General features: G+C 38.3%; 2 protein-coding genes and 1 pseudogene across 2 annotated transcripts; 1 reads left to right on the top strand and 2 right to left on the bottom strand.

Moving 5' to 3' along the window:
* Positions 1-6373: 6373 nt before the first annotated feature.
* On the top strand, positions 6374-9171 carry LOC110312718 (uncharacterized). The gene is made up of 3 exons (XM_085832998.1): positions 6374-6391; positions 6584-6710; positions 7601-9171. The coding sequence occupies exons 1-3, from the start codon at positions 6374-6376 to the stop codon at positions 9169-9171; spliced, it is 1716 nt and encodes a 571-aa protein (XP_085689124.1).
* A 15141-nt stretch (positions 9172-24312) lies between these two features.
* LOC110312541 (uncharacterized) lies at positions 24313-49548 on the bottom strand. Its single transcript, XM_029470865.2, has 5 exons — positions 49174-49548; positions 31058-31156; positions 29241-29323; positions 27780-27906; positions 24313-27003 (listed from the first exon to the last, which is right to left on the bottom strand). Exons 3-5 carry the CDS (start codon positions 29268-29270, stop codon positions 25124-25126), a joined length of 2037 nt encoding a protein of 678 aa, XP_029326725.2. The 5' UTR covers positions 29271-29323; positions 31058-31156; positions 49174-49548; the 3' UTR covers positions 24313-25123.
* A 12893-nt stretch (positions 49549-62441) lies between these two features.
* Positions 62442-62591, bottom strand: LOC115029803 (U2 spliceosomal RNA; annotated as a pseudogene).
* Between the last annotated feature and the right edge of the window lie 9498 nt (positions 62592-72089).

Genomic DNA, 72089 nt, shown 5'->3' with positions numbered 1-72089 from the left:
TCGTGTTTTGTGGGTTTTGTTTTGTTATTTTTTGTCGTCCCACCCCCCATTTATCCTACACTTCCGGAACATTCAGTCATAAAATAACTGGTAAAAAAAAAAAAAAAAAATCTGGTAGAGCAGTTGCATTATCTGCTGTTTGCTATTGTATGCAAATCTCCTGGAACGTTAATTCATTCATGTCTTCTAATTCCCTTCTTTTACTAATTGCTTATTCAACAAAATTGCCTTTGGTCTTGGTTAAGAGGAATCCACAGACATACTTTTGTATATAATAATTATATGAGGAAACTACAGAGTTTATTTTATTTTATTTTTTATTTTATTTTTTTAGCATTAATTCAAGATATATTTATTAAATGGTTTCTTTACATTTTCAGGATTATCATCATATTTGAAGCGAACATGGCTAGCAGCTTGATATTTTGTATACTAATGAGAAGCCCAAGATTGTTATGCTGAGATTCTGTTTTCTTTTTTTTTTTTATTATTACATATTTTCCTCAATTACATTTCCAATGCTATCCCAAAAGTCCCCCATACCGCCCCCCTTATTTTATTTTATTTTATTTTATTTTATTTTATTTTATTTTATTTTGAGACAGGGTTTCTCTGTGTAGACTTGGAACTCACTCTGTAGACCAGGCTGGCCTCGAACTCAGAAATTGACTTGCCTCTGCCTCCCAAGTACTGGGATTATTATTATAATATATAGTTATTGAGAAGACCTATCAAGCATGAGCCTGCTGGCAGATTTAAAAGACTGGCAACAGTTCTAGGGAGTTTTGAATGATTGTTTTGTAACCACGATTTTTATGAGAGACTAAAAGTTTATTGCCTCCACTCAAGTCAGGCTACTGGTTCAGAAAGAAGGTAGAGGACAGTTAGACAATGTCAGGGAGTCACTTGGATCGAGAGGTGTCAGTTTTTTTCCCAAACTGTAGATGACCCTTTAAAGGCACAAACCGAAGGTAAAGCAAATTAAAAAAAAAAAAAAAAAAAAAAAGGAGATGATTGGTCCTTGGGTCAGAGGAAAATGCTGCTGCTTTGGTGGGAGATGCTCCAAGTTTCCCACATTCCACCAGTTCCTGTTCAGGTGCGAGATGTGGGTCTCCAATGCCAGTGGAGCTGAAGTAGCAAGCAGAGTTTGAATGGTTGTATGTTCTAAAGACCTCTGGGAGTAAACTTTAGTTGTTTAGTCAGTTGTATAACTTATTAAGAGGGCTGTCAAATGTGAGCCATCTCATGGATATTTACACCTTTAATTTGCAGAATTCTAATTCTTAATTAAGCAGCACACTTGCTTTTCTGACATTTTCCCATATTGCCTCATTGAAAAATCTCCTCTGTACTTGAACTGTAGACTTTCTGATGAAATGTATTGAGTCTGTTCTGATTAGAGGGAAACACTTCCAGCTGTCCTTTTGTATTCTTAGGTTCAGTTTGTGCCTCATTACGTTCATTGTGCTGAGGTATATGCCTCTTGCTCTCCATTCTTCAAAGTTTGTACATCAAGCAAATGTGATACTCAGCCACAAGCCTTTCAAGGATCTGTTGACAAGGTCATGTTTCTTCTGACTTACAGAAGTGTGTCTTACATTTGGTGTTTTAGATTGAGTCATTCATTGGTGCTGAAAGAGTTTTACATTCTTGGCATTAAGTAAGCGTAAATTCTCTTCCCATGTGATTTAGAGACAATCTCTTCGTCTGTGACCATCCTGGCAACTTGTCTGTGATTTGTTTTCTTTGCGTATATTTGTTTGGGCCAAACGGTTTTGGGTATTGCGGTAAAGCTAGGTTTGTATGATGACTTTTCTTGGTGTTTGATACACCCTTCTTCTTGTGCTATTAGTATAAGATTTGTTTAAGAGAAAGGAAAGTTCTGTGCTAAATCTGCCTGTTCCTCAGACATTACTAGAGCAAATGCTTCCTGCTTCAGTCTCAGCTCTGCTTAAAGCCTTTTCTAGGTTTGTAACTTAGAAGGTTGAATTGTTCACTCGTTTTTAAGAGCTTGCTTTTCTCTTCAATTCTCTCTCTCTCTCTCTCTCTCTCTCTCTCTGTGTGTGTGTGTGTGTGTGTGTGTGTGTGTGTGTGTGTATGCACGCACACGCATGTGTGTATGACTTCCCACAGCATTTCATAAGATATCATTAATGCCACTTAACATTCATTACAGTGTTCCTTATTCAGTTCTAATTATCTTAATTAAGGACTTATATTTTTTGTTTGAAATGGTTCTTGAAATAAATGTTGCCCATTGCATTGGAATGTTCTCTGACACAGGCTGAAAGCAGTACCAGGTTATACCTTGAAGATAACTAGATAAAGGAAGTGTGAGTGTTTGTCCATGTAACTGTTAAGAGTCAGTGGCCTACTATGATCTGTTAACCTTTGGCCAGGGTTGCAGTGAATTTTACATACCTTGTTCTCTGGAGTTGACCAAAAATTTAATCAGAAAGCATTTCATTATATTGAAAACTGTTTTCACACTACTTCAGTGTTTTTGGAACCCAGGGAAGCACCCACCAAGTTCTGATCCAAGAAAAACTTTTTTGTGCAAGGCTGAAACAAAGGATCAGACAATGTATGTGTACAGTTTGTTCAGTAAAGCAGAGTGTTTTATATACTTTCACCCCTGCTTTTAAACCTTCCTTACATTCTAGAAATCCAAAGTCATATAGACTCTATCTTAAATATGTGTAATCCAGTTTACTGGAAAATCTCATATGTAGAAAGTTTTTTCTCATGAACAAAATATGCCAGATGTCATTTATCATATTCAGTATATCAATTACAGTTAAGGCAAAGAGGGGAACCACAAGAGTGCTGACCAACCTATTACAGTACTTCCCTGGTACCTGTCGTGGTCTAATGCTACATCAGTTTACAGATATACCATACCAGGCAGCCTGACTGTGTGGTACTGGGGGGTCCACATTTGGCTAAGAGGCATTGATCCCTCTTCTCCCTCTCTATCTTGCACAGCATCTTTTTTCTCTAGAGATGGAATGAACAAGGCATGTTTGATATTCAAAAAGACTATGGTAAGTCTTAGTAGTCTACTGTGTATTCACTCTCATTTTGGTGTTATATAAAACATCAAGTGATTAAGAGCTTGGGATTTATGGCTTATTTCAAGGATTATCAGATCTGACCTTTCTCATGGAATTTTTATAATTTTTGAAGTTGGGAATTATATTTCTTATAATTTGGAATAGGTTGTTCTCTAATATCTACTTACCCTTTTGAACTGAGACTTTTCTCTTTCCTTCTTAACCTGGGTAAGAATTGGTCCACTGTCCTCAGTTATTGTGGATATAGTGGACACCTATGTCTCTTTACTGAGAAGATTGGTATCATTCCAGTTGTCCTTATTTTGTAAATGTTAAGATTTGGCATTCTAGCTTCTTATTAGGTATGTTCCTCCTATTCTGAGATTTTGGAAATATTGATAGTGAGCAAATGTTAAATTTTTCCAAAGGCCTTTTATGGATGGATGCATATGAGTATGTTTCTTGTGTCAGTCTCTAGATATTTTCTGTCTTACATTGATATATCTATAATTATTGGAATAATCTTGTATACCTTAGTTGTAAAGGCTGGTGTGATTAGTACATTTGTGGTTTCTGCAAAGGACCAAAGGGATTTTTTTTCTGTTTGCAAGTTTGCACTCCCAGCAGGAGTTCAAATAAGAGTGTATTTGTCACTGGGCAGTGGTGGCACACACTTTTAATCCCAGCACTAGGGAGGCAGAGGCAGGCAGATTTCTGAGTTTGAGGCCAACACAAACACAAACACACACACACACACACACACAGATATAGATATAGATATAGATATAGATATAGATATAGATATAGATATAGATAGATAGATAGATTTAGAGAGAGAGAGAGAGAGGAAGAGAGAGAGAGAGAGAGTGAGACAGAGACATAGAACATTTGCAACATTTCTGCATTAGGAATAGGCACAGATTCCATCCACGGGCCTTTAATACTATAGTCATTGATATTTGGCTACTGTCCATTGCAGTCTATGTATTTCTTTGTGGGCTGACCTCAGTTCAAACCAGAAGGGCTTCTGTTATGTACAAAATAGTCTTGGCAATATTACACTAGTGGGCATACATTATCTGAGAGGATGGTATTGCAACACAAGGGGTCATCATCTTGTTTTTCTTGCCCAGCAGCCTACAAAGCTCTTTGAGTGTTTTAATGCTACATTAGTGCCTCCAAATCAGTTTTTAGAATCAACAAGTGGTCTCCATACTTCTCAAGATACTGCTGTATCATTTTCCAGGTGGGTCTGCCATGTATAGATCCATCCACTTAAGAGTACCAGGAACTGCATTAAAAGGTCACACAATTAGAAATGTGTAGATCCCCTGGCTTAGAACATTTATCATGGGGATATTCCATTAACAACATATGTGAACTAAATTGTAATATTTTACCTATGAATGCATTTGTGTCGATTTCAAGTCATCAGTATTCTCACACAAACATTTGTATGAAACTTAGAAACCAGGTCTATGTTGAACAGAGCAGTAAACTATAAAATTCATCTTGCCTCAGGAATAATGTAAAATGTTCTTAGATGATGATAAAAGTGGATGTAACTAGATCTGGTGAAAATTTATCATTTTAAGTAAAATCACATTTGATAGATACAGTATATTCTGTACTCCAATTCAACAGGACACACATGGAAAATAGATATCCTTATCTATCAGGTAGAATGAATTACTGTAAAGGGTCAGATATTGTATTCTAGTGTAATGACTAATGAAACTCCATTTTATGCTAGGCATTCAATTTGATACCCATTAGCCATTTGTCAGTGACTCCAGTCCCTGGAAGATAAGTTCACACTAATATCCCTGAGTAGTTAATATTTTGCAGGAGGTAATCATGTATTCTATATTTGTGCCTCATACCTGCTGAAGGTAGAAAAATACCTCAGATTGTAGTTATTTTCCTTGCCACACTAAATATATCATTACATGTTCTTTTATCTGTAGGAATGTTGACAAGATCCCTGATATCATTTTGGTTTGGGGGCGGGGGACATCTTCTTATATAGTTTGGCATTGTCCACAAAGAGTTTTATTAATATTGGCTTTGAATTTTTGACACCTTTATGTGAAATTTTGTCACAAATTCTAGTCTTTATTCTTGAGACAGAAACTCAGAGAAGAGCAACAAGAAGAATGACTGCTTCCCTGGTAAATGTGTCCGAGGTCAGTCCCATGTCCACATTTCTTTGAAAATTGTATTTCTTATTGAACCCATTAAAAACTTTAATTATCTGCATCTGGTAATGTTAGCTCAAGGGTTTATGTTCTATGATTTATCTTCAGTTTCATTTCTGATAATCAAAATTACCATAGCACAGCCTTGTCCCATTATATTTTCCCTCTTTATTATAATATGAAGGCATACATTTCCTTAGACTTAACATGCAATTCTAGAAGGGAATCTATTGTAAATGACACCCAAAGGATACATTTTGTCTAATTTCAATATCGAATAGAAATGTGTCCTTTTATATTAGTGAAGAAGAAAGGTCTTATGTGCCATATAAATAGCATTTCAGGAATGATCAGGTTTTCAGAAACAAGTTTATGAATGTGGATCTACATATACATGGACACCTACATCAATGAGTAATATATGGAAGACTAGAATTTATGAAAGAGTAGAGCTAGAATTCTGCATTTCATGTTTTCCCTCTTATTTTCTAGAACATTTGCAGGATTGTTCCTAGGCCTCAGAATGTCAACTGAGAATGTTAGAAGAAAAGAGAAAACTGCAGTCAGAGAAAACTGCACAAAAGATTGATCAAGTGTCCATATTTGAGCAAGGTTGACATTGTAGAATTTTGAAGCATAGTTTTACTCGTCATAACTTGACCATTTGTGGTATGATACTTGGATTTTGTTTAATTCATCAAGGTCTATTCCTGCACCTAGACCTCAAATGTGAGCAATATATGTTTTAAAAGTTTACTGATGAAGAGACTATTATGTTATCCTGTTTCACAGACATAGAAAATAAACAGCATCTTTTATTAAAAGTAAATTTCAGTTTTGTTTTATATATGTTGGTACATTTTACTGACTCTATGCATATGTGCTTTGTATTCTTCCTGCATGTTGAGATAAGAAGAGAGCTTTAGATCTCACAGAATTGGGATTCAAATTCCATTGTGTACTGCCATGATGGTGCTGGCAAACAATGACATATTAGAGGACTTTAAAAGACATTAAAATATTCAAACTGCAAACAAAATTTTCAAATATAATGATGGTGGTAAATCCTTTGTCTATTTCTCAGTTTTAGAGAACATCAGCAAAGTCCTAAAGAGCAGAAACATGAATATGTACACCATAGTAAGTCCTTCTGTATATTATCTATAGAAAATGCATAACTTCTAACACACCTCTATGGCCCTTCTAGAAAACTTTTGTACTTGAATATTTGCCATGACTCATCCATATCACAAATTATTCTTTAGGTCTTTCTTAACTGGGAAAACATTTTTGTCCAACATCACATGGTAAATTGGTAATTTTCTATTACAGGGAGTGTTAACATTCAAGGATGTGGCTGTGGAGTTCTCAGTGGAGGAATGGGAATACCTCAGCTGTTCTCAGAAGTCATTGTATATAGATGTCATGATGGAGAATTACAATAATCTATCCTTTGTGGGTGAGATTACTCTTCTTGTAGAACTCCAAATTAGTCCTTTCAATTTACATATCTTTGTAGAAGGAAATTCTCAGAAATGTCTATAGACTCCCAGACTAAAGAGAATTCTGGTAACCAACGTAACATTTTCAGGGTGTTTCCTTTACATTTCTTTGTATTTTCAGGACTAATAACCAGTATTGTATTCTGTGTAGTCTCTTTCTAACCCTTTTCAATCAATACATCAAAATTCAAAGGATAGTGCATATTCATAGAAGTGAAATATATTTTTGTAAATATAATAAGTTGAATTTTAAATCTTTACCATTGCATTAAACTGTTCACTCATTTCAGAATTTTAAAATGTAGAAGGTTTCAAATAGAGAAGGATCTGGTTATATGAGAGTTTTTTTAGTTATTTATTTACACTTTGACATATGCTCTCTATTGTTAGTACTGTTACAGAATAATTTTTTCCTAGCACTTTGGATGTAGAAGCTAGAGTATATGGTGAGCTCCATGTCAATTTGAGTTAAATAATGAATTCCTAGCTGACCTTGTTTATATAATCCTTCAAATAGTTCCGATCTTAAAGTTCTTTACTGCTTAATCACCTCTTTTTCCTACCTTTTGCAAGAGACAGAGTTTAAGTTAGATTTAGAAGGCTCTTAATTTCCATTCATTTGATATAGACCAAAATTGAGGTTTTTCTGAGCATCCATTTAGTGATTGTGAGACAGAAAAGACCTCATTCCTTGAGAATGGCTAATTTACCTTTCTTCATAAAATTTGAGAAACAAAGGTTATTGAATCTCTTACACATGCATTAATCCCCATTCCCTAATTAATTTTTTTCTAGAGAATACATGCATTAAATCACTCTGACTTTCTTTTCTTTTTTTTTTTTTTAGAGAATCACCATAAATGTAAGAAAGTCTTGGATCAAGGCATGAATCATATTGTCCACGAGCATGTGGATATCTATGAAAAGTCATATAAATGTAACGAGCTTGTCAAAATGATTCATGAACCATCTCATGGTACACATTTTAAAACTGAACATAAAGATGCATCTGTTAAAACATCAAACCTAAACCGACAAAAAATTGGGAAGACTGGAGATGAATCTTGCAAATTTAAAGACTGTGTAATCTGTTTGAATGTGTGTTCAAGCATTAGACAGAATCAAAGAATCCACATAGGAGAGAAAGAACTGAACACTACACAGTGTGAAAAACTCTATGACTCTAAACATAATCTCATGCTGAGACAAACTAACAGTACTGGAAAGAAACTACAGAATTTTAGGAAATGTGGGAATTGTTTCAAGATCTACTCAAGCCTCAGTAGACATCAGATAGCTCATAATAGAGAGACATCCTGTAAATGTACAAAATGTACTACATCCTTTCTACATTTGTCACAGCTCAAACTACATTACAAAATTCATTACAGACAATATCCTTACAAATGTACAGAATGTGGTAAGTGCTTTTATCATACATCAGGTTTCGAAAGACATTACAGGATCTACCCTGAAGCAAACACTTACAAAGGCAGTAATTGTGACAAATCCTTTATCTACTACTCAGGTCTCAGAAAACATCAGAAAATTCTTGGAGGAGAGAGACCCTATGAATGTAATCAAGGACTTATATCATCCTGTACATTCTTTCAACCTGTATATTATTGTAGACCATATACAGGAGAGAATCCTTACAAATGTAGTGAATGTGAGAAATGCTTTACCCGGAAATACCATCTTATGGTTCATCAGAGAATTCATACAGGAGAAAAACCTTACAAATGTAGTGAATGTGAGAAATTCTTTACCCGGAAATACCATCTTACAGTTCATCAAAGAATTCATACTGTAAGGAAACCTTTCAAATGTAGTGAATGTGGCATGTCTTTTACCAAGAAATACAATCTTAGAAGTCATTCAAGATTTCATACAGGAGAAAAACCTTACCAATGTAGTGAATGTGACAAAGGCTTTACCTACAAAGGTGCTCTTAGAAGACATCAGAGAATTCATACAGGTGAGAAACCTTACAAATGTAATGAATGTGCCAAATGCTTTTCTGAGAAAGGCAAACTTACAAGTCATCAAATAATCCATATAGGAGAGAAACCTTACAAATGTAGTGAATGTGAGAAAAGTTTCACCCGGAAATACCATCTTACAGTTCATCAGAGAATTCATACAGGAGAGAAACCTTACAAATGTAGTGAATGTGAGAAATTCTTTACCCGGAAATACCATCTTACAGTTCATCAGAGAAGTCATACAGGAGAGAAACCTTACAAATGTAGTGAATGTGAAAAATTCTTTACCCGGAAATACCATCTTACAGTTCATCAGAGAATTCATACAGCAGAGAATCCTTATAAATGTAGTGAATGTGACAAAGGCTTTACCTACAAAGGTGCTCTTATAAGACATCAGAGAATTCATACAGGTGAGAAACCTTACAAATGAATGTGCCAAATGCTTTACTGAGAAAGGCAAACTTAGAAGTCATCAAACAATCCATACAGGAGAGAAACCTTACAAATGTAGTGAATGTGACAAATCTGTTAGCCAGAAATAATATCTTATGATTCATGAAAGAATTCAGACAGGAGAGAAACCTTCCAAATGTAGTGACTGTGACAAATGCTTTTCCAGTAAATGCTTTCTTAGAAATCATCAGAAAAATCATACAGGAGAGAAACATGACAGATGAGGTGAATGGGACAAATGTTTTACCTAGAAATCCTGTCTTAGATGTCATCAAAGAATTCATACAGGAGAGAAACATTTCTCGGAGATACAAGCAGTTGTTAGAACAGTTATTGCAAAGGAATTGTAAATAAAGGGACAGAAAATGCTATATCTGAATCCTATTTATATTTTAATTTGGGGCCTGCTCCCAAAGCAAACCTGTCTGCTTTGTAAACAAGAGACCTAGTGGTTTTATCTAATAAATTAACCATTAAACTAACACAGTACTGGACTACCTTGATTTAAGGAGGTAGTTGCCTATTGTCCATCTCTTAAGCTACAAGAAGCTTTCAGTGTGATCAGAGAACTTGAAGTATAAATTGTAATAAACTGTCTGTGGGGTCATATTTATACTCCATCATCATTCATCCTTTCATGTATCCACTATAGCAAGACATCCTTTTATCTGTGACTGATTTAGCAAGACATTCTTTCACCTGTGTGCCCCAGCAAAACATCATTTAAAATAACTGACTTTCCAAACAAACAAAAACTTTTCACTTCAGGTTCTACTTAAAACTAGACCCTGGCGGTGGGTTAGGCACTGAGGCAGTTATACCCAGTGGTTATGGTATCACACTCCTCTTGGTGACCTTTCTTGTGCCCTTTTCTTCTTGGAGAACTTTCGGAGGTAGGGTGATTGCTAAGATTTGGGAGTTCCTGTTATAATAAGTTTAAACATGTTAAATGCCATATTCAACAGTCTCTGTTTGGTTTGAGGGCCAGTATCTACTTGGTCTTTCTGACTTAAACAATCTTTATTTTCATCATCTATTCTAAACTGTAATTTGCAAATGTAAAGCAGGAGACTAAAAGCTTCAACTTATAATTAACTGCATCAGTTTTTAGTGGAACTATCAATCCATGTTAAGTTTGAACCTTAAAAATCAGTTTTGATTCCAGGAATGGGTGGGTTAGTGAGCAGGGGGAGGGGGAAATGGATGGGGGTTTTCAGAGGGGAAACCAGGAAAAGGGATAACTTTGAAATGTAAATAAAGTATCTAATAAGAAAATCTACTTCAATAAAAAAAAAACAGTTTTGAGTAGAAGTAATAACAGACTCATTTAGTAATAGCATAAAATTCTTTGACCCCCCCCCAAAACCATACTTCATATAGAGACTTACATAACAGAAAATGACATGTGGTTTAGTTTAGTCTGAAGCCAGTGTCAGGAAAACAGAAGTTTGAAATGGCAGAGTGCTTGACTGAGAGAACTTTTATCTCTCTTTGGGCTGCAGGAACCTTGCCAGAGCTTAGGAAGCAAATGGACTTTAAAATCCCATGATTTTTAACCTTTTAATGTTACTGCTAAAAATTTAAATTAACAATTTCCTTAATTTCTCTTCTTGGTGTTATTACCATAATATACCTGATGTAATGAAATGAAAATGAAAAAGACAAAAGGTCCCATTTTGAATAGTAGGCCATCTTGAATCCCTTATATGCTTCTAGGATCTCGAATTGCTGTTTAAGAATCATTGCTTGAATGGTGGAAATCTGTTCTTTGACAAACTTGATGAAAGCATTGATAATACAGGTTCCATAAACCAGGGCCTGTATCAGATAAGTGGGCCAGTCAAAGCTAAGACAAGGGTGGTCAACCAAGAGGACCAGTTAAAAAGGGACTCCTAATATCCTTGAGACTGGTCTCTTTGTAATTTCTTGTCATTTAATATTTTTCTAAGCTGAACCATATTTTCTCTGACTACTGAATGATCAGCCTAAACACAGCATTCTTCTCCTCGAGCTATACATAAACCACCTTGCTGAAGAAATAACAAATCTAAACCTCTTCTATTATGTAAAATTACTTCGGCTAAGAGGAAAGGGAGTCTTGTAGAACATTAATAAATCCTTCTATTCCCTCTTATAGCATTATCTATTGCAATGTGTAAGATTCTGTAATTCTTACCTGGCAGTATTTGTGCCGAAGCCTTTGTACCAGCTGTTCCAGCTACTCCTATACCAAGCAGGGATATTTTGGTGTGGATAACATAACAGCAGTTACAGCAACCCTTTCACCTGTTCAGCTGGGGAAGTCTAATTGATTAGGAATGGCTTCTCCTGTATAGTAAGTTATTCGGGGAACTAGCTGTACCAGGATATTAAAAATCAGATGATATACTTGGAATTATAGTATGAATTCAAGGAATGATCACATCCTGATGTATAACCCCAGCAAACATCCTCTGAAGGAAGTAGGTACAAATATTCTATATTGGCAGGAGTTAGAAAGGAGTTGCAGATGTGTGAACGTTCTGAGGGTGTCTTATTTCCAATACAAAGACCTTGCCCTTTTACTGACTGTAAGGTCAGCTTACCTCTTTCTGATTACTGTTTTTTACACTGAGTACTATTTGTGGTCTATGAATAGTTTCCAGGGACTGCTATTCCTTCTTAGTAGGGACTGGGTGTTTAAGCGTAACCAACAGTCCTCTGTAAAATCTGGAGGAAAGGAGTTAAATATCTGGGAAGAAGCTTTTAACAGTTGTAGGGGTTCTGATCCAAGTGGTGAAGTGGGGTTTTGTTGGACCAGGATGTTAGTGAAGTTGCCTCTTGGTGTAAGGGTAGGAATGAAAATAGATGTGGGCAAGGGCCAGTAATCTGGCCTTGCCTGGTTTTTATTGTGTCCAATAGGTACCCTTGGAACCTGTCTAACAACAAGTAGTTGGACAAGGAACAAAATTCCTCAGTAAGAGCTTCCTACTTTTTTCAATCCTCTCAATCCCCAAACAGTCTGTATTCCATCCTGTGGCCTGTTTCTCTCTTTCTGTGAAGCTTGGTGTCAGGGAGTTACAAGATGAATATGGATAAGGAAGACATGAGGGTGTTCCACTTCTAACTAGCTTGATAAAATCAATTTTAATAGGGCCTCCCAGTAGATGGAGCCTGTCCTTTCACAACCCCAATTCTATGGAGAGCCTTCATGGATTTTAAGACTTATGTTGGTCATATTCACCTAGAATGTCAGACTGAAGGTTGGGCAGTATGGAAGGGGGTTACCCATATAAATTCTCAAAGGGGATAAGACCTAAGTTATACAGAGTATTCCTGGCCTAATATAAGGCATATAGTAGGAGAGATACCCAGCCACCACTAGTTTCAAGGGTTAATTTTGTCAAAGCCTCTTTCAGGGTCAAATTCATCCTCTTTAACTGCCCTGAACTCTGAGGAGAGAGAGAGAGAGAGAGAGAGAGAGAGAGAGAGAGAGAGAGAGAGAGAGAGAGAGAGAGAGAGAGAGAGAGAGAGTATTTATATATAGCTGGGGAGGCAAACCATACCTGGGTATGTCTTCCAGAAGATTGTTTGCTACTACACTGGAATTTTCCTTCTTTGTAGAGTAGGCTACTTACTACTCGTCTTGAAAAGGTGTCTATAAAAACTAGCAGATATTTATATTGACATGCCCCTGGTTTTACCTCTATGTAGTCTATTTCCCAATGGGCTCTTTGCCATTGGCTTGAGATCCTGGTTCCTGAAGTTTCTTGATTGATGCCAGAGGGGTTCATGGCCTGGCAGGTACAGCAATTTGTGATTGCCTAGTCTAATAGTTTTCCCATGTTAAATATGTGGTAGTTTGCCTCTCAGAGCAGGTTCCTTAATTTTCCAGTGACCCAGGTGTCAAGCTTCATGAATCTGATGGATGGGTTGTTTAATGAACTTCTAATGTAACATGGTACAACCATCTCTAGTGTATAGCTATACATTTCTCCTATTAGTCCCTTGAAATCTGGCCTGAGCCTGTTTGTTCTCTGCAGTATATTTGGGGATAGTGGGAGCACTGGGGATGGTAAGGATGCCAGGATGTTGGTGATGAATGCTTGAGCAGCCTTTCTTGCTGCTTTATCTGCTATTCCATTCCCCTGAGCCTTTCCTAATATTCTTTTTTAATTCCCAGGGCAATAGATTATGACCACTTTGATAGGGTGCCATAATGCCTCCAGCAAAGCAAGTATTTTTTTCCTCATTTTTGATGGTCTTTTCTTCAGCAGTCAATAACCCTCTCTCTTGATATATGAACCCATGTACATGAGTCACGACAAAGGCATATCTGCTTACAGTATAAATGTTCGCTATAGTCCCTTCTGCCAACTTCAAAGGTTAAGTTAAAGCTGTCAGCTCAGCCTTTCATGCTAGTGTTTGTAACAGCAAACCAGTCATCCAATCAGTCTTTCATGCTGGTGTTTGTAACAGCAAACCAGTCATCCAAAAACAAAGTCCAGGCCCACTATCCCGGCATAACTGGATGCATTCTCAATGAAGCTGCCCCCATCTGTGGAGTAGATACTGTTCTGTCGCTGGCCAGGATATGTCTGTCAAATCTGCCCTGTTGTTCTGCACATGCACCCAAAACTTTATACTAATCATGCTGCACATCTGAGGATGGGCCAGGTAGCAGGGTAGCTGAGTTTAGGGAAGATTATGGTTTATAGCTTATGCAAGGGGGACTCAGAAGTAGATTCCCGAAGACCCCTTCAATAGCATGGCAGGTGGTGACAAGTTCCTGTGCTGTGGTTGTCGTGTTACCATCCTTGACCAGCAGGACTGTGGTAGCTTTTATCCAGAGGCAGACTGGCCGTCTTTGAGCCACTGGGTCCAGCTTCTTAGATAAATAAGCCACTGGTCTCTTTCATAGGTCCAAAGTTTGAGTGAGCACTTCTTTTGCTGTCTTCTTTCTCTCATCCACATACAGGTGATATGGTTTGTGAATGTCCACAAGGGCCAGAAAGGGTTTTCTTAAATTTCTAAAAGTCATGTCCATTTCAGGGTGTGTGTGGGTAGTTCATTCTAGTTTGTCTTCCTGTCCCCTTTTGGTCTCATATAGGCTTCCAAAAGTCTTTCTAGACTTTCTCTGGGACCCTATTCTTTCCTTGCATTGCCTCGCTTAGCTTAGATAAATTTCTGGGTCATGCAGTGGTTTCTTGGAGAGCCCCACCCTCATCAAAATCTGACTGTAGACCCAGAGCCTCTCCTTACCACTGTAGTCTCCCCTCCCCCAGCCTGAAACCTGCTTGCTCAGGGGTGGAGCTTCCTGCTCATTTGTTCTGCCACGCCCACTGCTGGACCATGCAGCTTTGCTGTTTGGAGCCACACACGTGCTCACCCTGCTACTGGACCCCAAGATTATTTGGCGGGAATCGGGTCCCCTCCCCCTTCCTTCATAACTGAGTGTCGGAACAAGTAAAATTGAGCTTTGATCAGAATGCCTGTCTTAGCTCCATTTCTTTCTCTCGACACCTAGCCCCTCTTCTCTTCCAGGTTTCCAAAATGCCTTTCCAGGCTAGAACCCAGGCTGTGATCTGCTGGCCGGACACAACATACCACCATCAGTGTAATAATCCCAGTTATATCAAGCCATAGGGAAGGCTGGATCAGTATCAGCTTGGACTTGGGTGGGCAGTCTATTTACTCCCAAAACCAATATCTGGGCAGCTTCCATGATTCTCTCATTTTTACTTGATCATGAAGAGGACATGGATCAATTGCTGAGAGTAATCTCAGGTGGGCTGGTGAGTTAGCATGAATCTAAAATACCTATAAGAACTGAAGGTCTTTCTGGAAATGGGGAGTTTTTCAACATTGTAAAGGTTATTACTAGCAAATGGTACACATGTCATGAAATGTTTCCCCTGTACATCTGGGGGTCCCACAAGCTGAAGAAGTAAGGTCATAGAGTCAGCCCTCTGGGCAGTGTAAGCCTGTGTATGAGTTAGACTCCTTGTGGAGTCAGGAGAGTTAGGGGAGTCAGGGGCTGCTCCTTCCTCTGTCTGCACTGGTTGAACAGGGGGAACAGTGGCAGGAGCAGAGATATAAGGAGGAGGACTGAAATCCTCCTTGGGGGCAGAGAGAAGGAACATGAATTTTGTGTGTGTGTGTGTGTGTGTGACTCATAAAGCTGACCCTCCCGCAGAGGAAGGAGAGTTGGAAGCAGCTGTTGACAAAAAGGGTTTCAACCAAACAGGGTGCTTCTTGACCTGGTACTGCCATGTGATTTATATGACACTTGGTCTGGATGGTCCTTAATCTCATAGACTTCACCTTGTAGATTGTGGAGATATGAAATGTTCCCACATCAGACCATCCTAATTTATAAGTAGGTCATTCATTCTTGTAGAAGATGGTTAGCTTGCCAGGACAAACAACTAGACCTGAAACTTCCACAATTTTGTGGAAGTCCTTAAAATGGTTCAGGACTACAGTACTCTGAGATGGTCTCCCATCCTGTGCATGGAAGGCCCACATATCCACAGCTAATTCAGAAATCAGATGAGAACTAGCAAGACTTCCCAGATGGGGGATTTGGGAGCAGTCTCTGTAGCCCCTAGCAGGGTGACAAAATACTGTTTTTCCTATCTCAGCCTCCAGATTAAACTCAAAACAGAAACAGAGAGACAAGATGAGAGACAACTAGGCACCTGGAGTTTCTGATTGGTAAAGGAAGAAACAAAGCTCAACTATTTGAGTCAAGGGTTTTCAGCATGTCCCAGATGATCTTCCAAATATAAGGGTTTGTAATTCATAAAGAATGATACCTCAGACTCAAATAGTATGCAACAGCAAAGAGCATTTATTCTACAGAGAACCTGCATGCAGGGATTCATTGTACATTGGGATGGAAGACAGAGGTGTAAACTTTGCAGAGTCAATTTAAAAGCCTGTTAGGGTAGGAATAGGTGACTTTTAACTTTCTTTCCCTTGATTGGTTGGTTCTTTTCCTTTGATATGGATGCCTTTTGGATTGGTTAATGCTCTGTGGCATTTGGGGGAGTTTTGCTGCTTAACTATACTGGGTTCAAACTAGGTGTTGGGGCTCCTGATTGGCTGCCAGTGAAGTAGGCTCAGGTTAGGTGGTGGGGTAGCTTCTTGATTGGCTGACTGTGAATGGTGGTTTTGCCTTGAATTGACTTATTTTGGACTTTTCCAGTTCTGGGAAACAGGAACAGAGGCCTAGAGTCCGAAACAGCCAGTTACCAGCCTGTCATGGAGTCAGCCTGGCTCTTGCTGGCTCAGTTCTCTCATCAACAGTAAGCAGTGAGTTGTTCTCAGTATTTGATTAATTTTGAGTCTCTAAGTTAACTTTTGCCAATTGAAACAAAGTTTCTTTGACCCAGAATAGAAGCAGCAACATTCTCATGATGATTGTGAATTGACCCATTTGAAAATATAGGAAATGTCAGTAGCAGATTACCTTCCTTATCATTGGCTTTTGACCAGGTTCCATGTGTAACCTGTTTGTTTTTTTTCAGTAGAGCTGGCCTCAAATTTAACCAGAAAGCCTTCTGTTACCCACAAATCATCTTGCCACTATGAAACCAGTGAGTATGCCTTGCCTGGCTGATTGTGATTGTAGGAATCAGGATCCAAACTGGTTTACGGACACTGATAACTCTGGTTCTTGCCCCAGGCTTCATAGCAGTTTTGAGACTATGAATGTTACCCCCAGGGAGTCTAAGAAATTTGTAGAAAGTGTAACTAGTATGATCTGAGCGTTTTTATTGTCTCAAGAAATAGAACCTGCTTTCTGACTCTCCTATACTAACCCCTTTAAACTTTTCTCTGCCCTTCTTGACATGTGTGCTCACTGATACACTCTGTTGAGTTAGTCCTGACTAGAGAAAAAGAGTTCCAGTTGTGTGGTTTTTTTGTTTGTTTGTTTTGTTTTTTGTTTTTTTTTTTGGAAATGTTTGTGTTAACTGTGCTTCTGTTTGTCTTTATTATTTTGAGGTACGTTACTTCTGTCCTAACATTTTTAAGGGCTTCTATACCCAGCAAATGTGATATTTTACAACAGGGCTTTCATGAGTTTTTCTCTCTCACTACTTTGACATATTTGATGTCTTACATTAATTAATTTGTAGGCAGTGAAATAGTCTTGTATTCTGATGCTAACTCAGCTTTCCTTCTATCTCCATGGAAGAAAAACAATCTCTGTGTCTCTGTAGATCCTGGTCAGTGATTCTTCTTTGCATGTAATAGTTTGTGCTCCCCTGCTTTGGGCATTAAGGCAAAGCTAGCTTTGTATGATGACTTTCTAGTGTTCCCGTTCTTTGTGTTTTATGCAATATTCTCCCTTTGTCATTAGAATGAGGTTTTTCTAAAAAAAAAAAAAAAGGAGAATTTCATCCTCAGTCCAGTCCTCAGACACTGTTAGAGGAAACTTCCTTCTTCAGTCTCATCACTTGCTTGATGAACATTTTAGTTTTATAATGTAGGAGGTTGGTTACTTTTGCCAACTGAAAAAAGTTTCTTTGATCCAGAATAGAGGCAGCAACATGCTCCTATGAGTATGAATTGACCCATTTGAACATATAGGAAATGTCAGTAGCGGATGCCTTCCTTATCATTGGCTTTTTTTCCAGGTTCCATGTATAACCTGTTTGTTTTTGTTTTTCCCCCAGAGGGGCTGGCCTCAGATTGAACCAGAAAGCCTTCTCTTACCCACAAATCATCTTGCCACTGTGAAACCAGTGAGTATGCCTTATCTGGGTGATTGTGATTGTGGATTGTGATCCACTTTTATTAGGAACTCATCTTTTTTTTTTTTTCAATTCTGATTTATTCATGTGTAACATCCTCTCCACAGCACTGCATATTGTAAGGCTGATGTCATTGTCAAACATTGCAGTGTCCCCCTTTTAGCTCTACTTCTAATACATAGAAAGCCACTCCTTTAGTTTAAAGTAGGTGAACAATGCTTTGTCAGTACTTTATTCTCTGCAGTGCGACAAGTGTGTTGTGTTGAATGACTATATGTCTTTGTATCTATTTCATTAATTTCTTCATAACCTTACTAATGTCTTTCTACATACTACTTCAGATTGACTGTTTTTCAAAATGCTTGTAAGCCCCAAGGCACAGAATTATGAATTGTCTTTCCTAGTCAGTGCATCAGGCTGCCAACCTTTTCAATCTGCTTTTCTCACTTCATTTCTATGTGAATGTCTTTCCTGACCTGGCACCCAATCTGGCACTTTAAGAAAGGTTCTTGGTGCTCCATGAAGTCTGTCTCACTGTTCTTTAATTTTTGCCTCTATTGTAGTTAATTAGGATATTTGGCTCAGCAGTTAAGGGCACTTGTTCTTCCAGTTACCAGATTCCATTCCTTGTACCTGCATGAGGACTTGATTTCCAGAACTCAGGTTTGAGCCCTCTTTTGCTTGTTGTAGACTCTGTGTGCTTGATGTGCACAGGCCTACCTGCAGGCAAAGATACCCTCCAAATAAATAGCCTTCATTTAAAAAAGAAACTACAAACAATCTGGAGGTATACCAGCCTTATTCATAATAGCCAGAAGTTGGAAACAACCCAGATGTCTCTCAAGTGAAGAGTGGATACAGAAAATTTAGTTCATTTATACAATGGAATACCAGTCAGCTATTAGAAACAAGGATGCAGGTAAATGGATGAAACTAGAAAATATCATCTGGAGTGAGGTAACCCAGACACAAAAGGAGATTCATGGTATGTACTCACTGATAAGTGGATATTAGCCCAAAAGTTCAGAATACTTAGGATACAACCTACAAACTGTAAGAAGTTTAACAAGAAGAAAGACCCAAGTGAGGATGCTTCAATCCCACTTAGATGGGGGAAGAAAATAATAATGGGAGGCAGAGAGAGGGAGGTGCCTGGTTGGGAGAGGGGATGGGGAAGGGATAAGGATCAGGTATGGGGGAAGGAGACAGGAGAGAATCCCAGAGCTCCAGCAGAATGAATGGAAATATGCAGCTTCATTGGGTAGGGGGAGGGGTCGGGGGAGACCCTCTAGAAAGTACCAGGAACCCGGGAGGTGAGAGACTCTCAGGACTCAATGGGGGTGACCTTAGCCAAAATGTCCAACAATAGGGAGAGGGAACTCAGAGAGTTGATCTCCAATAGATAGACAGGTCCTCAAGTGGGAGGAATAGGTTTACTAAACCACAGCCAACTTCTGACCCAGAATTTTCCCTGTCTAAATGAACTACAAGAACAAAAATGGAGAGGAGACTGATGGAAAGGCAATCCAATGACCAGCCCTACTTGGAATCCATCACATGGTGTGGGGCAGGGATTGGGGGACCAAGGCCTGACACTATCACTGATGCTATGATGTGATTTACAGACAGAAGTCTAGCATGGCTGTTCTATTAGAGGACCTACCAGCAGCTGACTGAGACAGACACAGATACTTACATCCAATCATTGGTCTGAAGTCTGGGAACCATATGGTTGAACTAGGAGAAGGATTGAAGAAGCTGAGGAGAGGGTGAACCCGTAGGAAGACCAGTAGCCCTAACTACCCTGGACCCTAGGGTGCTCCCAGAGATAGCATACCAACCAGGCAGCATGCATGGGCTGGTCCAATGCCCCACCAGCACATCTATAGCAGAGGAATGCCTAGTCTGGCCTCAGTAGGAGGAGATTATAGCATAATTTATAAGATAGGAAAATCCTAGCATTTCCATTAGTATAATAATTTTGATTAAGTGCTTCCTGTTAATTGTGTTGTAAGCCAAACCCAACAAATTTCCACATGTGCACTGAAACGAAACACATTGAGTGACATGCTTAGTATCACACTCCATCCAGTGCATATGGGACCTAGACAGCCACATGATTCTAAACAAACTAGAAGGACATGGGCATTTGTCTCATGGTTACATGAAACCTTGCCACAGTGCCAACATGGGGCCCCTGGGGAAGACCCTCTCTTGATTCTCTGTTGTATCCCTTGTTACATTTTCTTCCTGTTCATCAACCTTTATACTTCATGTATATTTGAGGTTTGTGGTGGGTAGTCAGGCTGTCATGTACTCATAATTCCAACTGCAATGGTATATGACAGTATGGATTTCCACAATTCTCCTTCCTCCAGCTCTTACAGCCTTTTCCCTGTCCCCACTTCAGTCTTTGTACTCAAAGGTCTCTGAAATGGCAGTTTCCTGTTGCCTACTATGTTTTTCTGATTTAGGTTTCAGCAGCACCTGTAATTCTTTTAAGGGATTTTTGTGTTTCCTCTTTAAGGGCTTCTACCTGTTTACCGGTGTTCTCTTGTATTTATCATCATCATCATCACCATCATCACCATCATCTTTAATTTTAAAACCAGAAAATGAAACAATAAAGAATTAAAAACCATAGGCCATGTTCCCTGATTATCCAATAATTAATGAGCAGCCTTTAAAAAAATATATATGAGTATTATTAATCTGACTAAGCAGGTTATAGTTAGAAGTTTATATGGATATGTATATGCTTATAAACATTTACCATCAATTAAAAAGAGATCATGAATTTAACAGAAAGCAAGGAAGATTATATGTGAGCATTTGGATATAAGAAAGGGAAGGGAGAGCTGGAGAGATGGTTCAGCGGTTAAGAGCACTGGTTCCTCTTCCAGAGGACACAGGTTTGATTCCTAGCACTCAATGGCTGCTCACAACTGTACGTCATAGAAAAAAATGAAACTGCCACTGTGGCCTCAGTCTCACAAAAAAAAAAAAGAAAAAGAAAAAGAAAAAAGAAAGGGAGGGAGAAATTATGTAATAATTTTATAATCTCTCAAAAATGAAAGAAAATGTGAGATGCTGAAACATAGCTATTAATGTGATGTTTTTGGAAGGGTAGAACTTAGGAAATAACTGTTAATAGGGCAAAACCTTCATGAATGTAGTAAGAAACTTCATAGAAGAAGTTTCAGAGCACAATATATAATGTTCTTCTCCATATATATGAACATAAAGTATCATGTTCGAATCAGATCAGAAAATGGCCCTTGTACTGGAACTGAATCTGCCAGTAACTTGCTATTTGTTCTTTTACTTTTGGCTTTTTACATACCTAATAAACACATGTATTAAAAACTAAAAGGACCCTCTATAAACTGAATTCCTGAACACTTACAACTATTACAACCAGGTTGGTTTTCTTCTAAGGATAGCTGAATACATGCAATTTAAAAATATAATATTCAGAGTAAGCAAACTCAAGGACAGAAATTATATGATCATTTAATAGATGTAAAAGACATTTGACAAAGTTCAACATGATCATAATAAAATCACTTAAGTAATGAGTTATAGAAGGAACATATCTGAGAACAATATAGACTACATAATGCTAAATGGGGAAGATCCTGAGAGTATTTCATACAAAACATGGAACATCAGAAGAGTTCTTACTCTATCTGCTCTTATTCAGTGTGGTCCTTCCACCCCTACATGATACTTTATTTTTCTCTGAAGATGTTCTTCCCACCTTTCAACATTGTTTTCATCTAGAGTCTTCACCAAGGCTGTTTGATTCTATTGTTCCTGACAAATCCAAAGTACCAATGTTGGAGGAGGTACATTTGAAGCCACCAACTGAGTCCATTATTGAAGATAAGGTGTAAAAGTATATTTGAGTGAAAATGCTGGTTTGAATTATTATGTTTCTGCCTTAAAGGAACACTCCAAAGGGCCTATTTCTGCTAGGCAGGCTTTACTCCCTGGAAGTTTCACAAGAATTTACCCAGGTCCACAGGAATTTTTTTGTTTCCTCCAAGTGGCTTGGGTCACTTATCCAGTTCTGCCTTCTACAGCACACATAGCTTGTCTCCTACAATTTGGGGGTCTCTACTCTACAGCTACTGCTGTACTTGGTAGTCATTCTATGGTACATTTCCAAAATTTTGGGGTCTTCTACTACAACTGGTTTGTGCTCACACCAGTATCCTCATAGGCTTTTTTCATGTGGCAAACTCTCACATTTTCTCCAAGGCCCCTTCAATCCATTGGTACTCTTGATGCACTTTCACCAATGGCCTCTGCTGGCTTCTCAGTGTTCAGCCTTAGATGCTCTACACAAACCCTTTATGTCTTCAAAACCACATGGATGACTCTTACAGTACCATGTTTGGCTGGCAGCTTGAGATACAACCTTGGCCACCTCTGAATACAAATTGCATGTACTGATGCTGAGAAACTACTTCCTAGAAGTGTTTACCCCCTTGATGTTGACCTCTTACATTTCAATCACAGCTAAATTTGCAGCTCCAGCTACTCAGCATCAATTGTTCCAGCAAAGCAATGCTTTCACTTTAGTGGTTCTGGTTTCCTACTGACCATACCTGATTCCTCAGCTCCAGCTAACCAGACACCATAGGTTCTTCATACAACTGTCCAAAGTTCTTCTATACTCCTCCCCAAAACATGGTGAAATCTGTCACCACAATATCTCACGATCCTGGTACTAATTTGTTTTCATTAGGGTTGGTATTGCTGCAACTTAGGAGGAATGGGTTTATTTCATTTACACTTCCATGTCACAGATCATTATCAAAGGCAGTCAAGGCCCAAACTTAAGGAGAGCAGGAGCCTGAAGGAACAAGAGTGCCACTTACTGGCTTGCTCCCTATATTTAAGGGGGCTATTTATGTCCATCTTAAAGTCCTCTATCATCATCATGAGAAGTGATTTTAATCTGAATCTTGCTTTTCTTGTGTGGTAGGGCATTCAGGACTTGCTATGGTGGGAGAACTGGGTTCTGGTGATGCCATATAGACTTGGTTTCTGTTGCTTATGTTCTTGCACCTCTAGCCATCTGGTTATCTCTTGTGCTACATGCCCTTGCTGTCTCTTACTAAAGCCTGTCTCTCCAGTGATCCTGGTTGTGTCAGAACTCCTCAGAGTCCAGCTGCCTCTGATCCTTTGATTCTGTGATCCTGGGTTTGTCATAGCTCCTGGAAGTCAAGCTGCCTCTGGGGTCCTGAAATCCTGTTGTGATCAAGCTTCTGAGGTTCTATGGCCCTGTGCATGTTAGAGCACCTGAGAGTCAAGCATTCTCTAGGTGTTGTGGGACTGGGTGCAGAGCTAGCAACCAAGGTCTGCTCAGTGCAGCAGCTCAGACCAGAAAGAACCTGTGCCAGTATCTGGGCAGGGTAGGGTGGGAGGGTATTCCTGTGTCCCTGAACCTCGAGGGTCCCAGTTACTCCTGGTGTTGGGGCAGAAGTTGTGGCCTCCTCACTTATAATCCTGGGCATGTTAGAGCACCTGGGAATGAAGTTTCTGGATGTTGTAGGTCTGGGTGCAGAGCTAGTGCCCAAGTTCTGCTCAAGGCACTGGCTCAGACTGGAAGGGCCCATTACTAATTTTAGAATGCATTCTTAGTTCTGAAATACAGACACAAATAATCTTCATACATTTCATTTTAATATGATCTCTGGCATATTCTAAGAGATTAGCCAGCACCAAAGATTTTCACTGTTCACTACATTTACAAGGTTTCTCTTGTGTATGTATTCTCAGATGAGTTCTGAGATGGTCTTTCTTGGTTTACAAATTCTTCACAGTCACTCAATTTGTTGATCTTCTCTCCTGTATTTATTTCTGACAAGTTCTAAAATTGTCTTTATTTTCAATAGATTGTTCAGTTCATTTGTAAGGTTTGCCTCCTATATGATTTCTCTAAGGAATTCTAAGATAGGTTTAAGGGCAAAAGATTTGTCATGTTAACTACATTTGTAAGGCTGCTCTTCTGTATGTATACTCTGTTGCCTTTTAGATGGTTTTTCTCAGGAATGGACTTGTCACACTCACAGAATTTGTAAAATTTCTTTCCTGTATCAATTCTCAGATGAATTTGAAGACACCTTTTAAAATAAAGATTTGTCATATTCATTACATTTGTAAGGTTCCCCCTACAGTTCTCTGCTGAGTTCTAATAGAGTCTTCCCTGATAAAGAGTGTTCAAAATTCCTTTCATTCCTGAGGTTTCTCTTCTTTATGTATTATCTGATATTTTCTAAGACTGTCTTTAAAGGTAAAACATTTGCCACACTCATTACATTTGTAAGTTCTCTTTCCTGTATGAATTCTCTGGTGAATTGTGAGATGACTTTTCCAGGTAAAACAACTGACACATTCACGGCATTTGCAATGTATCTTAGTTAAGGACTTACTGCTGTGAAACACACTCCATAACCAAGGCAACTCTTAGAAAAGACAAGATTTAATTGGGGCTGGCTAACAAGTTCAGAGGTTCAGTCCCTTATCATCAAGGAGAGAGCTAGGCAGTGTATCAGCAGACCTGGAGCTTGAGGAGCTGAGAGTTCTACTTCTTGTTCTAAAGGCAAACAGGAGAAGACTGGCTTCCAGGCCCCTATGATGAGTGTATTAAAGGTCATGCCCAAAGTGACAGAACTGCTCCAGAAGGCCACAAATACTCCAACATGTCCACACATCCTAATAGTGCCTCTCCCCGGGTCAAGCATATACAAACAATCACATAGCGTTTCTCTCGTGTATGAGCACTTTGATGATATCTAAGACTCTTTCTGGGTAAGGAATTTGTCCCATTCACCTCTCACCTGTGTGATTTTTCTGATGTTTTCTAAGAGAGCTTTTACTTGAAGCTTTTTACTTGTCACACTCACTATATTTATAAGGTTTCTCTGTTGTATGAATTCTTCCATGAATCATAAGATCATATTTCTGGGTAACATATTTGCCACACTTACTGCATTTGTAAGGTATTTTTCCTGCATCAATTCCTTGATGACCTCTAAAAGTGACTTTATCAATAAAACATTTGCCACATTCACTACTTTTGTAAGGTTTCTTCTGTGTATGAATTCTTTCATGGCTTCTAACACTGCCCTTTTCAGTAAAGCACTTGTGGCATTCACTGCATTTGTAAGGTTTATTTCATGTATGAATTCTCTGATGACATATAAGGGCACGTTTGTAGCTGAAGCATTTCTCACATTCACTACATTTGTAAGGTTTCTCTCCTGTATGAATTCTTTGATGAACTGTAAGTTGGGATTTCTTGGTAAAGCATTTGTCACATTTACTACATTTGTAAGGTTTCTCCCCTGTATGAATTCTCTGATGACTTTTGAGACTACTTTTTTGGGTAAAGCATTTGTCACATTCACTACATTTATAAGGTTTCTCTCCTGTGTGAATTGTTTGATGTCTTCTAAGACTGCCTTTCTCAGTAAACCATTTTCCACATTCATTACATTTGTAAGGCTTCTCTCCTGTATGAATTCTCTGATGAACTGTAAGAAGGCATTTCAGAGTAAAGGATTTGCCACATTCACTACATTTGAAAGGTTTCTCTCCCGTATGAATTATTTGATGACTTCTGAGACTTCCTCTTTCAGTAAAGCATTTTTTGCATTCACTGCATTTGTAAGGTTTCTCTCCTGTATGAATTCTCTGATGAATTGTAAGTTGGTATTTCTGGGTAAAGCATTTGTCACATTCATTACATTTATAAGGTTTCTCTCCAGTATGAGTTCTCTGATGACTTCTAAGACTGCCTTTCTCAGTAAAACACTTTTCACATTCACTGCATTGGTAAGGTTTTTCATCTGTGTGAATTCTTTGATGAATAACAAGACTTCTTTTCCGAGTAAACCATTTGTCACATGCACTACATTGGTAAGGTTTCTCTCCTGTATGAATTCTCAGATGAATACTAAGACTGCTTTTGTGGTTAAAGCATTTGTCACATTCAATACATTTATAAGGTTTCCGTCCTGCATGAATTCTCTGATGACTTCTAAGACTGCTTTTTGCAGTAAAGCATTTGTCACATTCAATACATTTGTAAGGTTTGTCTCCTGTATGAATTCTCATATGAATAACAAGACTGCACTTTTGAGTAAAGCATTTGTGACACTCATTACATTCATAAGGTTTCTCTCCTGTATGAATTCGTTGATGACTTCTAAGATTGGAATTCTTGATAAAAGACATGTCACATTCACTACATTTGTAAGGTTTGTCTCCTGTGTGAATTCTCTGATGAACTGTAAGTTGATATTTCTGGGGAAAGCATTTCTCACATTCATTACATTTGTAAGGTTTCTCTCCTGTGTGACTTCTCTGATGTTTTCTAATTTGCGAGTAGTAGATAAAAGATTTGCCACAATGACTGCATTTGTAAGTATTGCCACCACAGTGGATCCTCTCATGTTTTTTAAAGCTTGATATATGATAAAAGCATTTACCACATTTGCAAGGATATTGTCCATAATGAATTTTGTAATGTAGTTTGAGCTGTGACAAATGCAGAAAGGATTCACTACAGTGTGTACATTTATAGGATTTCTCTCTAGTATGTGCTCTCTGATGTCTACTGACACCTGAGTACATGTTGAAGCATTTCCTATATTTCCTGCAATTGTGTGACTTTTTTCCACTACCATTACTTTGTTTAGTCATGAGTTTATGTTTTGAATCAAACAGATTTTCTTGCTCTGTAGTGTTAGGTTCTTTCTCTCCTATATGGATTCTTCCATTTTGACTAATGATGGAACACACATTCAAACAGTTCACACAGTCTTTGAATTTGCAAGGTTCAACTCCAGTCTTCCCAGTTTTGTTTTTGTTTAGGTTCGATACTTTGACAGACTCATGTTTATGTTTGGTTCTGGAATGTGTAATTTGTGAGGATTCATGAATCACTTTGACAGGCTCATTACATTTGTAAGACTTTTCTTGGATACTCATATGCTTGTGAACAATGTGCTTTGTACCTTGATCCAACACCTTCTCACATTTAAGAAAATTCTCTGGAAAAAAAAAAGTGTAGTTAGGGAAGAAAGAGATTAGTACATGAGTAAGAGATTCAATAATGGATATTTCTTTCAGTTCACAAAGAAAATTAAATTAGCAATTCTAAAGGAAAAATGTCTTTTCTAGTTCACAGTCATTAAATGGATGATCAGAAGAACCTCAAATTTGATCTATATTAAATGACTGAAAAATAAGAAACTTCTAATTCTCATTTAAACATTGTCCTTTGCAGAAGGTAGGAAAAAGAGGTGATCAAGAAAAATAATTTTGAGATAGAAACTATACGAATGATCATATTAACAAGGTCAACTAGGAATTTATTATGTAATTCACATTGACATGGAAATCACCATATATACTTCCTTCTGCTTCCAAAGTGCTAGGAAAAAGGACATGGTGTAACAGTAGTAAACATAGAGAGCACATGCCAAAAATACATAAAAACAAAATTCTGAGAAAAACAAATACTGTTATATATAAAATATTTTGCATTTTAAAATTCAGAAATGGGTAACACTGAAAAGTAAGGGCAAAAATTTAAACTTCCAGTTATTATATATGAAACAATATACTTCCTTTCTATAAAGGTGCAATATTCTTAGAACTTTGGAGTTTTGACTGAAAACTAGGTAAGGGTTAGAGATACAATACAGGATAAAGTACTTGTTACTATTCATTATTCTGTAAATCTCTAGATAGCTCAAAGTTTCCATCTACAAAAGATGTAAATTGAAAGGATTAATTTGGAATTCTACAAGAAAAGTATTCTCACCCAAAAACAATAGATTACTGTAATTCTCCATCATTACATCTGTATACAGTGCCCTCTGAGAACAGTTGAGACATTCCCATTCATCCACTGAGAACTCCACAGCCACATCTCTGAATGTTAACAGACCCTGTAATAAAAAATTACCAATTAACCATGTGATGTTGGACAAAAATGTTTCCTACTTAACGAAGACCCAAAGAATAAGATATAATTTGTGACATAGATTAGTCATGGCAAATATTTAAAGATAAGAGTTTTCTAGTAGAGCCATAAACATGTGTCAGAAGTTAATATACAGAATGACATACTATAGTCTCCATAGTCACATCCCTGCTCTTTATGACTTTGCTGATATTTTCTAAAACTGAGCAACAAAGAACAGATTTACCTCCATCAATGCATTTGAAAATTCTGTTTACAGATTAGACTCTATACTGTCTTTTAAAGTCCTCTAATATGTAATTTGTTTGCCAGAACCATCATGACAGTATACAACAGAATATGAAACCTAGTTCTATGAGATCTAATGCTCTCTTCTCTCAACATGCGAGAAGAATACAAACCACATATGCATAGAGTCAGGAAAATGTACCAAAATACATAAAACAAAATTGAAATTTAATTCTATTAAGAGAAGTGTCCTAATCTAGTCATAGTCTTTTGTGAATTTTCACTCTGTGAAACAGGACAGCAAAATGGTCTCACAATCAGCAAAGTTTTAAAAAATGTATTATACACATCTGAGGTCTAGGTGGAAGAATATTACTTGATGAATTAACAAAATCTAAGTGTCACATCACACATGGTCAAGTAATGATGAGCAACACTATGCTTCAAAATTCTACAATGTCCACATTGCTCAGATGTGGACACTAGCTCAATCTTTTCAGCAGTTTGTTCTGACATTCTCAGTTGATATCTTGGGGTCTAAGTACAATGTGGCAAATGTTCTAGAAAAAAAAAAATAAGTAAAACAAGGAATGCAAAATTCTAATACTAATCTATCATAAATTCTATTCTTCCATATATTGCTCAGTGATGCCACAATCCGTGTATATACAGATGCAAATTCACAAGCTTTTTTCTGAGTAACTGATCACTCCCGAAATATAATTTATATGGCAGACAAGACCTTTCTTCTTCACTCATATAAAAGAACACATGCCTGTTTGATGTCAAAATTGGACAACATTATATTCATTGAGCGTCAACTACAATAGATTCCCTACCAGAATTGCATGCCTTCAGTCTAAGGAAATGTATGTCCTCATGCTCTAATATCGAGGGAAAGTATACTAGAACAAGGTGGTGCTATAATCATTTTGATTATCAGAAATGAAAATGAAGATAAATCACAGAACATAAATACTTTAGATGACATTACCAGATGTAGATAATTAAATTTTTGAATGGGTTCAATAACACATACAATTTTCAAAGACATGTGGACGTGTGACTAACCTGGGGTGTATTTACCAAAGAAGCAGTCATTCTTCTTGTTGCTCTGCTCTGAGTTTCTGTCTTAGGAACAAAGACTGGAATTCCTGACAAAATTTCACAAAGTCAAAATTAATAAAACTCCCCATGGAATATACCAAAATATTGTCCCACACACTAAAATGATCAGGAATCTTGTCAACATTGTCACAGGCAGGAGAGCCTGGAACGATATGTTTTGTGTGGGATATATATAAGGGCAGTTTTAATTATGAATAAATGACACCACAAATAAAACCTGCCTCAAGACATACATGAAATACAACAGGGATAATTGGGATAAAATTTTGCATAAGGAGGGAGAGGATAGGAAATAATGAGGGTAACCATGCAAGCTCTCTTGGGAGTTCAAGATGGAAAGTCCACTCTTCAAATTATAAGTGGTAGAACGAGGGAGGTACAAAGATGGATGAAAGTAAACTCCAGGAGCTTTGTAATGGCCATAATGGCAAAGAAAACAAAAAAGCAAATTCTGTATTGGAATATTATGCCATCAAGATCCTAACAATGATGATGAGTGAAAAAAATCAGGAAAATTACTAGTGAATATATTTGAAAAAAATTCACTCACAACTGTAAGATATACAAAAAGACCTTTGAGAGCCAGGAATAAATATAATGCTGTCATGAATTTACAGTATATATAATTCCATTCAGAGGAGATTTGTGGCAAGCATCAGGATGTTAAGAAATTATTAGCATAGCATTACATAAAATTTCAAGGGAAATAATCATGACATTTTACAGGGCATGTCTTCATGATCCTTGCTTGCAACATACAAGCTGAGTAACATCAAATTTAGTAGCAAACCCATCAATACTTTCTACTCCAGTGATGCTGTGTTTTAATTTTAGAAATATTAAATGTAGGAACAAAATGTGTTCCATGACTTAATTCTGACCCTGTCTCTAACTGGAAAGGTATATTTCTCATTTCATGGATGTTGAACAAGAGGATATTCTGGCATGTAAACAATAACCTTTTTTTACATGCATCCACTATTAAGTCCAGGGATTCTATATTAAAATCCAGAAGTTACAGTTCCTAAAATACTGAGCTACTTCTGAATAGACATCTTTCTGCACTATTGAGACTTGCACTCAAAGGTCACTATCACTTATTTAATAAGATCTGCTTCAAATACCTATGTATATTGTTCAGGCACTGGGACTCCTGATTTGTAGAAGACCATGGCAGTCTCTTCTACTATTTCCTGGGATAATTTGCCAGACATATTCTGCTGTTCTCACAACTAAGTGCTGTAACAACATACATCTATCTTCCAACTGTCTTCTATTCTTTAATATGAGCAGGGGGTTAGAAAATACAATAGTTATAGATATTTCCCCACATTTTTAAGTCAGCAGAGAATAGAGTGATACATTTTAAAGCCCTGAAAGAAAGTAATTTTCAACTGTCACAGTACATTCAGAAAAGGTGACTGGTAAAATTGATTTTTAGGAAGTGTATTGGAATGTAGTCAAAAAATAAGACATGTTTTCATACAAGGATCTACCTACACTCTAAACAGATGAAAATATGCACAAAAGAATCAGACATGAATTATCCATGAGAACAAAGGTAGTAGTAAATTTCATGTGAAGAATAATGAATATGAGAGAACTGGGAAGGAATCATCAAGTCGAACAGAAGGAAGCACTTTCCCAAATAAGGAAAGTAGAACAATATGAACCATAATTCAGCAGCCACAATGACTAAAAACCTTCTGGATTAAAAAGCCTAAGAAATATAACCTCAGTAAGAACAGCATTTCACTCACCTATATTCAAAAAGACTTTGCCACAAAATCCCTAGTATGAGTTTTAACAGATTAAACACAGGTCTCCAAAATATAGAGTGTATTTCTCAATCTTGGTTTCTAGTTCAGAAATAAGAAAAAATGTACATTATTTAATTGACACTGTACCAATTCAAAAGCTCACATTCTTCTCAACTGTATTTTATATAGCTTTAATTTAGCTACAGGGGGGTGGTATAATAAATAATGATTAGGAGGACAAGCTGTTCTTCCAGAGGACAGGGCTTCTATACCAACAAACAAATGGCAGCTGAAAACATAACTCTACTTCCAAGATATTCCATGACCTCTTCTACCATCTATATACATAGTACATGGGTGGTACACAAACATCCATGAAGAACAAATATTCATACCCATGTAACAATAACAAGAACAACAACAACAATAATAAATGAAAGATAATAATAATAAATGAACACACTACAAAATAGGTGTAAAAATAGGCGAAGCACAGAGATACTTAATAAAGCAAAATACTCAACTCTACCTTTCAATGATGGTGTGATTTAATACCTGTCCAGAAAACACCAGCAGAATCCTTTTTGATTGCAAAATGCTTTCTTAATACTGATGAACACAGGATTCAAAAATTTGATTCATCAGATTTCTATGAATATTAGGATAATATCCCAGTGACTATAGCTTAAAAGTCTTCAAGAGCCCACCAAAATGTTCATAAATATGTCCATATTTCTTGGTTTTGAGGGACTCACCAATTAGAATTCAAAATATATTCAATCTCACACTAGCTGACTAGAGTGCCTAGCATGAAGAAAACTAATTAGTGGCTGGAAAGATGATGCAGTGGGGAAGAGCAGTTACAGAAATTCTACAGTACCTGGGTTTGAATACTAACACCAATATCCTGGCTCACAACTATTTTTCATTTTATTGTCAGATAATCTAATGCTCCATGTGATCTCACAGGAAGCAGACACATGTTTTCAATAGAAATGCATTAAGTCAAAAGAGCCATACACATAAAAGAAAATAAAAATAACAAAACAAAAAACAAATATAGCCAAGTATGGGGGTAGTGGTGGATTATTTTAAACTCATTATTCTGGATCCAAGCTAGGAATGACTGTTATTTGTTCTTATACTTGTGTCAATAAGTAATTCTGGTGTTTGTGACAAGAATACAAAAATAACCACAAACCAAAGCAAAGTGCAGGAAAGGCAAAGTACATCCTTATGTTAACTCCTTGTGGGAATAGAAACTAGTGCAAAGTGAACAATTACCCATGCATACAACCACGAAAGGCCTACGGGAAAAATGAACATTTGTTCGTTATCACGTTTTCCCAAATCTCAGAATAGGAGGAACATATATACCTAAGGAGAAGCTAGAATGCCAAATCTTAACATTTTACAAAATAAGCAAAATTGGGAGGAATCCAATGTCCTCAGGAAAGAGACATGGGTGTCCACTATGTCCACAATAACTTCGTATATTAGACCAATACTTACCCAGGTTCAGCAGCAAAGCAAAAAGTCTTAATGCAGAAGGATAAGTAGATTCATGAGAGCAACTTATTCCAAATTATAATTAATATAATTCTCAACTTCAAAAATTATAAAAATTCCATAAGAAAGGTCAGGTCTGATAACCCTTGACATAAGCCATAAATGCCAAGCTCTAAATAACTTGGTGTTTTACATATCAACAAAATGAGGATGAATACACAGTAGACTACTAAAACTCTCCATAGTATTTTTAAGTATCACAAATGCATTGTTCATAGCATCGCTAGAGCAAAAAATGCTGTGCCAGGTACAAAGGGAGGAAAGTCACCAACGACCTTAGCCAAATGTGGACCCCCAGAACCAAATTACCATGCTGCCTGGTATGGTATATCTGTAAACTAATGCAGCATTGGACCGTGACAGGTACCAGGAAAGAACAGTAACAAGTTGGTTGGTGTCCCACTTTGTCTTCGCTAAAACTAATACTCTCAAGAGTATAAGTGACCTCTGGTATATTTTGTTCATGAGAAAAAAAAAACTTTCTGCATATGAAATTTTTCAGTAAAATGTATTACACGAACTTAAGATAGTCAGAATTTATGTCACTTTCGATTGCTAGAAAGTGGGGAAAGTTTGGAAGTGGTGACAGAAGTATATAAAACACTCTGTTTAACTGAGCAGATTTTATATATTCATTGGCTGATCCTGTGTTTCAGCCTTGCACAAAAAAGTTCTTTCTTGGACCACAGCTGGATGTTTACTTTCCCAGTTTCCAAAACCACTGTAGTAGTGTAAAATCAGTTTTTATATAATGGAATGCTTTCTGTTTAAAATTTTGGCAAACTACAGCAGACAACATATGTACAATTCACCAGTTAAAGTAGAGTAGGCCATTGACTCACAACCCTTTGCTATTTGTACAAATACTCACAGTTGGTTTACTTAGTTCTGTTCAAAACATAACCTGGAGCTGCTTTCATCCTGTCTCAGAGAACATTTCCATGCAATGTGTAACAGTTAATTCAGGGACTCATGACTAGTGACATATGGAGAATAGGTGAGTGCTCCCTGTATTAGCATGAAGAAGAAATCTATATAGGCTGGTTTAAACCCCAAGAAGCAACACAAGTGGGCACAAAGATTGGGTTAGCAGAACAATAGGGAGGTTATCTATGGAGCACACAATACACTACTGTCAGAGACCATACCATGAGAAAGCAAGCCCTTCACAATCTCTCACCCTGACAGGCCAAATGTCCTCGTGCTAAGAGCTCGTTATCATTCCCTCCTCCCTGTTCCCTTCCTGGCACCTAAGGCTGTAAAAGCTGAATTATAGTCCCCTCTTCCCTATCTCTTCCTGAACTCCCATGCCATCCAAGGACATGACTTACACCTGAGCCCGGCCTGACACCCCAAGGCTGTTAAGGAGGATCTATGTTCCGGAGATAAGATGCAGAGTGCCCGCCGCCTGGAGCCTGACTTCGGCCCTCATGTCAGCAGATGCCCGCTTCTTTGTAAAATTCCCCCTCGACCCCTCCCTATTCCCCCGCGATGTATGCTTTAAAACAAGGCACCTCAGCATAATAAAGGGAGACCTTGATAGGCACCCTTCTTGGTCTCTGCTTCTCCTTCCCTTCCTCCCATTTTCTTCCATGTTTGCGGCCCCCCTCGCACTCACGAATAACTGAATCCTGCGGGACGGGATACACTACAGACTGTAAATACTCAGGAGAAAACTAATTTTATAAGAAAGGACATGGAGTACACAGAGCATCCCCAGCTACATAGGGCAGAGCCTAGATTATCCCAACTGTGACTTGAGATATATACAGAACCAAATGATCACCAGAACATGGACCTCTCAGCATAGTAGATATACAGGCAATAGAGCTGTAGATCCAGAAAGACAACCATAGTAATGACCATGTGAGTATCACTAAACTACCACAAGTATGTTACCTAACAGGCAATCTCGTCAACCAACGGTCACAGGAAAAGTATATATTCAGATAAAAAAAATATGAACAGGACTTAATTCTTTCCCAGTATCTAATGATTCACAATCTGTGATTCCTAGAAGAGTTAGCTGATAAAAAGAATGAGCAGTTTAAAACATACAGAAGAGTAAAAATCAAAATTATGAAAAAAACCCATAGAGCAGATATACTATGCTGCTATTCATGGAATGATACAGTACAGAATGTGTAAAACATAAACAAAAGGGGCATGATGCAAATAAATGAGTTCAATGAAGAAGCATATGATTTGAAATGCTTGTGCTAGAAGACAGTTCCGATGGATAATAAGCATATATTAAAAATGCTCGATGCTGTACAGCATGAAAAAATGCCCACCTAATATGCACTGAAATCCCCTCTCTGCTATGTCAGTGTCCACATTCAAGGTTCTCTACAATTCCTAGAGACTAAAGATAGGAAATAGAGAAAATATGTCAGTTTAATCCAAGTTACTTCTGCCACCATGATGGCCAGTGCACAGCTATTTTCAAAAACCACAGATGTAACAATCTATATGAGATTCAACTATATTACATATGTGGTTCAGTATGAAATGAGTAATTATAGTACATTCTTATAAAAAGGGAATTAATCATTGACCAACAACATGCATGTGAACAGAAAAATAAATGGGATATTGAAAAATACATATGTGACATCTAAACACTGACAGCTTTCATGTTCTCATTCAGATAAAGCAAAACAATCAAAAACAGACTTTCTCTGAGGTAGGAATTCTAAACAAGCCATTTCACCAGGAATGGAGCATTTCTGCATAATACAACAAAATGCTGAGTCTATATGAGATTTTGAGGAACTACTGAATTAAAAAAAAAAAGACTTTCAGAAGAACAAAACAAGGTTTTGAAATCCGTTGAAATTATAGCAATGAAAACAAGAGAATTGGCTTAAAGAAAGGCCACGGGTGATATCAATGGGAAATCATTAAAAACAGACTTAAAACACTTCTGAGATTCTAAGTCTTGAGAACATCATTTTAGGAAAGGGCAAATGTGATCATTAAAGAATAGAACCTATAGGGACTACAAAAACTCTCAAAGGTAGAAGTTCCAGAAAATAAACCTAGAGATACAAATTTTCCTGATTTTACAAGAGGCTAAACATAATGAAAATCATTTGTATTGATGTGAAGACAAAATGAAGAGATGAAAAGAATGGGAGTGTCATTATTATCATGAATAGTAATAAATAATCCACTTTAGAAGACTCTAGAACAGCTTTTCCCAACCTGTGGGGTTTGATCCTGGGAGCGAGTTGTGGGCTGAGTGACCCTTTCACAGGGATTTTCTAAGACCATTGGAAAACACACATTTCCAGTGGTGTTGAGAACTGAAACATCCCTCCTCTGTTCATTTCCAGTATGGTCTGCTCATATGCAGACATATACACATACACATACCCGGAACTGAAATAAAGGTTGCAGGACTAAAGTGGTACAGTCTTAGAAAGATTGAGAATGATGGCTGGAGAATGATTTCTAGAGAAACAAAATATGGCAAAAGCATTCTTATGTCTCCTTCACACTTTCATTATTATTAAGTTTTCTCTTTGGAGTTTGAATTTCACATGATAGGCACCAGTGTTTTTCAACATGTTTGAAGTACTCTGTATTTGCACATGCTGTAAATTGAGGTTAGCAACAGCTCTCTGGAAATTAAGTTATGGATGTCTGTCAGCCTCCATGTGGGTGCAAGGTACTGAGCCCATGTCCTATTTTAGACAAGTAAGGGTTACTTGTGAAGGTAATACCCAAACAATTTACTATGCATGGAGAGGCTAAGTTGGTTTCTATAGAGAATCATCAATCAACCCCCAGGATCTAGTGTCTGACACTGAAAGGTACTTGACAGGCTTGCAAAAGAGATACATAAAAACAAACTCAACCACAGCAGGTTGTTCTACCATCAGTCCTGCCTGTAAAGATGCTAGGGAAATGGTGACCCAAGCCTCATCAGAGTAACCAACCTATGTCTGATTTGATTTAAGGCCCATTCAATGAGAGGAATCAATCCATCACACTGCTTGGGTGATCACCAACTAAAGACTATGCCCCAAATACAACTGGCATAAAGAAAGGGAAAGTAATGATAAAATGATGCCTAATGATGTTCTGCAACACGCATACATCAGTTCCTTATTTATTCTTTACTGGAGAGGTTGCCAATTAAAGCAAATAGGAACAACTAAAAAAACCCTACAGCCAGCTATTAAAAAAAACAAGAGAACTTGGACCACCACACACCTCTAAATGAGCTGTCTCCATCTGTTCCATTCCCTTAGACCTCAGGGAACAGAAAGAAGAAGAGGCAGAAGGAATCCTCATGACAAAGGAGACACAGAACACCTAGAAAAAAAGGCCCTTTAAAACAACTGAGCAAAGCTTACAACAACACTTACAGATTGAAGCAAAATTCACAAGGCCTACATAGGTCTGTACCAGGTTCTCTTCATATACACTATAGCTTTCTGTTCCTATTTTTATGGAAATCCTTAATGTATGAATGTGGGGCACTGTGATGCTTGTGTCTTCTCTTTGACCTCTTTTATTGTTCTGCTTGGTTGGCTTATTCATCCTAGATATGATGTCTTTTTCTTTTATCATATATGTTATTTTGCTGTGCTTCATTATTAGCTATCAGAAGCCTGTTCATTTACAATGAAATACAGAAAGGGCACGGATCTCAATGGGAGAGGAGCAGGACACAACTGGGAGAAGTAGAAGGATGGAAAAATATATTCAGATTTTATTGTATGAGTTGAGAATGTAGATTTAGTAAAGTGAAATTAAAAACAGTAGTGACTTTACAGATATGAATAGATGATGGAAGTGGAAATTAGAAGTTTCTCCTGTATTGTATAGGTATACCTAGTCTAATTACAACTGCATAGGAAAGAACATAGCAGTTTATTTTGGGTCATATGAAAATAACAAGAAAGTTTTCAGACATTAGTCAACCCAGTGTGGTTAAATGAAGAAAACAAAAGGAATGCATGAACCTGGCTTACATTTCAGTACATAAATGCACACACACAAGAAGAGCAGTTATTACAATGCCTTACAATATTCTGACTAACCAGTGTAAAAGATCCCTGTCTAAAGTCAGAGAATCCTGTAATTGTTTAGTCTGGGAGGCTGGATGTTCCAATAGCTGTAGTATATATTGCAATCCCAAAGAACCTGGCTTTAATGTCAGTGAATGAATAAACTTTTCACCCCCAGCAAGAGAAATAGGAAGAAGTGGATATATTCCCACATCAAAAGAACTGAATTAATATTCTATACATAGTTGAATCAAGAAAAATTCCTCACATAAGTGTGCAGTCATTTAGGTTAGAGTTAATTCCAGTAGTACTCATCTTGACAACCAAAAATAGCAATTACAGCCTATAATAGAGTCTTGTTTTATAGTTTACAAAGGATTAAATGTTAATGTGCCTCAACTGTGGCATTGGTATATCAATGATGATGAAGCAAAGGTAATTTAGGTGGTTGGTGAGTGTTCACTAACCACCAGGGGACTCCAAACATCTGTACAGACTCCTGATGTCAGGATTAGTTATTGCCTGAATCAAAGCTCCTCTTCCTGTAGATGCTTCACGGAAAAATCGAAAGGCCAGAGCCAGAGGATGGGGAAGAATGCAGTGAAAATACTTTTGGGCTGAATATGCATTTGTGTTCATCTGCACAACTAATTCCTGATGAGATTGGGACGGTGGGGCAATGGGCTATGCACAGGAGCCTGATGTCCAGGAGACATGATTGAAAGCCTGCCATCCCATGTAGGTGGGAATTACCACCCATCAGGTTCTCCCGGGGTTCAAGATCTAGCCTCGACTGGAAACCAGGTGGACATCTAAGCCACTGACCCCACTCGATGGGGGGTGAAAAAGGGGCAGACCCCAAAACCAGGGGCCCTGGGGCAACATCCTGTGCCCTGGGGTTACAGGAGAGAGGGCAGAGGGAGAGAGGTTCTCATGCATGCAAGAGTCCTTAGTCCGGGCCTTGACTGAATCACAGGAAAGCCTTCTATCAGGAGATTAGAAATGGCTCATTAGGAGAAAGCCTATCCCATCATCCAAGCGCAGTGGGCCTTGATAAACAGAGACAGTTTATGGCTTTAGAGCTTTATTGTAGGAAGGCAGGGAAGAAGGAGAGAAGGTAGAGAGAGAGAGGGATAGACCGGCCATGGCCAAGAGGAGAGAAGGCAGAAAAGGAGAGAGAGAAGAAAGGCTAGAGTAAAAGAGAGAGAGAGAGCAAGAGAGAGAGAGAGAGAGAGTAAGAGGAAGAGAGGAGAGAAGTAGAGTGAGAAGAGTAAGAAGAGTAAGGGGAGTAAGAGAGTGAGGTGGGGCCAAGGAGCCCCTCTTATGGTGGGCTGTTATCTTTACTGTTGCTAGGTAACTGGGATGAGTTTAGCCTGAAGGTCAGAAGCTTAGGACATTGTCTACGTGACTAAAAGCCATGCTTCTCCTGTGGGGGCTGTAGGGGCAGTAACTTCAACAGGAGCCAGACATCCAGGAGACATGAGGGAATCCCTACAGTGCCATGTAGGTGAATTATCACCATTCCGGGGTTCAGACCTCAGCTCGACTGGACACCAGACTGTCCGTGTATAGCCCAATGCCCCACATGGGAAGAACAACAGTTTATCAAATCTGAGTGAGAAAAGGGGCCTCTAAGTCTACTAAATGTCTACTGACAGTTCAGAGCAGAATGTGGAAGGTAACATTTTTCCAGTGATAGAACCAATAAGCAGTTGCCCAGAATTCAATAAGCAACCCTCCACCCACATTCAGATAGATAACTTTAGATTGATGCAGAGGATCTCACTCAAAGAAAAGATGTGAAAGAAGACTGGATACATTTCATGTCTGCAATTGTATTCTTCATTATGTCTATATATCCTTTTAATTGAGTTAATATCAGGTCCAGTATCATAGAGTCACATTTCTGCCCTCCTTAGCAGGTTTCCTGCTCCTGCTCCGTAGTATTAACACCCCACATACTCACCCTTCCAATCAGAGACTGGAAATTCTACAGTTCAAAGACAGACAGGACTACAAAAAGAAAAACATGGATCAAGGAAAAAAAAGCAGATGCACCTTTACTTGTTTACCTATTGTTGGGAGAGGGGCCCAGCATTACCAGACCCCACTACTCAGTTACATATTCAGGTGCTTCTCTCAGTCATTCTGTTTTGGTGTGTCATCCTGTCCTGTATCCTTATTTGGAAGAAAGTTTGTTTGTTTGTTTGTTTGTTTGTTTCGGGTTTTGTTGTTGTTGTTGTTGTTCTTTTGAGACAGGGTTTCTCTGTATAGCCCTGGCCGTTTTGGAACTCACTCTGTAGACCAGGCTGGCCTGGAACTCAGAAATCCGACTGCCTCTGACTCCCAAGTGCTGGGATTTCAGCCACAGGGGGAGCCTCTATTTCTCTTGCTTTCCTTCATTCATCTTACCCCAAACTTGCTAATAGACCATTTCCTCCTTCTGGTCACCCAACGTACTGGTTCCAACATTTCTTTGACATCCTACCAAGGTGGAACCCCCTAAGTGGGATTTTATAAAAGTCTGCACCTTTACTTGTTTATTTATTGTCGGGAGAGGGGCCCAGCATTACCAGACTGCACTACTCAGTTACATATTCAGGGGTGTTTCTCTCAGTCATTCTTTTCTGGTTGTGTCAAACTGTCCTGTACCCTTATTTGGAAGACATCTTCCAGACACAGGGGGAGCCTTTATTTTTCTTGCTCTCCTTCATTCACCTGACCCCAAGCTTGCCATCCAACATACTAGTTCCAACATATTTCCTTTGGCATCCTTCCAGGTGGACCCCCCCCCCCCAAGTGGGATGTTATAAAACTCTGCAGAACAAAACACTCTTTGCATTTACATAATATTTGAGTTTGGGGTGTCATTCTTCAATGAATCATTGACCATGATTATACCAGCCCTGAAGCATCTCTGACCTTGGAAGTTGTAGGGCTGCTAGGTTATGGTTCCAGTCACTGCACTGCTGACTGCTGACTTTCTCAGGATACCAGGCTGGAAAGTTCTTCTGAGGAGAATTGTCAGTGTTTTAGAAAGAACAATGCCAGGGTAACCAACACCTGGTTAGGGATCACATGGTACAAAAGGAATGGTGGATATTTCTGTCTGGCCTAGATCATTGAACAGCTCTCCTAGACCCTCCCACTACACCTAGCCTAGTTCTGGTCATATGGTTGCTCTAAACACTTTGAAACCAGGAACTTTCCATTTCTTAATTTCTGTGTAGAGTCCATCCAGCTTTTTTCTTTTCTCTGTTGTAGGGCAGCAGGTGTGGAGGAATAAAGGGAGTGGGAGAAAACTGGCATCCCGCCAGAGTTTTGGTGCTCTGGGCCCTGGTAGGTGTCTGGCTGTGGGAAGCTACAGACCCCAGGCCATAGGGGGTGGACAAGGGGCAGTCCGAGGTCTCTGGGCTTCATGGAGGCAAGAGTTAACAGGTTCTCAGTCTTGGGCATCCCAGACACCACTGGACACTACAAAAGAGCTGAGAACAAAGTGGGGACCCAGTGAGTGGCTCAGCTAGCCTTGGGGCCGAAGAGAAGAGAGGGCAGGGAGAGAGGGTGCGCTGGGTGGTTGCCACGCGGGCAAGAGTCTTCTGACAAGTCCATGGGTGGAGCGCAGGGAGGCCTTTAAGGGAAAGCCTATCCCATCATTCAAGTACCTCAAGCCTTTATGAGCAGAGATGGTCTATGGTTCTAGAGCTTTATTGTAGAAAGGCAGAGAGAAGATAAAAGAAAGAGAGGGCCCAGCCATAGCCATGTGGACAGAGGGGGGAAGGGAGAGAGAGAAGGAGGGCTAGAGATGACAGTAAGAAAGGTGAGACCTTAAGAGAGAGAGGAGGGGCCAAGCAGCCCCTTTTATAGTGGGCTGGGCTATCTTGCAGTATGGCTGTGGGGAGGTGCATCTAGAATGCCAGGAGCTTAGGGCTTTGTCTGCTTGACTGACAGTCACTGAATTATGGAGTTGGGGGCTCTGTGGTGTAAGGCAACTGTCTCTGGGAACATGGCTCACTCTTCTATCCCTAGTAGAGTGTTCTACTGGGTATACGAAGCAAGCCTTGCTCAACCAAAACAGACTGCTTTTCATGGTTCCACACTCTGTCACTCTCCAGATCCTGGGAGTATCCTCACCATGTGGAAAACACACCCCAGATCAAGCTCATTTCCCAACCCCCCAGCTCCTCAGACCTGAGAGATTCCAGGGCCACCAGGCTGTGGTTCTTCCATCTATGTTGGTGAATCACTTTCCCAGAACTGCAGCCAGGAAGCAATCTGAGAATTTCTAGGTTTCCCAGAAGAACTAAGCCCAGATATGCCACCAGGAAAGGAAGGGAAAGGTGAATTTTCCTATAAACCCACTCACTACACATGTGTTTCTGGTCACATGGTTCCCATAAACCCTTTCAAACCTAGCCCTTTCTCTTCCTTAATTAGTTTTGGAGTGTTCACCACTTTTTACTTTCCCAGTCACTCTCCTAGTCCTCCTGAGAGTATCTCTCATCCACCATGACAAGTTTCTCCCACTTCAACTCAGAAATTGAGGGAAAGATTAAACAAGTACTGGCCCAGTTTGAGACCTATGCCATGTGAATTTATCCCTGACACTGTTAAGGATTTTTCTGTTATTCTTGCAGACATGAGCCTTGCATAACTGTCATCTGAAAGGCTTTACCAAGCAACTGATGGCAGCAAAGGATGAGACCTAGAGCCAAACACTACATAGAACTTGGGGAATTCCATGGAAAAGGGGAAGAATCAAAGGAGTCAGAGAGGTCAAGGATACCACAAGAAAGCATACAGAACCAACTAACCTGGGAACATTGGGGCCAACAGTGACAAAGTGGGCCACCAATACTAGTCTATCTACAGCAAAACTTTAGTTGATTTTGAAATCCTGGCTGAATCCTTTCAAGGTTTTCAAACTATCTGTGCTTTCTTTGAATCCCATATATACTTAGGATTACTTTGTTCATAAACATATTGTTCAGAATCTTTAGGAAACAGCAACCTCATCAATTGTGTTACCATAGTGTAATGATAACATGCTAGCTGTATATTCACATGTCATACATACACTTTATGATTCTATTTGCTGTTCTGGATTGTATGCATGTTGATTACAGATGTTAGTTCAATGTTGAAAAAATGGACTATAATTAGCCATTTTGTACAGAACCACATGGGTGATATACCTGAACTTTTAGTGAATTTTAGCTTGTTTAGTTGTAGGGAAACTGAATATTCACTTGTATGATGACTGTGGTAAGATGGATTCCCAATGACATTATGTCTTTCTGCAGCTTTTTCTAAAACATTCGTTACTAGAGGGCCTTGAGTGTGGACACTGACCAGGGAGAAGTAAGATTCTTCATGCACATTACTTGAGAGTTTTCTTCTTGGATAACAATATGTGACAGAAAGAGTCCAGACAGATTTTTTTCAGAGTCAATCAGTAGGAAATATAAGATGTGTGTGAACTATGATGAGTGATGCTCCCTGACCAGAAGTTACAGGTCCTGGAGTATCCGGTATAGTTTTTCAGCATCTCTCATTTCATTATGTTTCTTGTAAAAAGAAATTTGGAGGATTATTGAGCACACATAGAGACAAATACACTAATCAGGTAAAAGAGTGTTCTATCTGTTATTGGAAAGGAAATCATTTTGGGTGTTAATTCTATGGAGTAGCACCATGGAACCTGGTGTAGAGAGGCAGAGGTGTGACCCAGTGATGCTGGAAGCTATCCTGACTCAATTAAGAGTTTCTACAGAGATAATGCAAAAGGCAGTTGTAAAAAGTGAATATATCAGGTCTACTCCTTTCATATATTTTCTTTGAGTGGGACCCCATGAGTCAAAATAAGTTACCTGTCTGAGCAATGGTGGGAGGGTACTTATTGCATCCAGCCTACTCATTACTGGATTCATCACTCTCTGCTATGCCCTATCAGTGGACATCTAGGGAAATTCCCAAAAATACGGTCCCCTTCTCTCAGGCCTGATGAAATATTATGGGGCCCAATCTCAAGTTTTCATCAAAACTACAGTATAAAAACCTCAAAATATTGGCAAAAAAAGACACATTGATCAATGAAATGAATTGAAGCATACACATAAATATATAGGGCCACCTGATTTTCGACAAAGACACCAGAAATACAAAATGAAAAAAGGTAGCATCTTCAACAAATGGTGCTGGTCTAACTGGATGCCTGTCTGCATCTAGAAGAATGCAAATGGATCTATATTTATTGTTATGCCCAGATCATGGGGTCCCCACTGACCACCAGGAATCTAACACATATGCAAAAGCAAAGAGTCTTTATTCAAGCTCAAGCTTGAACCCTCCAACATCTCCAAGGCACTGGATGGGTGTGGAACGTCCTGAGCTGGTGAAGCCTTTTCTTATTATCACCTTTACTCTAGGTAGGACAGTTTCCAACTTGGCAGTTACACAATTTTTTGACACTTGAAAATTGTAGCTTGGCACATTTCTACTAGGCAGAAATGATTTCAACTTTATAGGAATAGTAATTGCTAGTTTAAGCAATCTATTTTGAGGTTTTTTTTTTAATTCCAGTAACTGAGTTCAATCTAAGAGCAAGTTAAATATAAAATGGGGCCTAAAAGTAAAGTGGAGTTTGAACATGTAAGCAGGCCCCTTCACCTATAACCCAGTGTAAACCTCAAGTGCAAGTGGATCAAAGACCTCAATATAAAACCAAACAGGATGAATCTGACAAAAGATAGAGTAGGGAAGAAAAGTGAACACACTGGCACAGAAGAAGACATTCTTTAAATCACAAGGAAAAAAGTAAGAACAACAATTAATAAATGGGACCTTAGAAAACTGAAACACATCTATAAGGCAAAGGACACCATCCTTGGACAAAACAGCAGCCTAGACAGTAGAAAAAAGATTTTATCAATTCCACATCAAATTGAGAACTAATATCCAAAATATATAAAGAACTCAAGGAACTAGATGTAAAAAAATCAAATCATCCAATTTAAAAATGGGTTACAAATCTAAACAGAGGATTCTAAATGAAGAAAACTCAAACAGCCAAGAAACACTTAAAAAATGTTCAACACCCTTAGCCTTCAGGAAAATAAAAATCAAAATCACGTTGAGAACCAATTTTGTACTTGTCAAAATAGGCAAAAATTAGTAATACAATAAAAGCTCATGCTGGAGAGGATATGGAGAAATAGAAACACTCCTCCATTGTTGGAGGGAGTGAGATCTTGTACAAAAACCAAGGAAATCATTGTGGCAGTTCCTCAAATTGATGGGAATCAAACTACTTCAAGATCCACCCATAGTGCTCTAGGGCATATACCCAAAGGACACACCAACCTACCCAAGGACCATGTTCACTATATCTTTATCCATATAGCCAGAGACTGGAATCAACCTGCATAACCTTCAAAAGAAGAATAAAGAAAGAAAATATGGTACATTTACACAAAGGAGGATTACCCTGCTATTAAAAGGATGACATAATGCTTCATATATAAAGAACTCAAGAAGTTAGACTCCCAAAGAACTAAAGCCAATTAGTAAAATGGGGTACAGAGCTAAACAGGATTCTCAACAAAATGGCTGAGAAGCACTTAAAGAAATGCTCAACATCCTTAATCATCAGGGAAATGCAAATCAAAATGACCTTACATCAAACAGAATGGCTAAGATCTCAAACTCAAACAACAGTACATGTTGGCAAGGATTTGGGGAAAGAGGAACACACCTCCATTGCTGGTAGAATTGCAAACAGGTACAACCACTTTCAAAATCAATCTGGTGGCTCCTCAAAAAAGTGGAAATAGTTATACCTGAAGACTCAGCTATACCACTCCTGGGCATATATCCAAAAGATGCTCCACTATATCACAAGGACATATGCTCCACTATGTTCATGGCAGCCTTATTTATAATAGCCACAAGCTAGAAACAACCCAGATGTTCCTCAACAGAAAATGTGGTACATTTACACAATGGGATACTACTCAGCTATTAAAAATGAAGACGTCACAAATTTTGCAGGCAAATGGATGGAACTAGAAAATATCATCCTGAGTGAGGTAACAGAGACCCAAAAGGACATATATGGTATACAATCACTGATAAGTGGATATTCGCCCCAAAACTCATAATATCCATGATACAACTCACAGACCATATGAAGCTTAACAAAAAGGAAGACCAAAGCGTGGATTCTTCAATCCCACTTAGAAGGGGGAACAACATAATCACAAGAGTCAGAGATAGGGAGAGACCTGACTGGGAGGGGGAGAGGAAAAAAATGGTGGGTGGGGACAGGATCAGGTATGGGAATAGATATGAGAGAAATCCAGAGAGTCAGGAGAATCAATAGAAATATGTAGCAGTGGTGGACCTGGTACTTTCTCCTGGGATATGAGAGCCTTCCAAGAGCTAATGGGGAAGACAGTAGCCGAAATGCCTAACAGTGAGGTCTTGACTCTGCCCACTTTCCTGGGTCTGCTGTTGACCCTAGCTGCTACAAACCTGTTCTAGCAGAACGGATGGGCCTGAGGAGACAGGCCCACTGATGTGGCATCTTGTTTGAAGTGTAATCAGACACTGGTTGTGTGTTAGGCATGGAGGAAGAAGGGATGAAGGGAGCTGGTCCCCAGAGCTTAGAGCTACTGCCAGCTGGAACAGCTGCTCCTTAGCAGATGATTCACTGGTGGAGGCTGGAGAAAAGGTGCAGGAAGGGAGGCAGCAGCCTGTCTTGCTGTGTCATCACTAGCTTGGCCTGGATCTTACTGAATGCCACCTGCTCATCATGGGCAGAGAGGGCCAGAGTGAGAACTGCTCAAAAGAGCAAGATGATGCAGTCTTTCTTCGCTTTACAGATTGCAGTGTGCTCTTAGGATGTCTGCAGAGTTTGTATGTGCATTAGGGGGAAGACATGTAGATATACTCTTCTCCTGACTGGCCGCTGCCCAGGTCTTGGCCATCATGCAGATTGGGTAGAAATGGCTGGTGAGAAAGGAGTGGAGAGAGCAGGACTCCTGGTCTCCCTGTTCCCCAAACTCCTTGACTCTCATTTGTAATTGTATATAATTTCCGTGGTTTTGCTCCATTTTCTCATGCTGTCATCCTTAATCAGAAGTCCATGTAGGAAGGGGACAAAGCGGAACATCACTGTATAGTTTCTTCAATGTCCCAACCATGTTGTACATGTGTGTGTATACACACACACACACACACACACACAATTGCTAAGACTCAAGGAAGTTTTTACCGATTTGCTGTCAAGAGGGTTGGCCACAATTATAGCAGGTAAGAAGAGAAGCAAAACAAAGAATATCAACATTTGAACAAAAGTTTCAAAATACATGAAGCACTCATTGACAGACCTATAGGAAGCAGACAGAAGGCGAAGCAGATAAAGTTCAATGTCCACCATTGAGAAAGATGACCATGAGCAACATAGAGCACTAGTAATGAGTAGCACACCTCCAGAAAATCATCCACACAACAGCAGAAGATGCACAATCTTCTCAGACTTCAAGCAGCGTTCTCCAGTGTGGGCATGTCACAGCAAGTCATCAAGGCCAGGTGGTACAAGCCTTTTATCCCAGCACTAGAGATGCTGGGGCAGTGGATCTCTCTCAGTTAAAGGGGAGCCTTATTTAGAAAGAGTTCCAGAACGGCCAGGACAACCTAGACAATGTGGCTCAAAAATCAACAGTAACAACAACATAAAAGTCTTCACACCTAGTAAAGATTACAGTTTAAAAAGTGTCATCCCTAAGACCCTGGAATGCTGACATCAATAAAAGAAGAACACATAAAAGACATGAATACTGAGTTACTGCTAGCATGTTCTCACTCAAACATGTGAAGAAATATAAAAGGATGTTTTTAATATTTGAAATACCAAAATCATACTGACATTTTGAAATACAGAGAAATTCTTCTGAAAATTCATAAAATGAGAAACCAAAAAGAATTTTAAAAATTATGACAGAAGGATCAAACTGAAGGGTGATTTCAAAATATATTAAAACTACAGCAGTGCAAAACATTGAGAGTTGACAGGAAGACAGACGACAGTAGAGACCAAAGGGAAGGTAATATAGTCAGAGTTTAATACTAGCAGAGACATTAAACAAATCTTATCAAAATCCTGCTGGCATTATTTTAGGAAATGGAGAAATTAATCATAAGAGAACTTAAAGGAACTATAAAACGCTCCAAAACTCTAAGAGCAGAAAAAACTAAGAGGCATCTTGTGTTCTGACTAAACAATATATTAAAATGATGAGGAAAACATTTAACATTGGTAAGAAGATATGATCAGTGATGTGAATGGGAAAGGACAGCATCCCTCACATACAAAACCAAATTAAATTATCTTTGGCTCTGGGTATTAATTCTCACATAGAGAGTATTCTACTACATACAAAGGGAATATTATGATATTTAGTCTCAGTGCAATTATCTAAAAACAATTGAAATGAAATAGGATCTGTTGGAACCAATTCCATGTTTTCTTCCCACTGTCAGGTGAGCCTGCCCACCCCAAGTCTTCCTCATTCTCTCTAACATGCCTGGATCCTTTGCTACACCTTCTTCTCTTCACCATCGAGGGCTCTTGGTTCAGACTCACAGGTGAGCAGGCCTGCCTGAGGAGTGGGACACCTGCATATGGCAAAGAGTCTTCAGAAAGCACCCAGAAATTTTCATGCAACAAAAATAAATAATATCTCCAAACAGATAAACACGAGAGAGAGAAAAAAATGTCACAACTAAAAATGTCTCCTTTCCCGTAAGGATTTGAATGTACTCTGTAAGATGTGAGACTCACTCACACACAGCTCAGACATATGCAGAGTCATTCTACCAGGAATCCTGGGGAGACACTGGGGAGACTGCAAGAAAACTATTGTCACCCACAGAAACCAGACTGCTGCACTTGTCCAAAGAGAGATCTCTGCGAAAATCCCTGTCATCAGGGTCTAGGCATTCCCACTCCTCCTACAAGAAGTCCATGGTCACAGCACTGTATGCTAACAACCCCTAAAATTAAAAAACAACTGTTTGGCCACACGTGCTTTTCTTCAACCAAGGAGCCAATTTGTGATGCAGTGAGTGATTATAATTATTCAAAATATGCTTTCTAAAACTTTAATCTACTGTGGGTTTTCTAATTCTACAAATAGTTTGGTCTGATACACTCCCATGGAGATACTGTGTTTGCCTAGACCTTAACATACAAAGACACGTTTCTGAATGCTGTACTTACATCTTAAACTGAAAACAACTCAGACGGAAAATCCTTGGGCACTAAAATGTCTATCTCTAAATGATAACGTTTACAGCAATAACGGTTGTGCTCGATAAAGTACATTTTCCACTTTAATAATATCTGCACTATTTCTTCGAATAAATGTAACATACAAAGCTCGCAATGCGGATACCTATTAAACAGGGCCAAAGGCGTTCTCAATAAGCAATTAGTAAAAGAACTGAGTTAGAAAGCACGGAACTTACATTCCTGGAGCTTTGTAATTGACACAATAGCAAACGCAGATAATGCAACTGCTCTGCCAGATTTTAGCAAGAGTGAAAAAGCCACGATAAACCCCAGTTCACAGGACCTGAAATTTCCGGATAACCACAAGATATCCCAAACACAGTTGTGAGGGCGCCATCCTTAAGAGCAGATGAGGAAAACACCCGTTCTGCTCCAGTCTGGCAGCTCCTCTGACCTGGTAGGTTCCAGTGTCCCCGTGCTGCAGCTCCAGACGCTGCACTGCTCACTGCTGCCTCTCCCAGGCCCACAGCCAGGAAACCGGGTCTGAGGAGAGTTTCCCGGGGTCCAGGGAGATCTAGGACACCGGTTCTCTCTGGGAAACCAGCCCACGGTTACGGACCGCGTAATGCATTCACGTAGGAAGTGGAGTGAGGATTTTCCTGTCACCCGGGGCAGGAAATCTTCCTCAATCTTTGGAGCAGCTCCTTTAGACCCGCCCACCACACCCGGGTTCCTGTGACGTGCCTCCACTGAAGACTATCAACACCTAGTTGTTTTTGTAGGATCCACCCACCTTCTTTCTTTTCATTGACACTTTCGGTTGCTTTCCAGTAGCCTCCGCCTGCCACTGCCCTTTCCCTACCCCTCCCGGCCCCAGGGATTCTGGTCCCTTCCACTCACTCTCAGGCTTCCAACCACACTGCTCCAGCTGTCAGGCTGTCCTGGGAGGATGCTGCACCCTAATATCTGATAGTGAGTTCTAAACTTCTCAGGTAATAGATAGGCAGCCTCGCTTGTTGGCTTGGAATACAAGCCTCCTGGGCTAAAAAAACTCACAGCAAAATATAACCAGCACCCTAAATTCCGTTTTCCTTTGTTCCATTTCCAACACAAAATACTAAAATCAAATAAAAAAGCCTGGCTCCCTCCCAAAGCCTGATTCAAAATATACAGGAAGTATAAGAAGGACTAATCATATGAAAATGTGGATTACAAGATTTGGGAGAGAGAATGGTGAGAGGGGAGCTGTGGAGCTCCGGGGACAAAGGTGACTATAGAAAGTGCAACCAGTAGAACAGGGCAGTGGGGAAAGCATGGATAAAGTCAAACTCAGCAGCATTGTCCTGGCCACAGTAGCAAAGAGAATAGAAAATGCAAATAGTTTTTCAAGAATATTTTTGTGTAAATAGTCTAACAATCATAATATGAAAGAGAGCATAAGCATAAGTCCCAGTTCATGTATAAGAGAAAATATAGTGATAGCACAGAAATTTTGATAGCCAGAAAAATAAAATGATATCATATATTTTACAACATATACAATTCTATGTACAGGGGATTCAGGGTCAAGATCAGAATAGTAAAGAAAATGGGCATAGAGCTGCATGAATTTTCAAGGGAAAGGGCATTTGTGCCTGGCACATTACTTTATCCCTCTTGTCTATAACATACAGGCTGGAATTTGGATAAAGAATGTGTTGAATGTATAAATTTCTTTGGGTAGGATGGACATTTTTACTATGTTAATCCTCCTGATTCATGAGCACGGGAGATCCCTTCAAGTTTAAATATCTTCTTCAATTTATTTCTTCAAAGACTGGAGGTTTTTATCATGAAAGTCTTTCAGTTGCTTGCATAGTGTTGTGCAAAATATTTAATCCCAATCTTAGTTTCTACCCAGCCTTTGATTATTCACTTCCTGGACAAAAGACACATAATCTTTATAGTAAGCTTTTATTGGCCCTAGAGCTGAGAACGTATTTACCTTCTATGCTATTATTATGTCATTTTGCAGCTATTAATCCTGTCATAGTTTCCTATGCTTTATCTGGGCTGCTTTTAACTCCAATTAGCCAGCCAACATGGGTATTATTCTAAGGCTCTTAGCCCATATGGTTTCCTCAGCCTACATCTTCTTGCTCCCCACAGCCCTTCTTTATACCCCTCTCCCAAGCCTATCTCTCTTCTCCTAGTTATTGACTGTAGGCATGTTGATTTGCCAGTTGTGGATAACTTGGTAGACAAGGTTACAGAGTTTTATTGGTGTCTGCAGGTACTCTGATCCCTAGGAGAAACTTGGCCTTGGGGCCACTATTTAGCATTAAAATATAAGCAAAAAAGAAAACCTCAAGAGCATACTGAAAAACCAACATTTTTTTAAGCAATTGTGAAAAGTGTTATTTTGCTGATTTGAAATTCATTCCTTAGTGCTAAAGATGGCTATAATTAGTATATTTGTAGTATCTCCAAATAGGTATTTTTCAGTTTGCACTCGTTTCCATTCCCATCAGGAATTAAAATAAGGCTATGCTTTGCCATTTCCTGAACTTGTTTCTGGCTTTATTCCAGTCAGAATTACTTATTTAGACAAGTATAACAACAAATGACAGTCATTCCTAGCTTGCATGCTGAATGATGAGTTTTAAATGATTCTCCCCCACTCATACTTGGCTATATTTTGTTATTTGTTTTGTTATTATTTTTTATGTGTATGGCTATTTTAGCCTAATGTATTTCTGTTGAAAACATGTGTCTGCTTCCTGTAGAGATCACATGGAACGTTAGATTATCTGACAGTAAAATGAAAAATGGTTGTGAGCTAAGAATTAGGTGCTACTGTTTGAACCCAGGTATTCTAGAATTTCTGTAACTGCTCTTCCCCACTGCATCATCTCTCCAGCCACTAATTCGCTTTCTTCATGCGAGACACTCTAGCCAGCTAGTGTGAGATTGAAGATCTTTTGGGTTCTACTTTGTGAGTCCCTCAAGACCAAGAAATATGGACATACTTATGAACATTTTGGTGGTCTCTTGAAGTCTTTTAAGTTAGATTCACTGGAATATTATCCTAATTTATGTAGAAAACTGGTGATTCAAGTTTATGAATCCTGTATTCATCAATATTAAGAAGGCATTTTTCAATCACAAAGGATTCTGCTGGTGTTTTCTGGATATGTATGAAATCACACCATCATTGAAAAGAAGAGTTGAGTATTTTGCTTTATTAAGCATCTCTGTGTTTCACCTATTTTTACAGTTTTATATAGCTAGTTCATTTATTATTGTTGTTGTTGGCATTCTTGTTATTGTTACATGTGCAAGAATATTTGTTTGTCATGGATATTTGTGTACCACCCGTGTACTATAGAGAGAGAGGGTAGAAGAGGGCATCTTGGAAGTAGAGTTATCATTTTGAGCTGCCATTTGTTTGTTGGTATAGAAGCCCTGTCCTCTGGAAGAACAATTTGTCTTCCTAATCATTAATTATTATACCATCCCCCTGTTGCTAAGTTAAAGCTATATAAAATATAGTTGAGAAGAATGTGAGCTTTTGTCTTGGTACAGTCTCAATTCAATAAAGTACATTTTTCTTCTTTCTGAAGTAGAAACCAAGATTGAGAAACTATTTTGTAGACATGTGTTTAAAGTGTTAAAACTCCTACTAAAGATTTTATGGCAAAGTTTTTTGAATATTGGTGGGTAAAATACTGTTCTTACTGAGGTTATATTTCTTCGGGTTTTTAATCCGGAAGGTTTTTAGTCATTGTGGCTGCTGAATTATGGTGCATATTGTTCTACTTTCCTTATTTGGGATAGTGCTTCCTTCTGTTTGACTTGATGATTCCTTCCCAGTTCTCTCATATTCATTATTGCTCACATGAAATTTACTACTACCTTTGTCCTCATGGATAATTCATGTCTGATTCTTTTGTGCATATTTTCATCTGTTTAGAGTGTAGGTAGATCCTTGTATGAAAACATGTCTTATTTTTTGACAACATTCCAATATACTTCCTAAAAATCAATTTTACCAGTCACCTTTTTTGAATGTACTGTGACAGTTGAAAATTACTTTCTTTCAGGGCTTTAAAATGTATCACTCTATTCTCTGCTGACTTAAAAATGTGGGGTAGTATCTATAACTATTGTATTTTCTAACCCCCTGTTCATATTAAAGAATAGAAGACAGTTAGAAGATATATGTATGTTGTTACAGCACTTAGATGTGAGAACAGCAGAATGTCTGGCAAATTATCCCAGGAAATAGTAGAAGAGACTGCTATGGTCTCCTACAAATCAGGAGTCCCAGTGCCTGAACAATATACATAGGTATTTGAGGCAGATCTTGATAAAATAAGTGATAGTGACCTTTGAGTGCAAGTCTCAATAGTGCAGAAAGATGTCTATTCAGAAGTAGCTCAGTATTTTAGGAACTGTCACTTCTGGATTTTAATATAGAAGCCCTGAACTTAATAGTGGATGCATGTAAAAAAAGGTTATTGTTTACATGCCAGAATATCTTCTTGTTCAACATCCATGAAATGAGAAATATACCTTTCCAGTTAAAGACAGGGTCAGAATTAAGTCAGGGAACACATTTTGTTCCTATATTTAATATTTCTGAAATTAAAACACAGCATCACTGGAGTAGAAAGTATTGATGGGTTTGCTACTAAATTTGACGTTACTCAGCTTGTATGTTGCAAGCAAGGATCATGAAGACATATGCCCTGTAAAATGTCATGATTATTTCCCTTGAAATTTTATGTAATGCTATGCTAATAATTTCTTAACTTCCTGATGCTTGCCACAAATCTCCTCCGAATGGAATTATATATACTGTAAATTCATGACAGCATTATATTTATTCCTGGCTCTCAAAGGTCTTTTTGTATATCTTACAGTTGTGAGTGAATTTTCAAACACATTCACTAGTAATTTTCCCGATTATTTTCACTCATCATGGTTGTTAGAATCCTGATGGTATAATATTCAATACAGTATTTGCTTTTTTGTCTTCTTTGCAATTATGGCCATTACAAAGCTCCTGGAGTTTACTTTCATCCATCTTTGTACCTCCCTCGTTCTACCACTTATAATTTGAAGAGTGGACTTTCCACCTTGAACTCCCAAGAGAGCTTGCATGGTTATCCTCATTATTTCCTATCCTCTTCCTCCTTATGCAAAATTTATCCCAATTCTCCCTGTTGTATTTCATGTATATCTTGAGGCAGGTTTTTTTTTTTTTTTGTGCGTAGACTGGGTGTCATTTATTCATAATACATAAGCAAACTCCCCTTATGTATTCCACAGTAAATATATCATTCCATGCTATCCTATCTGTGACAATGTTGACAAAATTCCTGATCATTTTAGTTTGCTGGACAATGTTTTAGCAGTGACCATATGGAGTTTTATTAATTTTGACTCTGTGAAATTTTGTCAGGAATTCCGGTCTTTGTTCCTAAGACAGAAACTCAGAGCAGAGCAACAAGAAGAATGACTGCTTCTTTGGTAAATGCACCCCAGGTTAGTTGCATGTCCACATGTCTTTGAAAATTGTATGTCTTATTGAACCCAATCAAAACTTTAATTATATACATCTGGTAATGTTATCTAAAGTATTTATGTTCTGTGATTTATCTTCATTTTCATTTCTGATAATCAAAATGATAATAGTACTGCCTTGTTCTAGTATACTTTCTCTCGATATTAGAGCATGAGGACATACATTTCCTTAGACTGAAGGCATGCAATTCTGGAAGGGAATCTATTGTAGTTGATACTCAATGAATATAATGTCTGATTTTGACATCAAACAGGCATGTGTTCTTTTATATGAGTGAAGAAGAAAGGTCTTGTCTGCCATATATATCACATTTCAGGAGTGATTAGTTACTTAGAAAAAAGCTTGTGAATTTACATCTGCATATACATGGATACTGATTTCATTGAGCAATATATGGAAGAATAGAATTTATGATAGATTAGTATTAGAATTTTGAATTCCTTGTTTTACTTGTTTGTTTGTTTGGTTTTTTTTCTAGAATATTTGCAACCTTGTATGTAGGCCACAGGATATCAACTGAGAAGGTCAGAATAAACTGCAGAAAAGATTGAGCTAGTGTCCACATCTGAACAAAGTTGACATTGTAGAATTTTGAATCATAGTGTTGCTCATCATAACTTGACTATGTGTGATGTGACACTTGGATTTTGTTAATTCATCAAGGAATATTCCTGCACCTAGACCTCAAATGTGTACAATATATTATTTCAAAGTTTGCTGATTGTGAGACTCTTTTGTTATCCTGTTTCATGCTACACACACTCTAGTGAAGTTAGCTTTGCAGGCTGAGAGGCCTGGGACCACTACAAGGCAAACTGTTTCAGAGTAACTCACCTCCTAGGACCTTGGCATTCTCATAACCCATATACTCATACCCTATCCCCAAGTTAGTCTGGTATATGGATCTACGTGCTCTCTTTTACTATTATTTTATTATAAGTGCCTTTTAAGACTGAATTCTGACATAGCTAAGCCTTCCTCAGTGTTCCAATGTCCCAGAAAATCCTTGAAGCCTACAAACTTGGAATTCAGTAAGAAGGTTACCTATTCAGTAACATTCAAATTTACTTCTAGTAGAGACAGTGAAACTAATTAGGCATTACAAAGAATGGAGCCTGAATAGCTCAAGGCTAGTCTGCTAATAGCTTAGGACAGTAGCCAGTCTTACCCAAACAAGGGAATACACAATGACCTAGCTAATAGGTGCATTTACCATGTAAGAGTTAGGGAATCCCACTGAGATAAGAATCTTCAGTACAGCCAGGAATAGCAGGCTACATTGCATATTAGAAGCAAGTTGGTGAATTCTTCTGACATATGGAGATTCGCCACAGATACTTAAAAGAACACTCATACAAGAATTTATCAAGGCCTAGGAAATAGGGGGTTTGTGGTATTGCATTATTCATGAGAAGGTCTGCTAGAGCAGAACCCCCTGGTGCTAGCTTTCACAGGCTCAAAGGAGTAGCACAAATTGTGACTAGGGTGTGAAATCCTTACCTGTCATTAGCTGACCCTAAGCAGAGAGCTGTTTTATCTTTACTGTAAATATTACCTGGTTCCTGTAAGTCCTTTTGAAGTCATTCCTTTGTTTTGTATCAGGTAACTTCAATGTAATTTGCCTGCTGTGACATCCTACCCCCTTTATTTTCTGTATTATATAAGACTGGTGTTCACTTTGTGACAATACATTCAGATTCTGCACAATCTCCTGTGTTATGTCTGTCTGTCATTCATTCACCAACTCCTTGTCCACCTGTAACCAGAGACCCATTCTACGCAGACAAGGGACCAAGAGGGTCTGCGGAAGTTTTACAGAGTGAAAATACACAAAAGACTATGACTAGATTAGGAAACATCTCTCAATGAAATTAAACTTCAATTTTGTTTTATGTATTTTGGTACATTTTCCTGACTCAATGCATATGTGCTTTGTATTCTTCTCGCATGTTGAGAGAAGAGAGCATTAGGTCTCATAGAACTAGATCTCATATTCTGCTTTATATGGCCATGATGGTTCTGGCCAGAAAATTACATATTAGAGGACTTTAAAAGACATTATAAAATCCAAAGTGCAAACAAAATGTTCAAATGCATTGATGGAGGCAAATCTGTTCTCTGTCTGTTGCTCAGTTTTAGAAAAGATCACCAAGTCCTTAAGAGCAGAGATGTGAATATGTACACTATACTATGTCATTCTGTATGTTTCCTATAGAAGATGCCTAACTTCTGACACAACTCTATGGCCCTTCTAGAAAACTTTTGTCCTTTAATATTTGCCATGACTCTTCCATATCATATATCTTATTCTTTGAGTCTTTCATAAGTAGGAAGACAATTTTGCCCAACATCACATGATAAATTGGTAATTTTCTATTACAGTGTCTATTAACATTCAGGGATGTGGCTATGGAATTCTCAGCGCAGGAGTGGGAATGTCTGAACTGTTCTCAGAGGGCACTGTATACAGATGTGATGATGGAGAATTACAGTAATCTATTCCTTTTGGGTGAGAATACTCTTCCTGTAGAATTACAAATTAATTCTGTTAATTTACATATCTTTTGTAGATGGAAACTCTGAAATGTCTAGAGACTTACAGAATAAAGAATAATAACCAGTACTGTATCCTGTATAGTCTCTCTTACCCCTTTACCTAGTTTTCCATCAAAACTTTAAAGTTCAAAGAACTTTATAGAAAGGAAGTATATTGTTTTATACATAATAATTGGAATCTTAAAATTTTGCTATTTCATTCCATTGTTCACCCATTTCTGAATTTTAAAATGCAAATTATTTTAAATAGAGAAGCATCTGTTTTGTGAGACTTTTGTTTTTAGTGTATTTATTTACCTTTTGGCATGTGCTCTCTGTGTTTATTCCTGTTACACCATGACTTTTTCTTAGCACTTTTTTTTGTTTGTTTTTTGTTTTGTTTGTTTGTTTGTTTGTTTGTTTGTTTGTTTGTTTTTCGAGACAGGGTTTCTCTGTGTAGCCCTGGCTGTCCTGGAACTCACTTTGTAGACCAGGCTGGCCTCGAACTCAGAAATCCGCCTGCCTCTGCCTCCCAAATGCTGGGATTAAAGGCGTGTGCCACCACGCCCGGCTTTCTTAGCACTTTTTAAGTAGAAGTAATTATATATGGTGAGTTCCATGCCATTGTGAATTACATAATAAATTCCTAGCTGATCTTGTTAATATGATCATTCACATAGTTTCTATCTCAAAATTATTTTTGCTTGATCAACTCTTTTTGCTACCTTCTGCAAGAGACAGTGTTTAAATAAATATTAGAAGGCTCTCATTTTTCAGTTTTTTGATACAGATTAAATTTGAAGTTCTTCTGAACATCCACTTAATGTTTGTGAAACAGAAAAGATATTTTTCTTTTAGAATGGCTAATTTACTTTTCTTTGTGAACTTAAAGAAACATCCATTATTGAATCTCTTATTCATGTATTAATCTCTTTCTTCCCTAATTGTACTTTTTTCCCCCAGAGAATTTTCTTAAATGTGAGAAGGTGTTGGATCAAGGCACAAAGCATATTGCCCACAAGCATGTGAGTATACAAGAAAAGTCTTACAAATATAATGAGCATGATTACATGAGTCCTCCCAAGTTACACCTTCCAGAACTGAACATAAAGATGAGTCTGTCAAAATATCGAACCTAAACAGAAAAAAAAAAAAAAAGTTGGGAAGACTGGTATAGCTGTCTGATGAGAGGTTCTGACAGTTCCTGACAAATACAGAGGTGAATACTAGTAGCCAGCCATTGGACTGAGCACAGGGTCCCCAGTGGAAGAGCTAGAGAAAGGGCCCAAGGAGCTGAAGGGGTTTGTAGCCCCATAGGAGGAACAACAATATGAACAAACCAGTACCCCCAGTGCTCCCAGGGACTAAACCACCAACCAAAGAGTACAATTGAGGGGCCCATGGCTCCAGCTGTATATGTAGCAGAGGATGGCCTTATTGGACATCAGTGGGAGGAAAGGACCTTGGTCCTATGAAGGCTCTTTGCCCAGTGTAGGGGAATGCCTGGACATGAAAGCAGAAGTGGTTGGTGAGCTGGGTGGGGGCCTTGGGATAGGGGATTTTTCAGAGGGGAAACAAGGAAAGGGGATAACATTTGAAATGTAAATAAAGAAAATATCTAATAAAAAGGTAAAAAAAAAGGATCAGATATCATTTCTGTTCTTCTACCATGATTTTTGGTTGCACATATAAGAATCTTATATGATTTCTCATTAAGTTTTTCAAAAATATATAACATAAGGTTATATACTTGCTCCATAGTGAATGTGTACCAGGAATGTAAACTTGGGGGCTAGAAAGATAGCTCAGAAGTAAATGGCATTTACTGTTCCTGCAGAGAAACCAACCTTCATTCTCTCTACAAACATGGCAGCTCAATACTGCACCTGGTTCCTGTGCTGAACACTTGGTACAGACTTTAGGACTCCACAGCCTTCATGTAGGCATGCAGTGGTCAGAAAAATATGTGTTAAACACTCACAAACTTAAATGAAAATATTTTTATAGGAATAAGTTGAAACCTATTGATTACAACTATTTTTCAAAGTTGTAATATTTATAGCTTGGGGAGCATATGATGGGGGCTGAGGTTCAGGATGAGTCTCTTTAGTTCTTTATTTCCATAAGATGCTCAGTCATGTCAGCCATAGAGTCATTTATCTGCATGCCTTCTTTCATAAGCCTGGCTCTGGAAAACTGATCATCACTAAAATGCAATCTATGTGGTACATGAGACTTACCATCTACACAAATATATAAAGTCACAATTACATCATGTGTAGGAACTGGCCATCAAGATATTTTTTGGTCATCATTTACAATGGAATCTCTTTCAAAATTGTAGGTCTTAACTCCATGAAAAATATCTGTTCTCTCAGAAATAATCTAGGAAGGCTACAATGGGACAAGGCAGTGCTATGTAGATCAAATATTTAAAGATCTGACAATCAGAGAAGGAAAAAAAGTCATAGGAAATAAACAGTTTAGATGATATGGTGGTTGGAATAGGAATGGCCCCCACAGGCTCTCCTTGGTCATCAGGGAGTGGCACTATTAAAAGTTGTGGCCTTGTTGGGGAAAGTGTGTCAATGGAGGTGTGCTATAAGGTTTTCAGAAGCTCAAGCCAGGTCCAGGGTCTCTCTCTTCCTGCCAATCCAGATGTGGAACTCTTAAGTACTTCTCTAACACTATGTGTGCTGGTGTACAATGGCATGCTTCCCACCATGATGATAATGACCCTAACCTCATAACCTGTAAGCCAACCCCAATGAAACATTTTCCTGTATAAGAGTTGCCATGTTTGGAATGTCTCTTCACAGCAATAGAAACTGTGACTAAGAAAGAGGACATTATCAAAGGAAGAAAATAAATGTTTGCATGGCTTCAGTAACAAAAACAATTTTCAAAGAAATGTGGACACAACACTGACCTGTGGTGCATTTACAGGGAAAACACCTATTCTTCCTGTTTCCCTTTCAGGAACAAAGGCCAAAACTCTTTTTGACATTCCACATCAAGATATTAAAACCACAAAGCTAAACATCATTGAACTATGTTAGTGACATTGTCAAACCATATAAAGAGAACTGAAACCTAAGGTCTTGTCAACATTCTTATAAACATGAAAGCATGAAAAGATAACTATGAACATTATCATTATGCCAAAAATTTGGAACTTAAAATTCATGGAGCATGAAGTTCACTTGAAGAAAGTTATGAAATAACAAGGGTCATGCATTCAAGTAGCACTCCAGATTATAATTAGAAGCAAATAGTATCTCAAAAAAAAAAAAAGACAGAGCAAGTCTATCAATGAGAACACAGGAAATACAACATTTTACATTAAAAAATAGATGAATAAAGGAGAGTTGAGTGGTAGCATACCATGTGCAACACACCAAAACAGGAAAACACTATTTCAATCTGGAGGAGGAAAAACCATACTACTGGTAGTTAACCATCTAGATCATTAATTTAAACAAAACACAGAACAACAACAACAAGAACAACAAGAGTGTTATATGATATGGAAATCACACAACTAATGGAAATATCATAAGATCAAGTTCAACAAGATTTTGTGCTAAACTCCTAAAGGGAGCAGGAAGAAAAGGAATATGACTTAAGAAAGTAAAGGGTATATATGCCACACCAAGACCAACAGTCCTGTGCATAGAAAAAAAAATGAACAGCATCAGAAGGAACAGTGAAAGGAGAAGATGCTTGTACTCTCCTGTCTTACTGAGTCCAGTAACATAAGTGTGGACTAGAGAAATCTGAATAAGACAAAAGGATGAAAAGAAGAAAAAAGTAGAAAAGCAAGATTTCAATCTCTTTTAAAGATGATGTAGTCATACACAAAACACCATAGAGATACCATGGAAAAAAGTCCTAGACCTTGTAAGTACTTTAAGTACTACTGAAAAACATAAACTACTGTAATCAAGGGTTTTATCAAAATTAAAAAAAAATACAGTGCAAATGATCAAGAAGCCAATGGACTGAACTCAAAAGCAGTTAAAACAGCCAACTATTCATACTACATGTTCCACATGGCTAGTCATGAACAAAATGCTCATCCAATGTATACTGAGATCTCTTCTCTTCCTAGTCAGTGTCCACACTCAAGGTTCTAGGCAATAACAAACACTGGAGACAATGCAATGGAAGAACAGAGACAGCATCAGTGGGAATCCAACTCACTTTAAACACCAGTCAAGAAAGTGTGCAGCTTCCTGAACAACCAAATACAGTAAAGAGAAAACCTAGGGAAAATTGTGATGATGTTCATAAAAAAAATTAAATATACTGCAAAATATCTATGAAATAGAAACTCACTAAGAGAAAAAGAAACAAAAATTGACAAAATGGTGTGAAATTATTTATCTTTCTGTTGATTTCTTATGGTAGCCTCATGGCCTATTTTACTTGAGTAATTCCATTCTAAAAGTCTTTCAAAAATATTCCATTTTGAATCTTTCATAAATTCTTTAAACACTGCTACTATTATAGACATACCAGAAAATTTATCATGAAATATAACTGGAGAAACTGAAGGAATGGTTAACCAATAACTAGCCCAACTTGAAACCTATCCCACAGGCAAGCACCAATATTTGTCATTACTAATGATATTATCTTATACTTGCAGACAGGAGCCTAGCACTACTGTTTGCTGAGAGGCTCTACACAGCAGCTGACAGAAAACTGATGCAGTTACCCATAGCCAAACATTGGACAGAGCTCAGAGACTCTTATGGGAGTGTTGGAGGAAGGATTGAAGGTACTGAAGGGGATGAGAACCCCAGAGGATGACCTACACAGTCAACTAACCTGGACCTTTGGGAGCTCTCAAAGATTGAGCCTCCCCCCCCAAAGAATATACTCGAGCTAGAATGAGACACACAACACATACATAGCAGACATGCAGCTCAAGTTCTATGTGGGCCCCCAAACAACTGGAACAGAGGCTGTCCCTAAAGCTGTAGCCTGACTGTGGTATCCATTCCCCAACAAAGTTGCCTAGTCTGGCCTCTGTGGGAGAGTATATGCCTAATCCGGCAGAGACTTAATGCAAAAGATTTGGGGAATTCTCAGGAGGACCCACATTCTCAGTGGAGAAGCAAGGAAGGTCTCTGTGAGTGGGGATAAGGAGGGGGACAGTGGTTGTCAGTAAATAGATGAAGAAATCTAAATTAAAAAAAAATTTTTCACCGTAATTTCAAGCATGAGTCCATACAAATCAAGAAACCATGAAATTTAAAAGGTATAACATATGAACAAACAATGTGAACATGCTCATGTACAGTTTAGAAATCCCCAAGAGTGTGCTTGATGATCATTTTGAAATACTGAGAAAAATTGGGTAAGTATTTATTTCAACTCCAAACCACTATTTTAGAAAACTGATAATACAAATTGTGAATCTCAGGAATTTAGACATGGTTCAAAACATTAACAATTACTACGCAAATTTTAATTCCTTATCAACATTTAATCTGAGATGTATGTGCTCTACACTTGATCTTAGCCAAAAGGCCAAGAAGCGATTGTATGTGCTCTAAAACTATATTCATAAATGTGTCTTCACCTGCTGAGTTCTTATGTTACACCCGAGAATGTAGCAAAAATAATTTGATGTCCAGTTTCCACTGTCACTTGAACCCCATACCACTCATGCCTCAATGACTTGGCTACTGGCTCTTCTCTCTTCGTCTTCCAGGGTTTGTTTTAATGCTCCATGGTGAGCAGATCTGGAAGAACAGAATGAGAATGGCTGATAGGGAGGACATTCTACAGCAAACACGTGTATTCTAACACAGTGCTGTGCTCAGTAGATAAGGAGAAAACAAAGATTTCTAGAAATAATATGCTAACACTCAAATAGTTTATACTCATACTTAGCTAGCATTTTAGCTTGGGTAATTTAAGGCCCACTTCTAAACAAACTCACCCAATACTGAAGGGCATAAAGAAATGGTAGGATCATGGTGAAAATTCTGTACCCTACTCACTGTCTGAATTAATCATGAAACAAAATGAAAGGAGCCTAACTCTTCCCAAAAGGACATACGTGAAGAAGAGAGAACTCTTCATTAAAATGTTTTCTGTCCTTTGAGAATTTCACTGTATTCTATGACATCTGAGCCTTCTTCATACATAGCTTACATAAACTCCCAGTAGCTTGAAAGTCAATTCTGACAGTGAATATCAAGTTGGGTCTGGTGACTCAGGCTTTTAATCCCTGCACTCTGGATGCAGAGGCAGGCTAACTCTGCACATTCAAGGCCAGCATTGTCTACATAGTGAGTTCTAGCACAGACAGGGCTGTGTAAAGAAACCCTGCATCAAAAAATAAAACATAAGGAAAACATGTAAATGACCAATATAATGTACATACATCACAGATGGAAAACTAGTGATAAGATGTTATAGAGTAAATGTTAGCGACTGTTCCCGTAACAGTGTAGTTTGCAAAAATACATAGGGATCCACTCACAATTTCAGTTGATATTTATGTGAATAATAACTAAAAGCTTTTTAGGATGAGAATTCACAGGCTCTAAGTGCCACCCTCTTATGTAAATTAGTGGTAGAACACGGAATTTGTAAAAGTTGGGATAAATTGAGTAACAAAATCTTTATTGTATCCAAAATAGAAAAGAAAACATTGTGTGAAACATCAATACCTCAATTTAATGCTGCAAGATCATCTTTAAGAGAATATTCTGTTAATCATAAGAAGAATGAGAAAGGATAGGCACCAGTACACAAGATCTCAAACTTACCAACAACAGTAAGATAGCCACTGCAAAAATATGAGAGCTCCATCACTATGAGCAGCAGAGCTACTCATAAGATCCATGCTCCGTTTCTGCCTATCTACCAGCCCTGTAGCTCCTGGACCTAACAAGTACCAAGGTCTGCAGTTATCACCAATGCACTGATGACATGTGACTTTCCTAGGACAGGCCACATGATTCCTAAAGGTGTTTGGAGATTTCAAGTCCAGAAAGTCTCAGGCCTGTTTGCTCAGTCCTTGATCACACACCATGAGGACATGAGGACACTGGTGTTCCCTCAAATGAGGTTCTTTCTCAGTCCCTCAAGACTTTGAGTCCTTAGTGCATCCCCAAACCCAACACACAATGCCTGTGCTTAAGGATGTATTTGAGATCTAATTCTTTCCAGGCTAGACAATTACTCTAAACCTAACCAACTCCCCCCACCACCCCCTAACCTATCTCTCCCACTCTGTCTAAAGCAGGCGTCCACATAGCTGTTACGCTGTCCTGACTCCTATATATAGACATAGCCAACATATAGACATAGCCAACCCCACATGGTTGTTGATTTGATTAAAACAATGCTTGATCTAGTAGCATTCTCTACCCACAAGTTCCTAGCCTCAAATACTGTATTCTCAACTCCTAATCATAGCATTCCCTCATTCAAGTATCATCCTCCTGATCTAAAACTTCATAGAAAAATACAAATGGCAGGCTGTAACCACAGAAATGTAAGAAGATTGGATAGAATATCCCTACCCCTAATCACTAGGGCAATACAGTGCTGTATCTAACATGTAATTTGAATGAAATTCAAGAGAGTGGACCCATTATACAATTCAGGGACTATTCAATGGGTCAGAGGATATAAAGAGGAAACAAACACCTGAACTCAAACAGGACAGGGACAAAGGTGATTGAAGGACAAGAGAATTCTCACAAAAGGCTGAGGAAATAATGAGGATAATGCACAATGTGAATATCACAATCTACTGAGATAGAAATATAAAGAATTCTCAGTCTGAAATGAAACAGGAAGTGAAGAACTCTGTGAGCCTGATGGTAACTCTATAGAGAACCTATCCATCATATTGTAGGATGTCAGGAGCCATAATGGGATTAGCTAATAACTAGCAGGTGATCATCCTGAAATGTCCTGCTTCAGATTATTATATAATCTGTGACATGTGTGCCCTAATTAAGCAAGGCTGTAAGTGATTCATTTTAGGAGTGATTCCTGTTATTAATATGCTTTTCCTGCTATTATTAAACATATATAACAACCACTAAGTAGGAGCTCACCCCTTTGGAGCAAATCTCTGTAGATCCACAAAGATGTACTATCTTGTAGTGATGCCATATAGACAAATAGATGACTTAAGTCTTAATGATGATCCTATAAGAATTTCTAAAATTATATTTGTGATCATTAAACTCTTTTACAACAGGGCTGCTGTTAGGCCATTTTCTGATAGTCAAAGCTACAATGAGAACTCTGCCAGTCTCCCAAGTGTCACCAGTTAATTGCTCTTAGATGGTAACCAGAGTTTCTCCTATTCAGAGGACATTCCAAGAGGTTGTAAAACAATTAACTAAGGTCATAAGGGAACTAACAATTTATTATAGGTGCTAGGACAGAAGATAAAATATTGACGGTTTGTCTATACAAAACTTCACTAATAACTTAGTTATGGCTTTAAACCTTCAGTGAAACTGTGGAGCTGAGACAGGTGGTGGATGTTTAGCCAGATAATTACTTCTAATGGATATGAATGTAAACATTCTCTGTTGTGAACTTCATTTCAATTTATGATTTGATTTTTGTGCGAACTTGTGAACTTTGTAATATATGATCATATATTCTGAAAGATGTATAAGTACTGAGGACAAAAAGAGATGAGGAAAATTGAGAGAGATTTTTTTTTTTTGCCTTTCCCCACTTAGACTAGAATTTTTTTCCTTTTCCTTACCTAGAAGAATTTTTCCCATCCCCCACTTTTCCCCTTAGATAGCTTTCATAGGAACCTTTTTACAGCTTAGTAATAAATTCTACAATCACTTCTCTAAGTGGCTTCTCTTCCTGCAACTTCTGACTAGCAGGCTGAAAGTTAGAGCCCAGCAGTTCCTGCTGAGATAGAAGAAAGACTGCATTGCTTATTCCCCCTCTGTTAGACTACAGGTATTAATTGCCTAAGCCAGCAGTCTTTTACTCTAAGAAAGAGCAAGAAAAGTTTTTAGGACTTTTTAGAAGTTATCATCAGCATTTCAGTACAATCAGAAAGCTAGAAAGCCCTGAGACCCTCAGACTTTAAAGCCTTCACCAGAGTCCTACTCTGTGACTCCACCACTACCTTGCCCCGGGCTGGGGAGGCTCCTAGAAGTAGGACATGGAAGACAAATATCAGTGTTTCAATGCAAATCAAAGGGGCTTGATCTCATAATTAAAAAAAAAATTAGCAGGTCAAACAATGAAAAAATTCTTGCTGCATTCTAGCAAATATATTAAAAGATAAAAGTGAAATTCATGCCAGGCACAGTGGGGTGTGTCTTTCATCCCAGCATTCAGGTGTAAGGGGAGGTTCTGATGTTAAAATTCTGTTTCCTAATTGGTTCTTGACTTGTCAGTAAAGAAAGCCTTGAACCAGTTGCTGGGAGGAAGGTACAGGCAGGACTTCCAGGTTCCAGAGGAGGAGGTGGGGGAAAGAGGCATTTTGGCCATGCTTTGGAAGGAGAAGTGAAAAGCAATCATGTAAGGTATCAGGGGATCTGGGACTATGACCTATGCTACAGGTGGGTGGCCAAGAATGTTTGGCAGGGGTTAAGTTAGGCTAGCCACTAAGTTTAAGCAGGCAGAGAGATGGAGATAATAAATTGGTAAGGGCACTCTTCTCAAGACAGGAGATATCTGCACCCAGCAATTATGTCATGGAAGGCAAGCTGTAAGGTGACAAGCTGCATGTGTCTTTTATCAGCAAATTCAAGGGTCACAAGAGGGTTCTGGGGGAGTAATCATATCCCAGAGCTGAAGGTGAGTAGAAAGGGAAGTAGGGAGGGCTTGGTAGTGTGGCCCTTCCTGGGAAAAGATGGTAGTATTTTAAAACAACTGGCAACACTGGAGGCTCAGGCAGGCAGATCTCTGAGATAGAAGCCATCCTGGTCTCCATATCAGGTTACAGGAATGTCCAGGCTACAGACTGAGACTCTGATTCAGAAACAAAGAGAAAACCCAAACAAGAAGCAAAAGGAATATTCTCTACAATAATATCAAAATCTTCTAAAATCTGCCTTTTGGCACAATTATAACATGAATATTAGAAGACTGCTTATATTGCTTTAAAGGAGAATGTCCCCATTGGCTTATGGATTTGTTGTTAATTGCCCACCTGGTCAGAATGTTTTGGAAGGTTTAGTTGTTGGATCACTATTGAATAAAGTATGAACTGGTGGTAGGCTCTTAAAAAAGAAATAGCTCCAAGCCACCTTAGTTCTCTCTTTCCCTCCTTAATACAGTGGGTGAGGATATGATCTCTAAGCTTTCTGTTTAACAACATGCTGCTTGCTTTTAGGACCCTGGGCAATGGTGGACTCTTATTGTCTGGGAGCATTAGCCAAAGTAACCTCTTTCTTTCAGAAGTTGCCTTGGTCATTGTTGCTTTATGAAAGCAGTAGACAAAACCGATTACAATAAACCATTTCCTGATGCATGTCATGTTCTGAAATATAATCAAGAAGAGGTAGTATGATAGGTCATGAAAACTAAGGGCCCAATTAGTGGGGTTTTTTTTTTTTTTGCTTTTGTTTCTTTGGTTTGTTTTGTATTTAAACAAAATCTCAATCATTTGATTTAACCAATGAAGACTCCGTCATCAGAAGCTGGGGTGAAAGACTGCCATCTAGGAGAGTCCTAGAAAGCACACAGCTGACTTTCCTCGTCACTAACGATCACAAAAGGAAAAAGGAAGTCTCCTTCTCCCTGCCATCTCAAAAACCCCTCAAACTGAATATCCCTTCCTTCTACATCTTGTTAGTTGGTTTATCGATCCTCCTGATTTCATCTTACTCTTTCTTTTCTTTTTTTTGTTTTTGTTTTTTTTTTTGTTTGTTTGTTTTCTGTTTTCACTCCCTGACAACTGATTGCTTAAGAGAACTGGACAGCACATGCAGATTATATACCATTGGCTACAATTCCTGAGACACAGAAAAATAAAAATGACACACAATGGCATGGCTATGTTGAAAAGCAGAATTTCCATTATTTCTGGGACTCTCTAGACACCAGAGTTTACATATACACAAAACACATAAATACAAAGGAGTTATATAAGAAGAGAATCCTTAGCTAAAAAGAATACACTTCTATAATTCTCCAGTGTAACATCCATTTACAATGACCTCTAAGCATGGTCTAAATATTCTAATTACTCCTGTGAGAATTCCTCAGCCACATCTCTGAATATTAACAGGCCCTAAAAAAGACAACCACCCATTTATTGTGTGCTTCTGGACAAACTTCCTTCCTAGGTAAAATATTAAACAAATTAGAGAAACTTGTGTGTGTGTGTGTGTGAGTGTGTGTGTGTTATGACAAATATTCAAATCCCAAAGTTTTCTAGAAGTGCTACAGAGATGGCTCAGAAGTGAATCCCCTACTGTTCCTTTAGAGAAAATATATATAATGACTTACTATATTACTTATATTCAGATGGTCTCTGCCTCCATGAATTTTCAGGTTTTTCTAAGACCTGAGCAGGAGATAAAGCATTTGTCACCATCCATAGAATTTTAACTTTTCTCTCTAGTTCACATTCTGTAATGTCTTTTAAAATGCAGTTCAGTTCCTAGCACTCTTCTAACAGTACAAAATTATTTTTTGTTGATTTTTCAAGAAAGGGTTTCACTGTGAACAGCTAGCTGTCCTAAAACTCTCTTTGTAGACCAAGCTGACTGAAAACTCACATAGATCTGCCTGCCACTGCCCTCCCAGTACTAGGATTAAAGGCACATACCAACAAAGCCTAGGTACAGAGCACATTCTGACTCTTGTTGCACTGGATCCAGGCCTCTCACCTGAACTCTATATGCTGGATACATACACAGAGGACATGCACACATTCAGGCAAATATACTCATACACATAAAAGTGAAATATAATTTTAATACAAGCTATTTTTAAAATACTTATAATATGGTGCATCTTCTTTTCTTTGTGAAAACACAATGACATAATGATCTCAAAATCAGATAACATTTAGGGAATATAAGATACACATTTGAAGGTCAACTGGGTTTTTTTAAAGTTTCTGGCTATTACAAATAAAGCTGCTATGAAGATAGTCTTTGTGGGATGTTGGAGCATCTTTTGGGTATATGCACAGGAGTGGTATAGCTGGGTCTTGAGGTGGAACTAGTCCCTATTTTCTGAGAAACCACCAACTTGATTTCCAAAGCAGTTGTACAAGTGTGCACTCCCACCAGCAAAGAAAATGTTCCTCTTGCTCCCCATCCTCACCAGCATGTGCTATTTCTTGAGATTTTTATCTTAGCCATTTTGATAGAAACTTAGAGATGTTTTGGTTTGCATTTCCCTGATGAATAAGGATTTTGAACATTTATCTGAGTGCTTCTCAGCCACTTAAAATTCCTCTGTAGAGTTTTCTGTTTATCTCTGTGACCCATTTTTAAATTGGGGTTCTTGAGTTGTTGCTGTCTAACATCTTGAGTTCTTTGTAAAGTTTGGATATTAGCACTCTGTCTGATGCAGGGTTGGTGAAGATCCTTCCCCAATCTGTAGGCTGCCAATTTGTCCTATTGACAGTGTCCTTTACCTTACAGAAGCTTTGCAGTTCCATAAGGTCCCATTTATCAACGGTGGGTCTTAGAGCCTGAGTCATTGGTGTTCTGTTTAGAAACTTGTCCCCTGTACCAATGTTTTCAAGTGTATTTAACACTTTTTCTTTTATGAGATTTAGTGTATCCAGTTTTATGTTGAGGACTTTGATCCATTTAGACTTGAGTTTCATGCAGGGTGATAACTATGGGTCTATTTTCATTCTTCTATATGAAGGTTTTCAGTTAGTCCAGCACCAGTTGTTAAAGATGCTTTTATATTTCCATTGTATGATTTTGGCTTCTTCATAAAAAAAAAAAATCAAGTGTCCATAGGTGTGTGGGTTAATTTCTGGGCCTTCAATTCAATTCCATTGATCTTCGTGTCTGTTTATGCATCAATACCATGCAGTTTGATCAGTATTACTCTGTGGTATACCTCGAGGTCAGGGATGGTGGTTTTTCCCAAAGATTTTTTATTGTTCAGGAGAGTTTTGGCTATCCTGGGGGTTTTGTTGTTCTATATGAAGTAGACCATTGCGTTTTCAATGTCTATAAAAACTATGTTGGAATTTTGATGGGTATTGCATTGAATTTGTACATTTCTTTTAGTGAGATGGCCATTTTCAATATGATAATCCCATGCACATGGGAGATATTTCCGTCTTCAGGTATCTTCTTCAGTGGCTTTCTTCAGGGACTTGCGGTTGTCTTACAGATATTTCCCTTGCTTGGATAGAGTTAACCAAGATGTTTTATATTATCCATGACTATTGTAAAGGATTTTGCTTCCCTAATTCATTTCTTGGTGGGTTTGTCATTTGTATAAAGCAATGCTACTGATTTCAGTTAATTTTGTTACCAGCCACTTTGTTCAAGGTGTTTATCAGCTGGAGGAATTCTCTGGTAGAATTTTTGGGATTGCTTATGTATACTATCATATCATCCACAAATAGCATTACTTTGACTTCTTCCTTTCCAATTTTTATCCCCTTGATCTCCTTTAGTTTTCTTATTGCTCTGGCTAGAACTTCAAGTACTCTATTGAAGAGATAGGGAGACAGTGGGCAAACTTGTCTTTGATTTTACTGGAAATGCTTTAAGTTTCTCTTCATTCAACTGCATGTTAGCTATTGGCTTGCTGTATACAACTTTGGTTATGTTGAGCTATATGGCTTGTATTCCTAACTTCTCTAATACTGTTAACATGAAGAGGTATTAGATTTTATCAAAAGTTTTTTTTTGGATCTACTAAGATAATCATGTGATTTTTTTTCTTTCAGTATGTTTTTTTGTGGATTATTTTGATGGGTTTTCATATACTGAACCTTCCTTGCATCCCTGGGGGAAGCCTACTTGATCTTTATGGATGATATGTTTGCTGTGTTCCTGGATTAGTTTTGTGAGTATTTCATTGAGTATTTTTGCATTAATGTTCATAAGAAAAATCAGTCTGCAATTTTCTTTCTTGAGTCATTTTGTGAATTAGATATTAGGGTGACTGTGCATTAATAGAATAAGTTTGGCAGTGTTCTGTCTGTTTCTGCTTTGTGGACTAGTTTGAGATGTACTGGTATTAGTTCTTCCTTGAAAGTGGTATTCTGAACTAAAACCATCTTGCCCTAGGCTGTTGTTGTTGTTAGACTTTTAGTGACTGCTTCTATTTCTTTAAGGGTTATGGGGATGTTTAAATACTTTATCTAATCTTGATTTAACTTTGGTAAGTGGTATCTGTTTAAAAAATCATTCACTTCATTGGGATTTCCCAATTTTATGGAGTACAGACTTTTAGAGTAAGACCTAATGATTCTTTGAATTTTTTCAGTGTCAGATATTATGTCTCCATTTCATTACTGGGTTTCACTATTTGGATACTTTCTCTGTCTCTTTGTTAGTTTGGATAAGGGTTTGTCTATCTTGTTGATTTTCTCAAAGTAATAGATCTTGGTTTCCTTCATTCTTTGCATTGTTTTCTTTGTTTCTAACTGATTGATTTCTGTCCTGAGTTTGCTTATTTCCTGCCTTCTACTCCTCCTTTGAGTGCTTGCTTATTGCTATTCTAGAGCTTTCAGGTGTATTTTTTAAATTGTGATATGAGAACTTTCTAATTTCTTTTTTGAGACACTTAGTGCTATGAACTTTCCTTTTAGCACTGCTTCTTTGTGTCCCATAGATTTGGGCATGTTGAGCCTACATTTTTTTTTTGATTTTTAATATTTTTATTACATATTTTCCTCAATTACATTTCCAATGCTATCCCAAAAGTCCCCCATAGCGCCCCCCACTTCCCTACCCACCCATTCCCATTCTTTTGGCCCTGGCATTCCCCTATATTGGGGCATATAAAGTTTGCAAGTCCAATGGGCCTCTCTTTCCATTGATGGCCGACTAGGCCATCTTTCGATACATATGCAGCTAGAGACAAGAGCTCCAG

This window comes from Mus caroli, unplaced genomic scaffold, assembly GCF_978045245.1.
Source record: "Mus caroli unplaced genomic scaffold, Mus_caroli_1 scaffold_18, whole genome shotgun sequence".
Classification (NCBI taxonomy): domain Eukaryota; kingdom Metazoa; phylum Chordata; class Mammalia; order Rodentia; family Muridae; genus Mus; species Mus caroli.
Note: the sequence above shows the minus strand (reverse complement) of the source record. Positions and strands in the feature narration are given on the sequence as shown.

Excerpts from the sequence above, each read along its gene's own strand:
- LOC110312718 (XM_085832998.1), top strand. Across the intron at positions 6,711-7,600 it reads CAATAATCTATCCTTTGTGG|AGAATCACCATAAATGTAAG; the intron begins GTGAGATTACTC and ends TTTTTTTTTTAG.
- LOC110312541 (XM_029470865.2), bottom strand. The coding sequence starts at position 29,270 with ATGACTGCTTCTTTGGTAAATACACCCCAG. Across the intron at positions 27,907-29,240 it reads CTTTGGTAAATACACCCCAG|GGTCTGTTAACATTCAGAGA; the intron begins GTTAGTCACACG and ends TTTTTATTACAG. Across the intron at positions 27,004-27,779 it reads CAGTAATCTATTGTTTTTGG|AGAATTTTCTTAAATGTGAG; the intron begins GTGAGAATACTT and ends TTTTTTTTCCAG.